Source organism: Antechinus flavipes, chromosome 2, assembly GCF_016432865.1.
Source record: "Antechinus flavipes isolate AdamAnt ecotype Samford, QLD, Australia chromosome 2, AdamAnt_v2, whole genome shotgun sequence".
Taxonomy (NCBI): domain Eukaryota; kingdom Metazoa; phylum Chordata; class Mammalia; order Dasyuromorphia; family Dasyuridae; genus Antechinus; species Antechinus flavipes.
Window position 1 is genome coordinate 525450934 of NC_067399.1, and position 72089 is coordinate 525523022.

The window sequence follows — 72089 nt, forward strand, 5'->3', positions numbered from 1 at the left end:
AATGAGGCTGCACTCATTCAGTGATTAAGACAAGATAGCAATTGAGGCAAAGAATCTCCTCTTTTACCTAGTCCAAAAAAACCCCAATAAAATAAACAAATGAATGAATTTGGGAGGGGAAAACCCTCAGGGTTTCTGACTAAAGCAGAAATAATTGCTATTTTTTCTAGCATTTTGTTTCCCAACAATATGCAAAGATAGTTATCAACATTCACCTTTGCAAAATCTTGTGTTCCAAATTTTCTTCCTCCCTTCCTTCCAACTCCTTCCCCTAGACAGCAAGTAATCCAATATATGTTAAACATGTGCAATTCTTCTATATATATTTTCACAATTATCATGCTGCACAAGAAAAATCAGATTGAAAAGGGAAAAAAAGTGAGAAAGGAAACAAAAAGCAGGCAAAAAATAACAAAAAAAGTGAAAACATGGTTTACATCCAGCCCCCACAGTCCTCTCTCTGGGTGCAGATGGCTCTCTTCATCACAAGATCATTGAAACTGGCCTGAATCGAGTCACTGTTGAAAAGAGCCATGTCTATCAGAATTGATCATTACATAATCTTGTTGTTGCTGTGTACAATGTGCTCCTGGTTCTACTCACTTCACTTAGCATAAGCTCATATAAGTTTCTTCAGCCCTTTCTGAAATCATTCTGCTGATCATTTTTTATAAAACAATAATATCCCATAACATTCAGATACCATAACTTATTCAGCTATTCTCCAACTGATGGGCATCCACTCAGTTTCCAGTTCCTTGCCACTACAGAAAGGGCTGCCACAAACATTTTTGCATATGTGGATTCTTTTCCCTTTTTAATAATCTCTTTGAGATGCAAGCCTAGTAGAGACACTGCTTGATCAAAGGCTATGCACAGTCTGATAACCTTTGTGTATGGATCAGTTCACAACTCCATCAACAATGTATTAGTATCCCAGTTTTCCCACCTCCCTTCCAACATTCATTAAGAAATGACTGCTATTTACATTCAATCTGAGTCAATAAGAACTCAAATAATGACCAAATGGGGCTTGGCCTAGGATTTATTGATGGCCAATTATAATCAGATTGGTTTTGGTCTAAGACCTAGTCCTTAAGAAAGAAATTTAACCAGTAAACCCCAACATATTCAAAGGTGCAAGAGGGAAAAAAAATTCTTTAAAGAGTATCTGTAGGTAAGGGTATAGTCAGATTTAGAATTTTCTCATATTATAGGCAAGAAAACTTTGGTCCAATGAAGTCAAGGGAAGAGCCCAACATCAAAAAGGAAAAAAATTATAAAGAAGAAAACTTAGCTGTCATAGTATCCTAGCTACAGAATCAGAAGGAGACTATACAGTCCAACATAACCATCTATAAATGAAGAAATGAAGGTCCAGGGAGGTTAATCAATTTGTGCAAGGTCACAAGTAGTGAGTATTGGAAGTAGCATTTGGACCCAAGCCATCCAATGATAAAGGAATTTTTTTTTTCATTTTATGCAGTAGAGATACTATGATTTATCCCAGAGACAGAACTAGGAACAGTGGGTAAAAAGCAACATGGTGCAATGAAAAGATTAGATTTGTAGTCAGAGAATCTAAACTTGTATCCCATCTCTTGCCATTTTGGTAGATCTTGCCTTACTAATATCACTTATTAGTGACTTTGGATAAACCACTTTACCTTTTTGACCTGGGCCTCAGTTTCCTTACTTATAAAAATAACAAGACTTAATTCTCTTTCAGCTCTAAGCCTATGATCTTTGAAATAGGAAAGAGGTAGATTTACATTTGACATGAAAAAAAATAAGAACTAGAAAATGAAATCAGAATTTGTTATGTTCTTATGGAAAAAGCACATATGGATTCAAAAAATTTGTATCACAAATACAAGTCGTAGGATGCATGCTTGGATAATATGGTTTTTTTTCCCTGAAAAAAGTGGGGATTTTAATGGAGTACAGGCTCAATATGAGTGTAATCTGGCATTCTAAAAAGCTACATTCCACTTTTTAGCTGAAATGAGCAAAACCAGGAATTTACACTATAAAAATGATATAAAAATAAACAAATGTGAAAGACTTAAGAATTCTGATCAATTACATAATCAACCTTATTTCCAAAGAACCAAAGATGAAGGCTATTAACCACTTCCTGACAGAGAAATGATAAATTTTACCTGCAGAATGAGAAATTATTGGATATGGTCATCATGGAACTTTGTTTTGATTAACTATGCCCATTTATTATGAAGGCTAGCTTTTTCATTTTCCAGAGGACTAAAGGTGGAGGTGGGGTAGATAAGGGAAAAAATGAATACTTTCTAATTAAAAATATCATTTCAGGAGACATATAGCTTCCAGGAATAAGGAAATTAAAACAACATTTAGCTGTACTGCTAAGAGTACTATGTTTAGTTCTAGAACCTGGCACCTCAGTTTGGAAAGGAAAGCTAAATCTGAATGTAGCCAAAGGAGAGCAATCAGGATGGAAGGTGAAGACACAGTTTGTTGCTGGCTTCATATTCACCATCTTGACGATTTGGTAGAATTTGCTTGTGATATGTTGACATTACATTAAAATCCCACAGTCACCTCCATGTCATATTGAGAGTAGACTTTTGTGGATTATAAAAGGATGAATCCTAATCATGAAGCATGAATGAAAGAAAATAGATGGATGATCCAAGTGTATTTTGGTGCCCTACAAAAGCCTGCAGGGCTTTTACTGAATTAAGTATGGAAGATTTACAGACGGACATGGATAAGAATCAGATGTAATAGAAAGTCTGAAGCACTTGAGGTCTATGCTGGTGAAAAAATACCCATACTTATAAGGTTACAAATTCATGTAAATATTTATATATTCCCTTCTGTTTTTACATTCCAGGCATTGATCATATCCTACCAAATCTCTATGATATTTCACTTCAAAAATATCCACTGTCATACTATTATGGCAAAAAGGGAGAAACAAATTAATAAACTGGGAGAAGATGAACATTCTCTAATATTATTATACCAAATTGTACTAATATTATTGTACCAAAAAATTAGGGAAAATTCAAAGAATATTGAGTGACATATAAAGTGAAGTATGATGAAAGCATTAGTCGAACAATATACATATGAACTACACCTTTGAAAATTAAGAACCCATTATTAGCATTAAAATTCAAGTTAAATACAATGGGCTATACTGAGGCTACTTTGCTAACATTTGAAAATGCAGTATTTCTTCTTTTTTGAAAAAAATATGATAAATTACAGAATTTGGCTGAATGTCCAATTAGTCACAGTCACTCTTTTGTACTGTTCTGCTTAAGTGTTTTGTTTTTGTATTTTATTCTTAGAATATGTCCCACTCCTTTTTTTCTTGGTTTGCATATTTATCTGTTTTGTTAAAGCAAAATTTATCACTGTCCCCACAGATAGCCAAAGTAATTTCTTATGTCTTATTCATACCTTTCAAATTTACATATTTTTCATATGACTGTTTCTCTCTTCTTGGATGCTGTCCCTGTTATAATCCTAGGAGTATTTATTGATATTCTTTCTATGCTATATCATGTATCTACTTACTAATAATAACTAATAGCAACAGCATGTGTTACTCTGCATCATATCATTTGCTAAGTGCTTTACAATGATTATCTCATTTGCTCCTTACCACCTTAGAAGGTAGATGATATTATTATACCCATTTTATAGATGAAGAAATTGAAGTAGAGATTGTGATTTGCCCTGGGTCACAGAGCTAATGTCAGAAATCGAATTTTGAATTCAGTTCTTCCTGTCTCCAGGCCCTGTGCCACTAACTGCCTCCTTATTTCTTTATATGTTATCTCTCCCATTGGACTGTGAGCTCCTGAAGAGCAAGGACTTCTTTTTTTTTTTTTTTTTTTTTTTTTTTTTTTGCTTTTTTCTGTCTTCCCAGCATTTAATACATGCTTGTTGATTAATTAAGTACAACTCAAGTGATCAAAGGACAGCATTTGCTGAGTTAAGGGAACTTAGGTATTATGCTTGAATTACTTGTTGACAAACTCACCTACACTTTTGAATTATCATAGGGCAAACCATGCATCCTTTTCAAGGCCCCACTTGATGAGTAACATGTGCTATTGTAGATAATAAGCACTCTACCTATAATGTGCTTTTAATTGGGAAGAAAAAAGTCAAGTGGGAAAAAAATCCTAACCTTACTAAATGTACACTAGGAAAGCTGCAGTAGAATCATTCAGACAAAAATAAGTTGTTTTAAGTTATGTTAACAACACCAAAAGTATGGTTTTTACATTAGTGAAACATGTCCCACCCCCACACTCTGAAAAATGAAAAAGCAAATGAAATAAAGATTTTTCAGAAAATAATTAGTGCAAACTGTTACAACAGTGCCATTTTTGCATTATTAGCAAATTTCTCATTTTCTTCTCCTATTCACAAGAAGTCAACCCATCCTATGTCATTTATCCATGTATATGAAAGAGAAATTGTTTTATTTTCAAAGATGTAATCAATAATCTCAAAAATAGAAAATATACTTGGAAACCAGGCAATGTACTTCTTGTTAAGAGGAGCTCTGGGATCATGGTGGAGAAAACCAATGAAGGCATTCCAAGTCAAACTCAGTAGAAACGATTGGTATTTATTTGTCCCTTTGAGTAGGAATCTTGTGCTCACTCTCCCTAACACAAAGCCTATTATGAAACAAGGTGGTGAAGGCTGTCTGGATTTAATTGAGGAAGAAATAACAATCTATAGCCTGATCTGCTATAGGTGACATTTGCCCCATTCACTAGGGAGCAGCTCTTTAAGAGAAACAGCAGCCAAGTACAAGAATTTAACAGCTGCTCAGAAACATTTGGGATGATCCAGACATATAGCTAAGTTGTAAAACAAAAAATAAAATCAAAATGAAGTTAATGTTAAATCTTATGTTCAGAGAATGCCATGGTTAAATAGAGGATTATATCTCACTTTAGTCTTTATTTGTAAGACCTGTAAATATACTTTCTTTCATTATTTAAAGAAATATATTACAATATCTATCAAAGGAGAGGGGCAATATGACATAGTAGATAGAAAGCCAGTCTCAAAATTAAGAATTGCTTCTCATACATCCTAGTGGTGTGACTACAGGGAAAGGAGTCACTTAATTTTTCGATGTTTTGGATAACTCTATAATAGATAATCAGTTGCAAAAATTGTGATGATCTGCATTGGAACATGAAGTTCCTTGACAAAAGCTCCCTATACCAATGAAATCACAGGTTTCATTTCTATCCTCATCTAAAAAAGTATGAGTCACATTATCTTGAAACTTCCCCCTAATTTATAAAATTTTGGCAATAATCTTATTGTAGAAAATCTTCCCAAAATTGTGCTTGCTAATCTAATTTTTTAAATAAAAGATTACATATGAATGTATGTATATAGAAATACATGTATAATGACACTCTGTGCTATAGTAAAATGAATATAAATACTGGCCTGAGTAGAAGACATGGTTTCCAATTCCATTTATGATACAAATTCACCATGTGTTGCTAAACAAGTCATTACTTTTGGATATTAATTACCTATCCCATGAAATGAAGAAATTTGGACTGAATGATTTATAAAGTTCCTTCAAGTTCAAAAATAAGAATCTTTGCTGTGCTCCAGCCAAATATAGGTGTTTACCTACTGAAACTTAAAACTGTTGGTATAGCATTAAGGTTGAAAAATGAAAGTGAATGACATTTAGCCAGGGAGGTCTTTACCTCTGGCAGTCTGCCTTCTTCCTTGATTTTCTTACAATTCTTTTTCACATCCTAGGAATAGTTCATAGATTCATAGTTCATACTTCATGACTTTAGAGGTGAAAAGAAATTTAGAATCTGTTTATTATAGGTGCCCAATATACCCAAGGTTTTGGTTTTGTTTTTTTCCTAATTCAACCCATTCCTATCAGTATTCTTATTAAACACAAGGAAAGCTTTGTGTGAGGCATTGGGAATATAAAGTCAAAATAACAACCATGGTTTCTAAGTTTACATTCTATTGGAGGATATGAAACCTAAACAGATAAACTTATATGCAATTATCTGAAGATGAGAGCGAAAATATTAATAACAAAAAGTATCAGGAAAGACTTTTTATAGACAGGACATAGGACCTTAGTCAAAAAGACATCTGAAGATGCTAAGTGAGGGCAGATAAGGTATAAATAAGCCTTCTAGACATAGGAAATCAGCATGCAAAGCTAAGGAGATGAAAGATAAAGCACTGAAATCATGGAAGATTGATAATTTTTTGTTATAATATAGAGTGCAGGAGAGAGAGAAAAGTACAATAAAACAGAAAAAAGTAGGATGAAGCCTACTTACTGTAACATTAAGCTTGGAATTCTTTCTTAATATAGGAATCTACAGTGCGAAGGGCTGGTGTATTTTTTGATAGAACACAAATGAAATTATTAATTCTCTTGTTTAGCTATATGGTCATTCAGCTCAAGGTTTTTAACCCTGTAGACATAGAACTTTTTTTTCCCTTCCAAAGCATTTAAAAACCAGTCTATTCATTAAGCTACTTACATTTCCCTTCCAAGGTTCTAGACCTGTCTGTGTCAGAAATTGATATAAACAGTGTATATGAAGTTTGAAAATCAAGGGTAAATATCATAGTAAACTTTTATCTGTATATAATGTTGCAGAGCAATAGGGGAGGGAAGTACAAAATCATTACCAAAAATAAATAGGATCTCATGGGTAAATCAAATTTAGGGTTATAAAATATTGGAAGGATTTCTAATTTTAATGGGATTCATTTTTTTCCACTGCTTAACATATGACTTTCTATTATTTTGGACAAGTCGAATAGGCATGAATAGATTGCAATCTACAGCATATGAAAGAACATCCATACTGGTGAGATCATGCCTGAATCTATTACTATTATTGAGAAACAGTAGGACAAATGGGGAAAGGGTACAGGAAAACGATTTCAATTACTAATGATGTCATTCTGGTCATTTCATTGTCTGCTTTCCTCATCTACAAAATGGGTAGAGGCAGTGATACCGGGAGATCTCTAAGATATCTAGCTTTAAACCTATGATACTACCATTGTTATGAATAAAATCCATTATATTTTAAATTAATATGCAAGTATAGAAAAGGAAATAATGTAGGTGATCATGCTGTCACCTACAAATTACCATAATCCAATGTAAAATTTGTAGATTGCAGAGCACTATGACCTACATTATTTCTTTTCCCATATTTAAATATTAAATTAAAATATAGTGGATTTTAATCAGATAAGCAGTTTCATTTGACTCAGATTTCATCTATTAAAAAATAAGCGGGAAAAAGGTGAAAATGAAAGGAGAGCTGAAGAAACTGGTGAATCAGAGCAGACCATTAATGGAAACAATTATTTTTAAGGTGACTTCTTTCTACCACAAAAGCCCTTCTTAAGCAGAGAGTGGGAAATAAAATGACTGTAACCCTACAGGGATGTCCCTGGGGAAGCTGTTGATGCTGCAGATAGACAGTTCAACTCCAGGGAAACTTCACAGTCTTCAGACAAGCAACTGAACCCTGGGGAAGAAGACCAATTGTATAGAGGGACACAGGTTGCACAAAAGCAAGGCATTAGCTTGTCCTTGCAGGTGAGAAAGGGGAAAAAAATCAGCAAGGTTTGCAGCAGACTGTCAGTTAAAGCAGACTTGGGAAAAAAAAAGTTATTGTTCTAAGAGAAAGAAAAACATTTCTAGCAAATAAAAGAAAATGTAACCAATTTCATTCTTCTGATCTCTAATCCTGTTTGTTTTTTCTTCCAGAGCTAGTTACACACTCAACATTCTGATGGTAATTAATAACATTCACCAAAATTCAAGCTGGTATTTATAAAGCACTTTACGACTTGCAGAATAGTTTACATACATTATCTCAATTGGAATTTCACAATCAATTGAGATAGGTACCTCAGTCATTATTACTGAGGTTCCATAAAATTTTTCCCTTGTAAATGTATAAATACTCCTAGATGCATGATTTGAACATAGCACAGGACATTGAGCAGGATTGACCAAAGAGAATTTTTGATGGTGGAGGAGATATGGTCATGTTTGTAGGCAGTAAAGTGAGAGAATGGAGATGTTTAAAAGGAGGACAATCTGTTGAAGAAAATGGTTTGCCTTGGCAAGGAAAAATGTAACCTAGGCATGGAAGATGGGAGTGAAGAAGCAAATGATGGTAGAAGACATCTCAGTGATGTGAGATGAGAAGGGAAGAAGGGACAGCTCTCTGCAAATGTCCTCAATTTATTGAATAAAATATGAATTAAGGTTCTCAGCTGAGAGTGGAGACAGGGGAAAGTTTGAGAAGGGATAAAAAGGTTTAGAAGAGTTGTGATGGAGAATGGGATAATGAGTTAATTAGGGAGCTATAAAAGCATTGTTCTGCAACAGTGAAGGCACAGTTGAGGTCACACAACATTAATTCGTAGTGGGCTTGGACAGCATATTTTCATGATTTTTTCCTCCTTGGTTCAGCCACATGTGAACCTTCAGGAGTGAAGGCAGTGGATGGTGAGAGTGAAAACTGAGAATAATGATGCCTAAAAAACGATATCATAGGATCATTATAAGTCAAATAAGATAATATATGTAAACAGTCCTATAAAATTTAGGGTCCTATATAAATGTCAGATATTATTATTATCATGTATTCTGAAAGTTGTTTCTGGGTCTTTTAATTTGTTGTGGCTACAAGTACCATATAGAGTCCATTAATCTGCTATCCCTCTGCTGATTACATTACCAATGTATTTCGTTTTCTGCAATATTTTAGGGGTCTACTATGTGGTGCAGTGGGTAGAATGCTGGCTTTATGGAGACCTGAGTTCAAATTTTGTCTTAGATGTTTTCATTTTACAGAGAACAAAGTGAGAGCCAAAGAGAGGTTATTTGTCTAATACTGGTAAGTAGTATATCGAAGAAATGGGTTTTGACCCAGATGTTTAGATTCAAAATTTACTGATCTTTCTACTACATTAGTTGTCTTCCATTAGTCATTCTTCTTATGGATTCATAATTTCCAGAATTCCCCTCTGAGTTTGCTTTTAATTTTTAATTTTTAAATCTCTCTGAAAACTACTGAATTCACAGAGGACAAAAGTTTTCTTAAATGGCAATAACAAGTCTAATGGCTATAAAGAGTGCCCTTTTTCCCCAGGAAAAAAATAAAGCAATCCAATAGCTCACATTTATATAGATCTTTTTAGGTTTACTAAGCTTTTTTACACATATTATTTGATCTTTAATGGAAGTATCCTAATTCTCTTCTGTAAATTTAGGAAGCTGTTGCTTTTCTTTTTCATATAAAGCAAAGAATAAATTCAACTTTGCAATCATTGTTCCTAAGAAAAAAGAACAAATGTAAGAACTGCAGAGAGGGAAGCAACATGGTACCCATTTTTCTAGAAGCAATGGTCATTGCTGTTTCTACTCCAGATCTTGATATACTACAGTTTTCGACACTGCACTCAGGGTTGGCATGCAATGTCAGCATAAGATATACAATGTGTGTTAGTAAAGAGTTGCTCTTTGAACGTGGACCCCAGGAACTTCAGCAACAGTGAAGAGTCCTTTCCATCACAGAAGATAACTAACTGAGAGGCCAGTCATGGAATTAATTTATTGCCAAATTGGCTAAAATGTGAAAGGAAAAATAGACATTAATGCTTGTTTTCCTAATTTACCTCTTTCCTTCTTAAAATACCCTCTTTTGGTCAAAGAAATCACTCCCAAAGAGAAAATGAGATCAGAATCCCATGCCACCCTGCACAGTTCAAAAGCAACAGAAAATGGTAATCAGGATCATCCCTGGTCAAAACTATTGGATTTCAAAACATGTATAGTTACATTTTAATAGTAGCAAAAAAAACTGGAAGCAAAATAAATGTCCATGTGTTGAGAAATGACTAAATATTCTGCACACGTATATTGTATCCAGGATATACTGTAACCTATTCAACATGTAAAGGATTGCTTGCCATCTGGGGGAGGGGATGGAGGGAGGGAGGGGATTAATCAGAACAGAAGTGAATGCAAGGGATAATGTTGTAAAAAATTACCCTGGCATGGGTTCTATCAATAAAAAGTTATTTAAAAAAAAAGAGAGAGAGAAATGACTAAATAACTTGTGCTACAAAGCATTAAATGCTAAAAAGAAATGGTGAACACGAAGAATAAAGAGAAGTATGAGAAAATGCAAACTTTTACAAAGTGAAGTAAATAAAGCCTGGAAAACAAAATACACAATAATGTAAAAATCAGACAGTAGCAGTGACAAAAAAGGAATATTATGAAATGATGATGATCAAACTTGGCTTCCAAAAAGAGATGAGAATGCAGCTCCCTTTTGATTGTAAAGGGTCTATATAATAGATATCAGATCAGATAAATGTGTTGATTTGTTTGCTGAATCATTCTTTTTTTAATTCTTATTATGAGGAATGAATTTCTAAAATAGTAAGAAGGAAGGGATATGTTGGCAAAGGAAAATTATGTAGAACCAAAATGTCAATAAAAGTTTGAAATTTTAAAAAGATATTTTACCCTTTTCGTCTTGCTTTTAGCAACAACTCCCACACTTTCAGAATATTGCTTTAAGAACTGACTGGCTCCACTCTAACAATAGTGATTTTTATTAGATTCCATAAACAGCAAAAACAAATGAAATAATGTCTACAAAGTGCTTTGTCAGTTTTAATAGCTTATACCATAATGGAGAAAGTGCTGGACTTGGAGATCAAGACCTTAGATCAAATCTAAGGTATGGCACTTAAATAGGTGTGCAACCACGGTGAGCAATTCACTTAACCTCTTAGAACCTCAGTTTCTTTTTGTAAAATCAAAATGGTTATATCTATTGTATCCAACTCAAAAGGGTTGTTGTGAATGTTGAATAAAGTAGCATCTACAAAATATTCTGCAAACTTTTATGTGCTATATTATTGTTACTTATTATTATTATAGCCTCCAATATCTGCATCCACCACCTTCTGAGGGGATAGTAATGAGTATTATCTTCCCAAATGCCTAATATACCCTCTGCCTATAAGTGGTGAATAGGTGATATTTGTTTAATGAATGAATGAATGAGTGGACAAAATATGTTTTGAGTTGAACCATTTAAAAAGTATAATAAAATTATTTAAATTATCTTTATTATGTTGATATTAAATACTATTTAAATGCTTCTTAAAATGTTTATAATATATAAATAAGTAGAGTTTAAAATGTTAAAACTATAAATTTAAATTGAAGTCAGGAATAGATATCAATCTGTGCTCCCTAAACAGGGAAACAAAGAGAGTTTAGCATTTTTGTAGTTAGAGAAGAAATCAGTCTATTAGAGTAAGCTTCATGACTGCTAAATAGGAGCAAGAAAGATCTCATCACTGACATTTCTACATCATGATTTTGGCATCTGATTTCCTTTTTGAATAATTTAGCATCTATATGACAGACATATATTTGGAGACTGATTTTCCTGGTCATTTCTTGAAAAATCTATTTTTATTCTTTGAAAGAATATGATTCATATTTTTACTCTGTTGTCTATCATCATAACACTCAAATGAAAATGAAAAATTCAGGTATTCATCTAGTTGGTTTGTCAAAGATGGATAAACATCTTCATAGCCAAGATACAATAATAGAGTAGAGAGAGCATAGCATTTGGAGTCAGGAGTCTTGAATTCAAATCCTTGAATACTCATGTGCCATCCTCTAGGGTTGGCAGTCTGCATTTTCCTGATCTGGAATGTGGCAGGGGTGGGCAGAGGAAGAAGGGGGAAGGGATTACCTGAAGCTTTATTGAATTATGTTATAATTATACCTATGAATCATAGAATATCACAATTTCTGAAAAATTAAAGTTATAGGCAATCCAATAGACAAGAGGCGGCGATGTGTGGTGGAAATGATCAAGGTTTAGCTGTTTACCAACTAAGACTCATGAAGGAGAAGGGCTATTACATGTATTAACAAAGATATGTAATGAACCACTAGAAAAAGAAGTGTAATATAAGCAGAATTTAGTGATAATTCATCAAATATATTACACTTCAGTGTGTCACATTTGTAACCAAATGCTAGTCATATAAAGATCATACAAATGTAAGGTACTATAACCTGAGTAATTATTTACGTTATCCAGTATTAAGCAAAATGCTCAGAATCAAAGAGACCCAACTTTCATTTTATCCTTCTATTCTAGTCTATTTGGGAAAACTCAGAAGAGTCAGAGGATCACAGTTCTGGTTCTGTCCTCTATTACCTGTGGGATTTTAGATGCAAAATAAGAGGGCTGGACCAAATAGCCTCCAAGGTTCTTTACAATTCTAAATAAATCAATCAAATCTTATCTATCAAGCAGTCTATCAATTTATCATTTACAATGAATTTGCTTCTTTCCACTGGCATAATTAACATTTGGATCAGGCAGTTTTAAAATAGATCCTTTTAAGACAAACTATACCAGTAATTAGACATTTATAAAAGCAGTTATGTGCCAGGTACCATGCTAAGTGCTGGGAATAGAAAGAAAAAAAAAAAAGATAGTAAATTGCTCTTGAGGAACTCCAAATTTTTAAATTAATAATTGTGAAGTGAAACAAAAATGAAGATAAAGATTTTCACTGAATTTTGTATGTAATCATGCTAGCAAAATAATAAAATAACAATTACATTAGTACTTTTTAATTAAATTAACATAATATCCCTGGATTATTTACTGTAACAAAAAAAAAAAAAACTCTTTTTTAAATTGCCTGGGAGTTGACCAGTCATTATCAGGTCCCAGAAATTCTTTGGCCTGGATTTGGAGGTGACTTCCCCGGGAAGCTGCCTCTGTCTCCCAGTTTTGGGGGGAGAGGGGAAGATGGAGAGGAAGACTGGCTCTTTTTCTTCTTCTGGAAATCTGATGTAGCTAGCCCAACTCAGAGGCACACTGTATCTCAGACTTCTTTCTCTGTGGCTAATACTCAGAGATTGAATCTGTCCCAATATCTGCAATTCACTATTGTCTGCTTTTCTTGAAGTTACCTCTCCCACTGCATTTCCATATGTTTTGCATTTAGACTAACACCAAAGTCCTGCTTCTGGTATTTCACTACCTTTCCCAGGTTTTCCTAGCTTTACTTTTTTTTTTTTTTCCCATTCCACTAACAGATTAAATTAGCTATAAAAATAACTATTTCAGAGAAGCTTATTTCAATAACATGCAACATGATAATCTTTAGTCATGATTATAATAGTATTTTGTTTTATATTGCTACACATTAAGCCAAAAGGACATTGTACATAGAAAAAGCAAGATTATGTGATGATCATCTGTGATGAACGTGATTCTTTTCAACAATGAACTGGTTCAGGGAAATTCCGATAGACTCGTGATAGAGACAGAGCTATTTGTATACAGAGAGGATTATGGAGACCAAAAGTGGATCACAACATAATATTTTAACCTTTGTTGTTGTTATTGTTGTTTGCTTGCTTGTTTTATTTTCTCATTTTTTTTTCCTTTTTGATCTGATTTTTCTTGTGCAGCATGAAAAAAGTGGAAATACATTGAAAAGAATTGCACGTTTAACCTACATTGGATTACTTGCTATATAGGGGAAGATGAAGGGAGAAAAATATGGAACACAAGATCTTGCAAGAGTGAATGTTAAAAACTATCTTTGCATGTATTTAAAAAAAAAAGCTATTATAAAAAATTATAGGTCCTATCCTTATCCTATGCTTTTTCAAAGTGTCAATATGTGATGGAGATCAACAATCTGACCATGCCTTCTTATTTCTTAATGAGATAGTCATTATGTCCTTTTAATAATAGAATAGATAGGATACTTGTAATATCTATTTTATAGACAAGAATATTGAAGTTCAAGGTAGGTAAGAGTTTTGACTAAGATCATAAGGGTGGGACTGATGCTAAGCTAGTCATACTTTCTAAATGAGAATTCTTTCAAAAAGGTCTTTTAAAAATGTTTTGGGGGGCTTTTATAGAAAGGTCTTTGCTAATTCTTCAGTGGCTAGTAAGTGGTAGGTGCTTAATATATGCTGGGTAGGTATTTGATTGAATAATTATTCTAAAATTCACTCCTTATCATATTTGTACAGGAGTTTCCTAGCAAAAATTGTCAGGAGATTGGACATGCTATTGTGTTTGATGAATTTGATGCAAAATGGAAAAGGAAAAGAACAAAAAAAACCCTGAAAGGCATCTGAGGCTCATGTAAAATTGTAAGTGCCCAGAATGGTGATTGATAGAAATTGCCCTAATATATGAATTAGCTGTAAATGTGTTTTTTAAATTCAATTTAGGCTGGAGAAGCTAACCTTGAGGGTTTTAAGTAATGGGGCATTAACTTCCCTGCCTTTTCCAAACTACCAAAGAACATAAGGTAAATGTCAAAAAAAAAAAAAAAAAAGAATAAAATAATGATAGATGTTTTGTGGTTGGTATTTTTTAATGACATTATTGCCATTGCAAACTTAAGCAAAATGAATCTGGTCATTTCAGTATAATCCCTTGTGGATAATAGCCTGTAATTCAAAGGCATTGCCTAAGAACTTTGAATTTGGCCTCTTCTATTCTGGCTTCATGAGCTAGCAATTCACAGACTCATCATGTCTTAAAAGTCTAACACAATTTTGAGATCATTTAATCAAACTTTCCATCCAATGACAAAATTTCATTGCACTTCTCTGACAAAACCATGCAGGTTTCATTGATGTGGTTCACATAAACATACAAGTTGTCCATTCCACTGTGAAATAGCTTTAATTTTTTTAAAATTACTTCTTATTTTAGTCCATGTATGTTTCCCTATAATTTTCACCCACTGATCCTACTTGTGCCCTGTGAAATCACATTATAATAAGAATTTAAGTAAGAATAATAAGAATTTAAAACTAATATTTATTTGGTACATTAAAGTTTGTAAATCATTTTATATATATTATCTCTTTTGAAATTCACGGCAATCCTAGGCAGTTAAGTGATACAGTGGTTAAAGCTATGTCTGGTATTAGAAATACTTGAGTTTAAATACAGCCTCAACACTTTTTTAAAAAAACTTTTTATTGACAGAACCCATGCCAGGGTAATTTTTTACAGCATTATCCCTTGCACTCACTTCTGTTGTAATTTTCCCCTCCCTCCCTCTACCCCCTCCCCCAGATGGCAAGCAGTCCTTTACATGTTAAATAGGTTATAGTATATCCTGGATACAATATACGTGTGCAGAACCGAACAGTTCTCTTGTCGCACAGGGAGAATTGGATTCAGAAGGGATAAATAACCTGGGAGGAAAAACATAAATGCAAGCAGTTTATATTCATCTCCCAGTGTTCTTTCTTTGGGTGTAGCTGCTTCTGCCCATCTTTGATCAATTGAAGCTGAGTTAGCTCTCTTTATCGAAGAGGTCCACTTCCATCAGAATACATCCTCAAACAGTATCATTGTTGAGGTATATAATGATCTCCTGGTTCTGCTCATTTCACTTAGCATCAGTTCATGTAATTCTCTCCAGGCCTATTCTGTATTCATCCTGCTGGTCATTCCTTACAGAACAATAATATTCCATAACGTTCATATACCACAATTTACTCAACCATTCTCCAATTGATGCAGCTTCAATACTTATTAGCCATGTTTTGAAGGGCAAGTTACTTTACCCCTGTTTGCCTCAGTTTCCTCATCTGTATGGAGATAGCAATAGCATTTATCTCTCAGGGTTGTGGTAAGGATCAAATGAGATAATATTTGGTATGTGCTCAGCACAGTGCCTAACACATAGAAGGTACTATATAAATGTTAGCTATTATTATAATAGTTACCTCAATAGGCAAATTACAAAGCTGAGGCTCAATGATTTAATTTGCCCATGGTTATAGTTAGTGGGTGGCAGAGGCAGGATTAAAACTCATGCATTCTTGCCTCTAATTCCAACACTAAACACTTTGCCATGTTGTCTCCTTAATAAGTACATAAATTAATCTACTCCTTCTACATGACAAAACCTTTAAAATATATGGTACCTATTCTGTCATCTATAACTCCAGGCTAAAGTCAAGTCAATAGGCATTCATTGAGTACCTCTTATATGCCAGGTACTTTGCTAAGTGCTGGAAATACAGAAAAAGACAAAAAACAAAACAAAATAAAATGGTCCCTGGAGCAAAAATATTACAGTTTAATATGTAATACAACATAAACACAAGATAGACATACATACATAAATATAAATAATTTATACATATAACCTTTATTACCATTAAGGGTAATCAAGAAAGTCTTCTGAAAGAAGATGAGATTTTAATTGGAGCTTGGAGGAAGCCAAAGAACCACCACGAAGAAGAAGAGAATGCTAGGGACAGAGGAAAATCAGCAAAAAGGCACACAATCAGAAGATAGAAGTGTTTTGGGAAAAAAAAAATAACTAGGAGACTACTGTCACTGGATGGTAGAGTATATAGAAGGGAATAAAGTGTAAGAATCCAGAAGATTAGGAGGAGACCAGGTTATGAAAGGCTTTCAAAATGAAAGATTTTATCCCCACTTATTTCAATTGATTTTTCATGATTTGGTACTGCATTTTTTTGCTATCCTGGTTGTCCACTTCTAGATGTATATTTGGCTTTTCAATATCCATCTTGAGATATGTTGCCCAGATCTCAGCGGAAAAGTGAACGCTTCTCAATAGATCTCTTCCTTTAGATGATGTCTTGGTAGGATGCATAGTGGTCCCAAGGTAAAACTTTGAGGATCAAATGAGAAACTATTTTTAAAGCACTTCTCACAATGCATATATGTTCCAGTTTTCCCACATCCCTCCCAATATTCAGCATTATCTTTTCTTGTCATCCTAGCCAATCTGAGAGGTGTAGTACTTAGTGGTACTTAATGCAAATTAATTGTCCTAATTTGCATTTCTCTGATCAACAGTAATTTAGAGAACCTTTTCATATGATTAGAAATAGTGTAAATTTCTTCATCTGAAAATTGTCTATTTATATCCTTTAAGCATTTATCAGTTATAAGAAAAAGAATTCTTATAAATTTGAGTTAGTTCTCTATATATTTTAGAAATGAGGCCTTTATCAGAACCATTGAATGTAAAAAAATTTCCCCAATTTATTGCTTCCTTTTTAATCTTGTCTGCATTGGTTTTGTTTCTACAAAAACTTTTTAACTTAATATAATCAATATCATCTAGTTTGTATTCAATGATGTATTCCAGTTCTTCTTTGGCCACAAATTCCTTCCTTCTATATAGCAAAGGTAAAAATTAACAGATCTTGGTAGCAGTTTGGATATACCAGAGAATGAAGACTTGAATATGACATCTAAGTTATGAATTTGAGTGGCAGTAGTAGGAAAGTTAGAAAGAGGGGGAAAGTTTTTTAGGGAAAAATGAGTTCAGTTTTAGACATAGTGAGTTTAAGATGTCTATGGGATATCCAGTTTTCAGTTAGAAATGTGAGACTGGAGTTCAGCAGAGAGGTGAGAGATGGAAAAGTTGATTTAAGAATCAGCATAGACATGATTATTGAATGTATAATAATTAGAGCACAAAACTGAATAGAGGTAGAAGAGAATTCCAGGACAGAGCCCTGTGGGATTCCCATACTTAAAGGAAGTGACCTAAATAAAGACCCAGCAAAGGATAGTTAGAAGTGGTAAACTAGATAGGAGAACAAAGACAAAATAATTTCCCAACAAAAAGAAGAAAGAGTATTGAGGAAAAAAAGAGTGATTAACAGTGTCAATAGGTACAGACAAGAGCTTCCCTCTGGGCTGAAGGGTCTTATACCTTACCCAGAGTTCCTCCACTATCTGCAGCCTTCTACAGACTGAAAAAAAGACACTTGATTTTGTGATTAAGTGATGACTGGGGGACTTCCGGTTAAGATGGCGGAGAGGAGGCTCACAGTTGCATAAGCTCCGCGCTTTCTCTCACTATCCACTTCATTACAAGCCTCTGAATCAATGCTTGACTGAAAAAAACCCACAAATAGTTACCAAGAGAAGCCATCCTTGAGATCCGCCAAGAAAGGTCTGTCTTTACTGGAGGGCTGGGGCGGTTTTAGATCGGGCGCAGGCTGAGGGCAGCGGCAGTGAGAGCACGGGAGCAGAGCTGAGAGGGGGTGGGGAGTGATCGTAGCCGTCTCTGCGGGGAGAGCTTCGCTACAGGTTTGGAACCTGCAGCAAGTCAACAGCCCAGCAGAGAAGCTAAAAACACCGGGGCTGAAGAACACAACCCCAAACAGCTGGAGTCTCTCAGGACCTGGCCCCCCCCCCTTCCCCCCCCTCAGTGACTCAGCACGCTTTGGGATCTCAGAGCGCAGGCGCAGCACAGTCCTGCTAGTGCCTCACTACTGCCACCTGCAGTCTGTAGAGGAAGCTCGATAACACACCCAGCCCCCCCCCAAAGAAAGACTCCAGTTTTTTCTGTTTTTCTTTGGTAGTTTATCTCTGATTAATAGACAGAATGAGCAAGAAGCTGAAGAGGACTTTAACCCTTGACAGCTTCTATACAGATAGAGAGCAGACTCTAAATCCTGAGGAGACTAAAAACAGGCAGTCCCCAGGTGATTCCCCAAAGGAGGAAATCATCTGTTCCTCAGCACAGATGAACCTCATAGAAGTGATTAAAAAGGCTCTCACAAGGGAGCTAGAAGAAAAATGGGAAAAGAGTCTGGAGAAAGTTAAAGAGAGAGTGGATAAAGAAGTAAAATCCTTGAAAAATAGGATTAGTGAACTGGAAACAGAAAACAGCGCTCTAAAAAACAAAATTGGCGAAATGGAAAAAAATTCCACAGAACAAAAGAACTCAATTGGACAATTAGAGAAAGATTTTAAAAAAGTGAGTGAAGAGAATACTTCACTGAAAATCAGAATTGAACAAGTGGAATTGAATGACTCGAGGAGACAAGAAGAATCAGTCAAGCAAATCCAAAAAAATCAAACAATGGAGAAAAATGTGAAATACCTTCTGGGGAAGACAACAGACCTGGAAAACAGATCCAGGAGAGACAATCTGAGAATCATTGGACTCCCAGAAAAACATGATGAAAAAAAAAGCCTGGACACTGTCTTCCAGGAAATCATCAAAGAGAACTGCCCAGAAGTCATAGGAACAGAGGAAAAAATAAACATTGAAAGGATTCATCGATCACCCACTGAAAGGGATCCTAAAATCAAAACACCAAGGAATATAGTGGCCAAATGCCAGAACCCTCAGGTGAAAGAAAAAATATTGCAAGCGGCTAGAAAAACCCAATTCAAGTATCAAGGAGCCACAATAAGGATCACCCAGGATCTGGCAGCATCCACATTAAAAGATCGAAGGGCCTGGAATATGATATTCCGAAAGGCTAAGGAACTTGGTATGCAACCAAAAATAACTTACCCAGCGAGAATGAGCATCTTTTTCCAGGGAAGAAGATGGACATTCAACGAAGTAAGCGAATTTCATCTATTTCTGATGAAAAAACCAGAACTTAACAAAAAGTTTGATCTACAAATATAGAACTCAAGAGAAATCTAAAAAGGTAAAGATTAATCTTGGGAACTATATTTTGACTATATAGATGTATAAAGAATACATGTATACCTTGTTCTAGAAATTGATGTGGAAAGGACATTGTACCAGAAAAAGGGTAAAGTGGGGGTAGTACATCTCATGAAGAGGCATAGGAAACCTATTATATCTGAGAGAAAGAATGGAGGGGGATGAATATAGTGGGTATCTTACTGCCTTCAGAATTGGCTTTAAGTGAAAAATCTTAAGACATATTCAATCTATGGTGAAACTTCTCCCATCTCATTGAAAAGTGAGAAGGGAAAAGTGGAAAGGGAAGGAATAAGCTAAGCGGAAGGGAATACGGGAACTGGGAGGGAAAGGGGTAAGATAGGGGGAGGAACTCTAAGGCGGGGGGAGGGACACTAAAAAGGGAGGGCTGTGAGAAGCAAGGGGTGCTCACAAGCTTAATACTTGGAAGGGGGGGAAAGGGGAAAGAAGGGAGGAAAGCATAAACCGGGGTTAACAAGATGGCAAGTAATACAGAATTGGTCATTCTAACCATAAACGTGAACGGGGTAAACTCCCCCATAAAGAGGAAGCGGTTAGCAGAATGGATTAAAAGCCAGAATCCTACAATATGTTGTTTACAGGAAACACACCTGAAGCGGGGAGATACATGCAGGTTAAAGGTAAAAGGTTGGAGCAAAATCTACTATGCTTCAGGTGAAGTCAAAAAAGCAGGGGTAGCCATCCTGATCTCAGATCAAGCTAAAGCAAAAATTGACCTAATTAAAAGAGATAAGGAAGGACACTATATCTTGCTAAAGGGTAGCATGGATAATGAAGCACTATCTATATTAAACATATATGCACCAAGTGGGGTAGCATCTAAATTCTTAAAAGAGAAACTAAGAGAGCTGCAAGAAGAAATAGACAGTAAAACTATAATAGTGGGAGATCTTAACCTTGCACTCTCAGAATTAGATAAATCAAACCAGAAAATAAATAAGAAAGAAGTCAAAGAGGTAAACAGAATACTAGAAAAGCTAGATATGATAGATCTCTGGAGAAAATGTAATGGAGACAGAAAGGAATACACTTTCTTTTCAGCAGTTCATGGAACCTATACAAAAATTGACCATATATTAGGACATAAAAACCTCAAACTCAAATGTAGTAAGGCAGAAATAGTAAATGCATCCTTTTCAGACCACGATGCAATGAAAATTACATTCAACAAAAAAGCAGGGGGAAGTAGACCAAAAAATAATTGGAAACTAAATAATCTCATACTAAAGAATGATTGGGTAAAACAGCAAATCATAGACATAATTAATAACTTCACCCAAGAAAACGATAATAATGAGACATCATACCAAAATGTATGGGATGCAGCCAAAGCGGTAATAAGGGGAAATTTCATATCTCTAGAGGCCTATTTGTATAAAATAGAGAAAGAGAAGGTCAATGAATTGGGTTTGCAATTAAAAATGCTAGAAAAGGAACAAATTAAAAACCCCCAGTCAAACACTAAACTTGAAATTCTAAAAGTAAAAGGTGAGATCAATAAAATTGAAAGTAAAAAAACTATTGAATTGATTAATAAAACTAAGAGTTGGTTCTATGAAAAAACCAACAAAATAGACAAACCCTTAGTAAATCTGATTAAAAAAAGGAAAGAGGAAAATCAAATTGTTAGTCTTAAAAATGAAAAGGGAGAACTCACTACTAACGAAGAGGAAATTAGAGCAATAATTAGGAGTTACTTTGCCCAACTTTATGCCAATAAATTCGACAACTTAAATGAAATAGAAAAATACCTCCAAAAATACAGCTTGCCCAAACTAACAGAGGAAGAAGTAAATATCCTAAACAGTCCCATCTCAGAAAAAGAAATAGAACAAACTATCAATCAACTCCCTAAGAAAAAATCCCCAGGACCAGATGGATTTACATGTGAATTCTACCAAACATTTAAAGAACAATTAACTCCAATGTTATATAAACTATTTGAAAAAATAGGGATTGAAGGAGTCCTACCAAACTCCTTTTATGACACAGATATGGTACTGATACCTAAACCAGGTAGGCTGAAAACAGAGAAAGAAAATTATAGACCAATCTCCCTAATGAATATTGATGCTAAAATCTTAAATAAAATATTAGCAAAAAGATTACAGAAAATTGTCACCAGGATAATACACTATGACCAAGTAGGATTTATACCAGGAATGCAGGGCTGGTTCAATATTAGGAAAACTATTAACATAATTGACTATATCAATAACCAAACAAAACAAAAACCACATGATCATCTCAATAGATGCAGAAAAAGCATTTGATAAAATCCAACATCCATTCCTAATAAAAACACTTGAGAGCATAGGAATAAATGGACTTTTCCTTAAAATAGTCAGGAGCATATATTTAAAACCATCAGTAAGCATCATATGCAATGGGGAAAAACTGGAACCTTTCCCAGTAAGATCTGGAGTGAAGCAAGGTTGCCCACTATCACCATTATTATTTAATATCGTATTAGAAACACTAGCCTCGGCAATAAGAGTCGAGAAAGATATAAAAGGAATTAGAGTAGGCAATGAGGAAACCAAACTATCACTCTTTGCAGATGATATGATGGTATACCTAGAGAACCCCAGAGATTCTACCAAAAAGCTATTGGAAATAATTCATAATTTTAGCAAAGTAGCTGGCTACAAAATAAATCCCCATAAATCCTCAGCATTTTTATACATCACCAACAAAACCCAACAGCAAGAGATACAAAGAGAAATTCCATTCAGAATAACTGTTGATACCATAAAATATTTGGGAATCTATCTACCAAAGGAAAGTCAGGAATTATATGAGCAAAATTATAAAAAAGTCTCCACACAAATAAAGTCAGACTTAAATAATTGGAAAAATATTAAGTGCTCTTGGATCGGCCGAGCGAACATAATAAAGATGACAATACTCCCTAAACTAATCTATTTATTTAGTGCTATACCAATCAGACTTCCAAGAAAATATTTTATTGATCTAGAAAAAATAACAACAAAATTCATATGGAACAATAAAAAGTCGAGAATCTCAAGGGAATTAATGAAAAAAAAATCAAATGAAGGTGGCCTAGCTGTACCTGATCTAAAATTATATTATAAAGCAGCAGTCACCAAAACCATTTGGTATTGGCTAAGAAATAGATTAGTGGATCAGTGGAAAAGGCTAGGCTCACAAGACAGAATAGTCAACTATAGCAATCTAGTGTTTGACAAACCCAAAGCCCCTAACTTCTGGGAAAAGAATTCAATATTTGATAAAAACTGCTGGGATAATTGGAAATTAGTATGGCAGAAATTAGGCATGGACCCACACTTAACACCATATACCAAGATAAGATCAAAATGGGTCTATGACCTAGGCATAAAGAACGAGACTATAAATAAATTAGAGGAACATAGAATAGTTTATCTCTCAGACTTGTGGAGGAGAAAGAAATTTGTGACCAAAGATGAACTAGAGAGCATTACTGACCACAGAATAGAAAATTTCGATTACATCAAATTAAAAAGCCTTTGTACAAATAAAACTAATGCAAACAAGATTAGAAGGGAAGCAACAAACTGGGAAAACATTTTCACAGTTAAAGGTTCTGATAAAGGCCTCATTTCCAAAATATATAGAGAACTGACTCAAATTTATAAGAAATCAAGCCATTCTCCAATTGATAAATGGTCAAAGGATATGAACAGACAATTTTCAGAGGATGAGATTGAAACTATTACCACTCATATGAAAGAGTGTTCCAAATCATTATTGATCAGAGAAATGCAAATTAAGACAACTCTGAGATACCACTACACACCTGTCAGATTGGCTAAGATGACAGGAAAAAATAATGATGAATGTTGGAGGGGATGCGGGAAAACTGGGACACTAATGCATTGTTGGTGGAGTTGTGAACGAATCCAACCATTCTGGAGAGCAATCTGGAATTATGCCCAAAAAATTATCAAAATGTGCATATCCTTTGATCCAGCAGTGTTTCTATTGGGCTTATATCCCAAAGAAATACTAAAGAAGGGAAAGGGACCTGTATGTGCCAAAATGTTTGTAGCAGCCCTGTTTGTAGTGGCTAGAAACTGGAAAATGAATGGATGCCCATCAATTGGAGAATGGCTGGGTAAATTGTGGTATATGAATGTTATGGAATATTATTGTTCTGTAAGAAATGACCAGCAGGATGAATACAGAGAGGCTTGGAGAGACCTACATGAACTGATGCTAAGTGAAATGAGCAGAACCAGGAGATCATTATACACTTCGACAACGATATTGTATGAGGACATATTTTGATGGAAGTGGATTTCTTTGACAAAGAGACCTGAGTTTCAATTGATAAATGACGGACAAAAGCAGCTACACCCAAAGAAAGAACACTGGGAAACGAATGTGAACTATCTGCATTTTTGTTTCTCTTCCCGGATTATTTATACCTTCTGAATCCAATTCTCCCTACGCAACAAGAGAACTGTTCGGTTCTGCAAACATATATTGTATCTAGGATATACTGCAACATATCCAACATATAAAGGACTGCTTGCCATCTAGGGGAGGGGGTGGAGGGAGGGAGGGGAAAAAAAAATCGGAACAGAAATGAGTGTAAATATAATGTAATTATTAAATAAAAAAATTAAAAAAAAAAAAAAAAAAAAAAAAAAAGATTAAGTGATGACTGGAAACTTTGGAGAGAGTAGTTTCAGTTGAATTGTTGAGTTCAAAAGCCAGAGTTCAGACTAATGCTTCACACCATAAACCAAGGGAAGCTCCAAAAGGATACATGACCTGGATAGGAGTAATCACATCATAAACAAATATAAGAAACAAAGAAGAAATTACCTCTCAGTTCTAATAAAATAGGCATTTATTAAGTGACTATCATGTGACATTCTTCTAAGAATTTTTAAAATATTACCTTATTTGGACCTTTAGAATCACTGTGGGAGGTAGAGACTATTATTATCCCTATTTTGCAGTTATGAAAACTGAGTCAGACAGCAATTAAGTGACTTGCCCAATGTCATACTCAGGTCTCCCTGAATTTCTAAACCCTGTGCTCTATACATTCACCATACCACTTACTTGCTTCTGCTAGAGGATAGGGGAAGAATTCATGACCAATTAAGAGATATAGTAAATTAAAGAAGACCAAATAGACAATTTTACTATATAAAATTTTAAAGTTTTTGCACAAATGCAAACTCAATATGGCTATAATTAGAGGGCAAACAAGTAATTGGGAAAGAAATTTTGCACCGAGGTTTTTCTGATAAAAGATCTCATTTCCAAGATGTATAAAAATTTTGACTCAAATTCATAAGAACAATTCCTCCAATTAATCAAGGGTCTAAATGATATGAACAGACTCAAAGGAAGAAGCTGAAGTTGCCTATGGTCATAAGTTGCAACTAACTAATAACCCAAGCAATATAAATCAAAGCAATTCTGAAATTCTGCCTCATACTCAAAAGCTTGGAAAAGCTTTGGGAAAACAAGCATACTATTACACTATTGGTAGAGCTGAGAATTGATTCAACAATTCTAGAAAGCAATTTGGAATTATACACAAAAAGTTACTAACTAGTGCATGTTCTTTGACCTAGCTGTATTGTTTCTAGGCTTATACACAAAAGAGATTAAAGAAAGAGAGGGAAAAATCCTATTGTGTACAAGATTTATAGCAGCTCTTTTTGTGATGGCAAGAAGTTAGAGCTCAAGGCAATATCTTCCTTTGCTTCCTTCCTTCCTTCCTTCCTTCTTTCCTTCCTTCCTTCCTTCCTTCCTTCCTTCCTTCCTTCCTTCCTTCCTTCCTTCCTTCCTTCCTTCCTTCCTTCCTTCCTTCCTCTGCCTGCTTGCTTGCTTGCCTTCCTTCTGCTTCGGTGCATTAAGGGAGATAGGAGAAAGAAAAAAACGAATGCTTGAAATTGAAAAAAAGAGTAATTTTTAAAAAACAGTCAGAAATGAAAAGAGCTAGACCAGCAGATACTTACAGGACCAGTTTATAAATTTCAATGTCAAGGTTGCCTATAGGTACTTCTTTGCGCTTGTCTTCCTTTCATCCTAATCTTTTTCTCTCCTTATGGTTATGAATCTTGTCAAAGACACTAATAAACTTTTTGATGCACAGAAGTCTCTTCATACCAATCTTTAGCTCCATGAGCGCATAAGCTCTTTAGAAGTGGAATATTTGTTTTTCATCAATTAATTTTTGTAATGCGCTGAGGCTTGAGTTGATGCACTGAGGTCCCAAGCACGTGAGACTAAATAGTAATTGGACCACACTCTATTAATATATAAGCTTGGAGAAAGAATGACCCCCGCCCATTCTTTGTGCAAGTCCTGATGTGTTGTATAGGAAATGACGATTTTGGTGGGTGGAGGCAGGGGAGTGTTTAAGGAAAGCGGAAAGAGAGACTGCTGGCTGGCGTCTTGACACAGCTGCTCGCATTTGCTATCGGGACTGCCTTTCACCTCCGATCCCCCTCTGCTGGTTGGCTTCCTGTCGCAGCTGCCCATATTACTTTTGCGATCCTTCTTCACTGCCCATAATGCTATCACAATCTTTCTTCACCTCTACTGAGAATAAAGATTGAAGATTTTTCCCTTAACCTGAATTCCTGACTCCATCTGATTTTAAATACACGGTCATCACAAATTTTTATGGTCTAAACTTAAGTATCCTGGAAATGTAGTCTCTTCTAGCCATGTTTATTGTAACAAAATCAAAATTAATCAAAAATCTGCTCCCCACCCCCAACCAAAATATCCAATATTTTATTGGTTCAGGAATAGCTAAGGACATTGTACCATATTAACATAATGGGCTATTAAACTGCCATAATGAAAGGTAAATATGAGTTGTTGTTGTTATTGTTTGTTCTTCCTTCTCAAAAAGGACCATGACATCAGGTTGATGATGCCATGAAATAAAAGTGAATTGTAATTTAAGTGAGGGAGGGACAGTTAGAGATGGCACTGGATACATTGAGAGACCTTGAACTTTTCAAACGTAGGTCTCAGTTTGATTGAGACAACCACACATTCACTGACTAAAGCTAGGTAAGAAATATGAGCACTATGAAACATGAGAGAAATCTGGATTCAAGACCCAATATATCACTTAGTAGCTATACTAACTTCAACAAATTGTTTAATATCTTCCAGTCTTTATAAATTGAGGAAAATAATAAATTGATTACTTATTTTGAAAATGAAACTGGATTTTCTAGTGAAAATATGGTAAACCCTTCAGTACTGGTAGTGAGGTAGTAGTGGTGGTGGTATTCGACAAAATATCACAAGAGCCCCAAACTCATAATTAAGAAAAAATATGTGTACACTGATTGTAGGTTTTTTTAAATGTGTTTGTAAATCACAGAAGTCAGATCTTTTAGAATTAGATAATTCTAGCTGATGCTTACTAAGAAAGTATTAAGTACTGGATTATAACTCTATGACTCCCTATGTCAGAGCACTGGTCTTAAGGTCAAGAATCCATGGATTTGAATCCAGTGTCAGACACTTGCTGTGAGACCCCTATCAAATCATTGAACCTCTTTAATTTCCAGTTTTCTTATCTTTAAAGTGAGAGAGTTGGACTCAGTTATTCAGTCAGTAAACATTTTTAAGTGTCAGGCATACTGTATTCTGGAGATAAAAAAACAAAAAACTTTGATCTCAAGTAGCTCACAGTTTAGTAGGAGAGTCAATATACAAACAACCACAAACAAATAAGATAAATATATAGAGAGAAAGGATAAACTGTGCATAATCAACATAGGGGGAACAGTAGCATTGAGATCAAGAGAGGCTTCTTATAGAAAGTGGGATTTTGCTTAGGAGTTCAAGGAAGCTAGCAGGTAAAAAAGATAAAGAGAGAATTTCAGGCACAGAATGTAGCCAGTGAAAATCCCCAGAGTCAGAAGATGCAGTGTCTTGCATGAAGGCAGTGTTCATTTCAGCTATGAATATATAATTCATTGTATATAACATTTTCATTGTTGTTTTTGCTAAACATAAAATACAAAATGTGAAAAAAACAATTTAGTATTTGCCACAGATATTTTCTTAAATATAAATGTTACGAAGGAAATACTGTATCAGATGGGAGTATGAAAAATATCTATTCTTTGGCCCATTTAAAGTATTATTTATTGCCTTGATTTTTAGCATTTTTTTCTGTTGTGCAAAATTCTATTTTTAATGATAAGCTGCTCATCACATCAAAAAAGAACTAACATTAAGGATATAGTGGCTTGTGGGGACAAAGCAATCCTTTCTCCAGGCCATCCTTTGCCAGGCCCAGTTTAGACAGCTTAAGGGCATTTAACCTGTTGTTCTTTGGCAAGTGGTACATCAGTCGAAAGCGAAATATGGGTTTGGAGTTACCCCTGGCTTCATACTTGATCCTCTCCAAAACAGTTTGACTCTTCACTAATTGGAATGAAAAGTTAATCTTTCACAAATGGAACCCAGCTGAGGCTTTGTGTAGAAGAGAATATTTAAAAGGTTTCTGGCAAGCTAGAGTGTCTAGCTTAGCTGGATTTAGCTCATTAGCAAATCAGAAATCCCCTGCTGACAGTGTACTGAGGGTAAAAAACATGAGGCCAGCCTATACCCTGTGGATATGTTCAGCATAACTACATAATAAACAGGCATTTATTAATAATCTTATTGGTCACACAATGGAGAGAAAGGAGATAAGAAGTCAAAAGCTGTCATTTGTTGCAATTAGGGAAGCATAATTAAAATAAGTGTCATGTGATTATAACCCTTAAAAAATTTATCTTGAATAAAAACAATAGTGGCATAAATGAAGCCAGCATATGCTCCTAAAATTAATTTAGTGTTATAGGCAGCTGTCATTAGACCTAATTCAACATGGTCTTATAAGGCTGGTGGTTATATTATGGCTGCAGAGTGAAGATCTGGGGTGTTTAATGAAGAATACTTACCAAATTCATGGAGTAGGTTTTTGTCACAGTTCTATTGTGTAGAGTATCAATAATTCCTTATGTTTTGGTTACAGATCAGTTTGTGAAAGATACACAGGACATGAGTCCATAGTACAAAAGGTAAAGGGAAATTCAATCATGTGTTTAAAAATTCAAGCACACTAACAGATAAAAACAATAGCCTTTTTTTCATCACGAGGACAGAATGCTAGCGACTAATAATCTTTATCATTCTCAATATTAAACTAAGGTTTGTCTCTTGTGATGAAAAAAAAAAGGGGAAAAAGCACTTGAATAAAACAGGCAAGAATAAGGCAATTTTCTAACATCCTTCAAGGCTCTCTATAATCTGATTCCTATTTGTACAGACTTTTATTGTATTTAACAGTTTCCATCTTCTGTCTAATCTTAGCTTATTTATCCTCATCCTTCAGAACTCCCCCATCTACATATCTCTGCTCTTATTGTACCTCATATCTGAAATACTTTCCCCCATTTCTATCTGATGAATCCCATGATTAATTGGATTGTTTAATTTCAAAGTCTAACTTAAATACCACTTATTCCATTGTTGCTGTTGATCAGTTGTTATAGTTGTGTCCAGCTCTTCATGACTCCATTTGGGACTTTCTTGGCAAAGCTACCAGAGTTGGTTTAGCATCTCCTTCTCCAGATCATTTTACAGAAGAGAGAACTGAGGCAAACAGGGTTAAGTGATGTGACCAGTCAAACATCTAATAAGCATCTGAGGCCAAATTTGATCTATCCACTGCATCACCTACTCTAATCTGTGTTTTCATATCCTTCTAAGTGAAAGTGATCCCTATTTCTTTTATTCCCTCATATCACTTTACCTCTATCTCCTTCAATTCATCACATCATACTATGTTTCATAGTTAGTTATATACAAGTGGTACACCCTTATTCCCATAAGATCACAATCTAGAAAAGAGCCTTGCATATGAGAATAGAGATTAGATTTGTGACTTCATTTCTATTGTGAACTTTTAGACAGGGAAACTCCTTATGCCCATGAAGAGGTTACCTTTTCTATAACTTATACCCTTAGAGAGTTAACTAGAGTTCCATGAGGTTAAGTAGTTGGCCCAGTATCAAGTAGTTAGTATGTTTCAGAGATAGGATTTGAAGCCAAATCTTCCTGAATTAAAGCCTCCCACTTTGTCCCCTATACTATCTTTACTCACATCTTGTACATTTTAGGTTGAATTGATGTTTACATTAGAAGAAAAATATAATCTTTGTAATTAATTAAATAATTCATTTCCATTATAAATATTAGCTATGGATTCTCTCATAATGATACATATATGGAAAAATATAGATATATATATGAAATATGAGAAATGAGAAAAATTAGATCATACCATAAAAGTAAAAAAATTACAGGTCACCAGAATTGCCTTTGAGAACATCTGCACAAAAACATCTGAAGTTTGAGTGAATGTCTCCTCTACTTAGGGAACAGAAGCCAACTTTAGCATGGAGTTAAAATTCAAGAAACAGACTAGAAAATGAACAAACAACAGAAAATATTCTGACCATAGAAAGTTATTATTTTTTTTAATTTCATTTAACAAAAGAAGACAACAAAGTCAAAATTCCTGCATCCCAAGATTCCAAGAAAAATTGAATTGGTCTCAGTCCATGGAAGAACCCAAAAAGGTTTTTAAAAATCAAATAAGAGAGTAGAGGAAAAATTGTGAAGAGAAATAGAATAATGCAAGAAAATCATGAGAAAAGAGTCAACAATACATAAATATACTGAAGAAAATAACACCTTAAAAACAGAATAGGCCAAATGATAAAAGAGTCATAAAAATCCAATAAAGAGAGGAATGCCTTTAAAAGCAGAATGGGCCAAATGGAAAAACAGGTGCAAAATCTCACTGAAGAAAATAATACCTTAAAAGTTAGAACTGGGCAATTGGAAACTGATAACTTTAGGAGACATAATGAGAAAATCAAAAGAATGAAAAAGACAGAAGACAATTTGAATTATCTCACTGGAAAAATAACTTTTAACATTATTGCATTACTGAAAGTCATGACCAAAAAAAAAAAAAAAAAGATTAGATATTATCTTTCAAGAAATTATCAAAGAAAATTGCCCTGATATTCTAGAACTAGAGAAAAAATAGAAATTGAAAGAATCCACCACTTGTTTCCTAAAAAGGATCCCATGTCCTAAACAGTGTTATTGTAAGCAAATCAGAAAAACAAAGAATAAATTTATCTTTCAGATATATGGAGAAGGAAAGAATTTGTGGCCAAAGAAGAACTGGAGCACATTATTGAATATAAAAGGAATGATTTTGATTATATTAAGTTAAAAAGATTTTGTACAAACAAAACCAATGCTGACAAGATTAGAAGGGAAGCAATAACCTGGGGAAAATTTTTTTTACATTCAAGAGTTTTGAAAAAGCCTCATTTCTAAAATATATAGAAAACTGACTTAAATTTATAAGAATTTAAGCCATTCTCCAACTGATAAATGGTTAAAGCCTATGAACCAACAATTTTCAGAGGAAGAAATCAAAATCATTTTTAGTCATATGAAAAGGTACTCTAAATCACCATTGATCAGAGAAATGCAAATTAAGACAATTCTGAGGTACTGCTGCACACCTCTCAAATTGGCTAAGATGACAGGAAAAGATAATGCTGAACGTTGGAGGGGAATGTGGGAAAACTGAGATACTAATACATTGTTGGTGGAGTTGTGAACTAATCCTACCAAATTACTGGAGTAATTTGGAACCACATCCTATCAAATTGTGCATAGCCTTTGATCCTGTACTGTTTCTACTGGGCTTTTAACCCAAAGAGATCATAATGGAGAGAAAGGAACTCACATGTGCAAAAATGTTTGTGGCAGCCCTTTTTGTAGTGGCAAGAAATTGGAAACTGAGTGAATATCCATCAGTTGGAGAATGGCTGAATAAGTTATAGTATATGAATGTTATGGAATATTATTGTTCTATAAGAAATAATCAGCAGGATGATTTCAGAGAGGTCTGGAGAGACTTACATGAACTGACGCTAAGTGAAATGAGCAAAACCAGGAGATTATTATACATGGTAACAGCAAGATTATATGATGATCGATTCTGATGGACATGGCTCTCTTCAACAATGAGGTGATTCAGACCAGTTCCAAAGGTCTTTCAATGAAGAGAGTCATCTACAATCAGAGAGAGGAAACTGATTGTGGATCACAACATAGTATTTTCACTCTTTTTGTTATTGTTTGCTTGCATTTTGTTTTCTTTCTCATTTTTTCCCTTTTTGATATGATTTTTCTTGTGCAGCATGATATTTGTGGAAATATGTATCGAAAAAATGCACATTTTAAACATATATTGGATTATTTGCCATCTAGGAGAGGGGTTGTGGGAAGGGAGGAAAAAATTTGGAACACAAGATTTTTCTTTTCTTTTTTTTTTAAATAGCTTTTTATTTACAAGTTATATGAACTGGTAATTTTACAGCATTAACAATTGCCAAACCTTTTGTTCCAATTTTTCCCCTCCTCCCCCCCATCCCCTCCCTAGATGGCAGGATGACCAGTAGATGTTAAATATATTAAAGTATAAATTAGATACACAATAAGTATACATAACCAAACTGGTATTTTGCTGTACAAAAAGAATCGGACTCTGAAATATTGTACAATTAGCCTGTGAAGGAAATCCAAAATGTAGGCAGACAAAAATAGAGGGATTGGGAATTCAATGGAATGGTTCTTAGTCATCTCCCAAAGTTCTTTTGCTGGGTGTAGCTGGTTCAGTTCATTACTGCTCCATTAGAACCGATTTGGTTCATCTCATTGCTGAAGATGGCCAGGTCCATCAGAATTGATCATCATATAGTATTGTTGTTGAAGTATATAATGTTTTCCTGGCCCTACTCATTTCACTCAGCATCAGTTTGGAACACAAGGTTTTTCAAGGATGAATGCTGAAAATTATCCATGTATATATTTTGAAGATAAAAAGCTTTAATGAAAAATTTTAAAAGATCCTATGCCCTATATCAAGGAGAAAATATTGCAAGTATTCAAAAAGAAATAATCCAACTATTGGATCATAGTCAGGATCACACAAGATTGAGCAACTCCTACATTAAGGAATTAGAGATTTTGGGATATGATATTCCAAACATCAAAAGAGCTAGGATTACAACCAAGAATCATCTACCTAGAAAAACAGTATAATCCTTCGGGGGGGGGGGGGGGAGGGGGAGAGAAGAAGGAAGGGAAGGATATTTAGTGAAATAGAAGGCTTTTTTTAGCATTCCTGATGAAAGACTAGAGCAGAATGGAAAATTTGGCTTTCTAATACAAGAGGCAAAAGAAGCATTAAAAAGGCAAATAGAAAGAAAAGTCATAAGGGAATTTGATAAGTTTAAATCATTTGTATTCCTATATAGGAAAATAATGTTTATAACTCACAAAAAAACCTTTTTCATTATTTTGGCAATTAGAATACACAGACAGAAGTGTGAGTTGAGTGTGATAGCATGAAGTATCTCAAAAAATAAAATTAAGAGATGGAAAGAAGAATGCACCAGAAAAAAAGTGAAAGGAAGAAAATGGAATAAATTGCCTGATATATATATAAGAAACCTGAAAGAAATTTCACAGTAGAGGGGAAATTGGGCAAATTGGGGAGGGCAAAACATGAATCTTATTCTCATAAGACTTGGCTCAAAGAAGGAATAAAATAAATACACTTGGTTGATTGTAGAAATATATCTTGCCATACAGGAAAATAGAGTGAAAAGAAGATAAAACAAGGGACAGGGGTAAGGAGAGTTTCTAAAAAGGGAGTGTAGTTTGGGGGAGGTAAAAGTCAGAAGTAAAACACTTACGAATGAACAGGGTAAAAATACATAATTGGTAATCACTATTGTGAAAAAAAATATATATATTGAGTTTCTCTGATAAAGACTTCATTTCTTGAACAGTCAAATTTAAAGAAATAAAAGATTTCTCAATTGATAAGTACTCAAAGGATTTGAGCAGACAGTTTTCAGACAAAATAATCAAAACTATCTATTAAAATGTAAATCACTAATGATGAGAGAAATCATATTAAAACAACTCTGAGATACTATTTCACAGCTGTCAGATTGGGCAGTATAGACAGAAAAGGAAAATGATGGATGTTGGAAGGGATATGGGATTAAATTATCTCTTTTATATTTTCCAAGTCAGTTGTTTTTCCATTGAGATAATTCAATTATCTTTTATTTTTTCATTCTTTTGATTTTGTTTGATTGTTTCTTGATGTCTCAAAAAACACTAATGTACTATTGGTGAAGTTGTATACTGATCCAATCATTCTGGCAAGCAATTTGGAGATATGTGCAAAAGGATCTAAAACCATGCATAGTCTTTAATCAAGAAATATCACCACTTGTTCTGTATCCCAAAGAGATAAAAAAAACAAAAAGGAAAAGGCCCCATGTGTATAAAAATATTTATAGCAGCTCTTTTAATGTTAGCAAAAAAAATAGAAATTGGGGAATGTCCATAAATTAAGAAATACCAGAATAAGCAGTTTATATTATTATAATGTAATACTATTATGCTTTAAGAAATCACAAGCAGGATGGTCTCAGAAAAAAACAAGGAAAGACTTACATGAACTGTTGCAAATTGAAATGAGCAAAACCAGAAAAACATACATAGTAACAGCAATATTGTATTATGATCTACTATGAAGAAAGCTATTATTAGCACTACAATGATCCAAAACAATTCTTTAGAACTTAAGATAAAAGGTATTGTTTATCTCCAGAGAAAGAATTGAATGCTTTTTCTATACCTTATTTTTCTTGGGTTTTGTTGTCTGTTTTCTTTCACAAAATGGCTTACATGGAAATGTGTTTTATATGACATCACAAGTATGATCTGTGTCAAATTGTTTGACTTCTCTATGAGGGAGAGAGGAAGGGAAAAGAAAAAATTTGGAACTCAAATTTTAAAAAAATGTTAAAATTGTTCTTACATGTAATTGGGAAACATTAAGAAAAAAAGATAGAATAGCAATTCAACTTTGTTTTATGAACCTCTTATTTTATTAATATCAAGCTAAACATAAAAGAGGAAGACATGACCATCAAAGATACAAGGATTCAAGGATAATAATTACAATTTATATAGTCTTATTACATATCAGGTACTGTACTAAGTGCTTTACAAGTATTATGTCATTTGATCCTCACAACAATCCTGGAAGGGAAGTTCTATTATTATCCCTATTTTCTACTTGATGAACTGAGGCAAATAAAGGTGAAGTGACTTTCCAGGGAAATATAAGTATTTAGTATCTGAAGATAGACTTGAATTTAGGCCTTCCTACTTCAGACCCAGTGTTCTATTCACTGGATCTTAATAGATCCAATTTAGGGTCTAAATCTAAAATAAATTCTCTGCAGATTGTGAGAGCCTCCAGATGTTGCCATTTATAGATGAATATAGGCAATATAATAGTATTGCCATATTACTGAAATCAAACTCAGAAACATTGTAAATCCTTTCAGATCTATAAACTCTCAGAAAAGTTTTGTCTAAACATCATCTATAATAGGGGGAAAATGAGTAAAGAATTCTATAATATGAAATTTGATGGATAACATAAAGATGTCATTCATCAGCATACAGATATAGACAACTATCTTGGCATAGAATTAAACAGAGGTAGTAGTAGAGAGTAGATTCAATTGCCTTTGGGAAATTGTATAGTGCTTTTAACGACTCCTAAGCCTCTCTAAAACAAGTTCATCTTTCTTTTGTTCTTCCAGTGTTAGTGTATGTTTGTGAGACATGGATCATCCAAAGAGCAATGGAGAGGCTATATGGTGGATGTGAACAGACTTTACAACACATTACAAATAAAGGATTACACAGGAGTAGTGTTGTGAAGGATGTCATCAGACAAAAATGTTCAAACAGAATAAAAGAGTGGATAGTTACAGAATAAGCATAAGGAATGCTCAATAGAAAGCCTGAATCCTCTTTTGATATCTATGCAATGTCAGAAGAATGTGAGGAAATTCCCCAACATCTTGGGTAGGCACCCTGTGGTAAATTTAAGGGAGGATGTGAACAATAGGCAAGAACAAATGAATTATAATCTGTATATTTAGAGGAAATATTCACATTGATAGGATCATAGATTCAGTAGAATATTAGAGAAAATTAATCTTATCCCATCCTCCCATTCCATATTAATGAATTAAGAAGCAGCAATTGAAGTAAAAGCTTTATTTAGATTTTTTTCAATGTATCTTCTTAAATCTCTCTGTCTCTTTATCTGTTTCTCTAGTCTTAAGGAAAATTAAAAAAAAAAAAGAAAGAAAAATAAAATGAAAAAATGAAACAAAACAAAACAAAACATTGTCATGTGCCCAGCAGTACATCTTCCTTATAGATTTTCTTTTACTTTCTGCTATGTACTTTTAACTCTATTCTTGCTTCCTCTTTTATTCTCCCTTCCTCCTTGAAGAGTAAGCATGGGTGTATGTATATATGCATGTATGTATGTGTATATATATATGAATATAAATATATATATATGTGTGTTTATACATAGATATATCTATATACATATATAAATTCATATCTACAGAAATTCATATAGCTATATATGCATATTCATAAAACTACCTTCATACATATATATGTATAAATATGAACACATAAATATATATAAACATGCATCTAAGACAATATTAATATTAAATATATTTTTCACTTGATTGAATCTTTAAGTTTGACTTTGAGATCAATGATTATTAGTCCTAAATTATTTTTTCCTAACAAATTCTATTCCTTATCCTTCTTCTGGTGTTTTTATATACCTCTTATTTCCTATCCCTGCTACCTCTTCTACTTTAATTCTCCTCCTTAACTTGCCTTGCTATTACTTAACCTCACTCATATTTCACTTCTTTATCTTCTTTTCCTACCTTTTCTCTCCTTCTTTATCCTTTTTCCATTAATCTACACACCTTATCTCACTGCTATAAATCTATACATTCTTCAATACTTCATCTTATTCAATGTTACTTTATACATTTTGGAGGTTACTGTACTCTTCATGGTACCCAATTACTGATATCAATCTTATGGTATACATTTTCATGTAAAAAAAAATTGTCCTTGTAGTCCCTTGAAATTAATCTTTGATGTTGGCTCTTAAATGTTAAATTTTCTATGAGTTCAGGTTTGGTAGAAATAAAGTTCTAAAAATCTGCAAGTTCTTTGAATATCCATTTTTTCCATTCAATATTATGGTTAATTTGGCTGGAGATGGTATTTTTGGTCACAGACCTAGTTTTTTGTTTGTTTGTTTTGCTTTGTTTTTTGTTGATTTTAGAAACTTTCTAGCTACCATGGAGATACATAGACTATAAAGACAGATGTTGATCTTGATGAGCCTATCAGAGATTAGGCAAATAAAATATGTAAATAAATCATATAGTAATTCAAGAATAAAAGAATAGTACACCACTAATCTAAAAGTGTAAAAGGGAAGCTTCTTAGAGCTGGAAGTGACTTAAAAGTTCACATAGCTTAACTGTATCATTTTGCATATGAGGAAATAGATGCAGAGAACTTAAGTAATTTTTCCAACATCATAAAGGTAGAAAATGGCAGTTAGGATTCAAACTCACATCTTGTGCTGTCAGGTTTAGTGTTCTTTCTATGGCACTGTTTTGCCCTGACAGCAATAGAACTGAAGTCACAAAATGGCATGCTGAGCCTTGCAGGCAACAGTCATTGTAAGAGTTCATATAAAATAAAGAACGATGAAAATTAGAGTGATCAGAGAAGGAAGATTTTATGGAATAGAGAGAGGGTTGGGACTTGAGATTTGTTTTGAATGTAAAGAAAGGGAAAGATATTCCAGATAGGAACAACAAAAGCTTAGAGACAAAGGAAATGTACCATATCGAAGGAATGAGTAACCAACTCAGCTGGAGTAGAATGTAGGAAAGTAGGAGATAAGATAGATAAGGTCAATTTCTTGGACTATTTTGAATTTCAGGCTAAAGAATCTAAAGGTTATACTGAAGGTGATAGGAGCTTTTAAAGAAAGGGTAACATGATAAAAGTTATGTCTTCAGAGCATAAAAGACTTTGGAGGGAAAGAAAAAGGAAATTTTCTTTTCCATCTCTTGGGAAAACAAAATCAAATCAAGCCCTTCTAACAAATGTGCCCAATCAAGCAAATTACATTTTCATACTGACCATGTTAAAATATGTTGAATTCTATATATCAAGTACAATAAGCTCTCTGTCAGGCTCTGGCATTGGTTCATGACTATATTGATTAGAATTCTAAATTCTTCTAATTTTTTTGTTTTTATTATGTTGTTTTATATAATTTTTGTTATATCTGCATTAATTACACAAATCTTCCCAAGTTCTCTAAAACCTTTTCATCATTTCTTCCAGCACAATATTATTTCATTACATTCACATACCATAATTTATTTAGCCATTATTCTATTGATAGTCCTTAGTTAAACTTAAGAATCATTTATGTATTTATCCAACAAGAATTAGTTAAACATCTAATATGTGCCAGATACGGCACCAGATGATGGATATACAAAGACAAGCCCCTGTCAAGGATTCTGGGAAGCTGCCTGAATAGCTTGGTAAATTTCAAGCTCTTGATATTTCCCCCACAAATACAACAAATTTGTGCCTCATGACTGGTGAAAAATCAAGAAGACTTGGGGCAGAACAGGGTCTTCCTGATACAACTCAAAAAGATCGGAAGAATGACCCCAGGCTGCAAACATTTCCAGGCTAACTCGGCAGAAACAGGTGGGGAGGTCTAGGGCCAGCTAGGTGTGGCTATATTCTCTGCAGGAACTACAAAGACTTTCACCTCCCAGTCTGTGAAATCAGGGTTTGAGGCCAGGAAAAAAAAGTGAACTTCCACTGACTGGTAATGCTAGGCCCAGCTGAGCTGCTGAGATGCAGCTGAGAAGGAAGTAGCACCTAATGAGTGCAGAAGTAGCAGAGCAGGGATGCTGGTAGCTGTGAGCACTTGCAAAAAGGTAGAGTTCTTGGTTTGGGGTTCCTGGTCAGAATGGAGAGCTGAAGGGAAGTTTGGAGCACTATCCTCTCACCCTGAGGTGCTGACACTAATAGCTCTCATTAAAAAAGAATAAACTGGCAAAAAAAAAAAAAAAACCCAAAACCCCACCATTGAAATATATTATGGGAACTGGTAAGACCAGGGTTCATCTTCAGAGGAGGACATTTTAGTGTTAAAAAAATTTTTTTTTCTACCTCAAAGAGTAACAATGGCTCCCCACACAAAGAGAATTTATAGAAGAAATCAAAAAAGAATTTAAAAATCAAATGCAAGACATTGAGGGAAATTGGGCAAAGGAAAGCCAGTGAAGCTATGAGAGACCAAGAAATAATAAAACAGATTATAAAGAATGAGAAAATAGAGCAGAATATGAAAAATAAGAAAAATGATAGATATGAAAACAAATCAAGAAGAAAAAACATAATGATGAGGTTTAGATTTAGGGAACCCAAATGAAATTAGGGTTTCTGGTTGTCAAGGAGTTAAATGAAATCTAGTGGCAGGTTCAGGGTTCAGGGTAGGTTTGGCTCCCCTGCACCTCCTTGGGATTCGGTGCAAAGGTAGGGAGTTTTGGGGAATACCCTTCTGGTGGCACAAGAAGTTCTCTGTAAAGGAATTTACAGACCTGAAAACCTAGATTGATAAAAGAGGTTTATTAGGGGGATTGCAAGTATAAAGTCTGGTAGGGAAATAGGTGAGGATAAAGGGAATATGGCACTGGAAACGAGTATTCCAGTGGGCAGAGGCCCTTGGTGTGCCAAACAGAGCATAGCATGGCATGTTTGGAACCTCTGCAAAAAGAGGATTTTAATTTGGCTCTTTTTCTAATGAGATATTTAGCTAAAGGGGGCCCGTGGATGGAGTCCCAAGTTTTCTTGGTGGGGGTTGGGAAACCTGAGCAGATCATCAGAATGGGGCGGGGGGTCCAAGTTGGCTCAGTTCCAATGGGGGCTGGGACAAGCCCTGAATCTCCTATTGGAATTCAAAGGAATGTTTTGACCAGGATTTGTGAATCAAAGATCCTGGCATCCTAGACTGATAATGCATCAGCCAGGGGGGAATCTGAAAGGAATCACAGATCAATCTGAAAGGAATCACAAATGCAGTTTCTTAAAAGACCACGGCCTGCTTCAATAAGAATAACTGTACTGTCAGAAAGTTGTGAACAAAAAGATAACCTTGACATAATAATATATCAAACAATCCAAGAAAATTGTCCTGAAGTGATAGAACATGAGGGGAAAGTAGAAATAGAAAAAAATCCACTGACCACCACCTCAAAGAGATCCTTTGTGGAAAACACACAGGAATATTATTGCCAAATTTAGAAGCCCATAGATCAAAGAAAAAATTTTGCAAGAGGCAAGAAAAAAAGCAATTCAAATATTCTGGAGCTACAATTAGACCTATCAGGAGCTACAATAAAAGACCACAAGTCCTAGAATCATATTTACTGACAATCAAAAGATCTAGGTCTGTGATCAGAAATATCATGTCCTCCAAAATTACCTATAATTTTAAATGAGAAAAAATGAACCTTCAATGAACTTACAGATTTTCAAATCTTTCTATCAACCAAACCTGTACTTAATAAAAAATTTAACATATAAAAGCCAATATCAAAAATCAATTTTAAGGAACTCAACATAGACAAACTGTTTAAACATGGACAAATTGTTTATGTAATGTAAATGTAAATTATATGTTTAAGATTCATATCAGCAAAAGGTAGCTGGGGAGGGGGCAGAACCAAGATGACTGAGCATAGACAAGTCTTTGTCTGAGATCCTCCTGGTCACTCAAATCAACACCAGATCAAGCCTCTGAAGTTCAGAGGATATAGGTATGCATATATTCATGCATATGTTTTGGAAATTAAAAATTTTAATTAAAAAAAATAGGGCAGCTAAAAAGAAATATTGGCAGAGTTAAGGTAAAAATAGTAATCATATTATGCAAATGAGGTGCAGTGGAAGAATAGATGCAGAGGTATTAGAATGGGGAGGAGGGGTTATAGTTGTGAAAACCTACTCACATCAGGAATGGCAATAGGCAACACTACATATATGCCATGAAGTATATAGCATCCTCCAAAATGTATAAAGAAATAAGGGGGAAGGATGGACAGATGGGGAAGCAAAGGGTGAGAAAAGAAGACTAGGGAGGGATTCTTGGGTGGGGGGAGATTAATTAATAGCAAGACAAGTTATGGAGCAGAATTTAATTAAAGAGTCAGCAGGAATAGGAAAAGCATATGTGTATTGGTATGTGTGCATGTATACATATGTAGATATCTTTTTTTTTACTGCAGCTTGCTTGGGCATGGTGGGGGGAATGAAGGAGGAAAAAAGAATAAATTAAATAAGCTATGCAGCAGAGACCCAAAAAATGATTTACAAGGAAGTAAAGGAAAAAGGACATTCATGAATATAATTTCTTCTACTAATGTATGTACTTTCTTGATTTTGTCATTTGTCATTATATATTTTGAATCATCCCTGATGTTCTTCTGGACACATGACAATGTTCTCTTTTGTTTTGCTTTATTTAGTTTTGTATTCCTTTGCTGCTTTTCTTTTTCTCTTACTCTGCTTTTTCAAATAAAATTTTAAGAATTGAACTAAAAACAATAACAACAACAATAGCAACAACAACAAAAACAGCTCCATATTCAAGGAGTATACAGTCTATTTGGAGAAAACAATATGAACAAATACAAAAATGCATGCAAAGTAAAGACAAAGAAATTTCCAAGAGGAGTGTGCTGCAAATAAGAGGAATAAGGAGAAACTTCATATAGCAACTGATTCTTGAGTTGAACCTTGAAGAAAGCCAGAAATTCTAAAAAGTGGAGGTTAGAAGGGAGTGCTTATGTTAAGCAAAGGCATAATAATGGGATATAAATTTTTGTTAGTCAAAAACATGATTATAGCCTACATTTCTATGTCAGTTATTTGAATGTCGTCTTTTAAAAAAAGGAAAAAAATCTGATTCTATTTAGTAGCTTATGTGTTCCCTTTACTTACACTGTTAATTTGTTTCACAAATCATTTTTTCATAGACAGGGCAAAAGTAGACTTCAGTGAAGCACAGCACAGGTTATATTTTCACAATTCTAAATTTAGTGGAGTCCAAATCAATGAGGTTTTACTGTACTTGATTTAGTTGTCTCTTAATTGCCCCCCCTCAAATTAAAAAGCCATAGGTTGTTTTAAGGAATCTATAAAAATGAATGACTATAATCATATTATAACTTCTAATTCTTGTCATAAGAATACATAATGACCAGCTATCAACACTATATAGACGATTCCTAGAGCAAGGAAAAAGCCCAATAGGCTTTACACTCAGATGCTAGCTATCATTTAATTGATTCTTACAATCAGTTATATTCTGGTTTTATATAAAGTCGATGCCCCCCGAGAAAGCAATAACCTCATAACTCAGTTGTTGTGGATTCAAATCCCATCCTCCCACAAATTTGCTGACTGACTCAGGCCAAGACAATTAACTTCTCTGGGCTTTGATTTCACCCAACGTAAATTATTTCCCAAAGAGTTTGCACTATAGCTCTGTCATGTGCTTTTAAGAAAAATGGGAAACTTGTATAGTATGGCCATCTTTTACAATACATCTTTATTTTATGATCCTTCTCCTCGACAAGAGTTCTTCTAGGGACGTAGGTAGAATTTCTCTTTTAATCATGAGCCTAGTTTTATTATCAATAGTAGCATAAAAGCTCTATTGGTTAGAATTAGATATTTATGTCAGGTTCATCTGTATAGGACATTGCTATATTTCATTAATAGTGAGAAATGTCACCCTTTTAACTAATGAAATGCATCCATAATAGAGCTATATTTTTAAAGATATATAACTAGAAATAGGCCCATATGAAAGTGTCTTAAGTATATTTGCAAGTTTATTACCAGGATTGCTTCTGTCTCACCCTGGCAGGCATTCCAGGGCTAAAAATGTTAATTCTCATTCATTGAAACCATGATTTAAACAAGACAGGAAACACACAGGCATTTACAAATTCTAATTTTAAGATAGGTGTTTTTTTTTCTCCTCAGTCTTTTATTTTAGGACATTATAGGAATGTCATAAAATCTTCATTTTTTTTCTCCTAAATATTTGAATGACATACTGATACTCAGTTTTGTATTGGCACAATTAAAAAGTCAGACCCTCTGAGCTGCAAGAAAAAGTTCCTGCCAATAGCAATAAAGGTTACAATCTATATATCATTTTGAGAATGCCTGATTGCAACAGAAGAAAGCAAGGGGACACAGAATTTCTGAGTTGGTATCCCTAAATTTGCCTTTATTTTATGGCTGCAAAGTTAATAATTATCTCAGTGGGAGAGAGAACAAAAGAACAAAGTCAGAAGTCTTAACAATGGTACAAGGGAAAGAGCATAAGTTTCCCGGGTTCAAATTCTCTCTCTAATGAGACAAAATTTTAGGCAAATTACCTCAGGCAAATCATTTTAAGTTCACAGAACCTCAGTTTCCTCCTGTGTAAAATGGGAGAGCTAAATATCCTCTAAAGTTCCTTCTTGATCTCAAGGTTTAGCAGACTATGGCCAACTGGCTCTGGGGAGCTAATATTTCTGGGTAGCTTAAGTACATGTGTGCAACATATGTATAGTGAGGGGAGTATTGAACATTGGGCCCTTCACATCTTAGAGAGCTCTTGGTAAAGCTCTCTAATTTTTGCCTTATACTTTTTAAATCCTTTCTCATATGGGAAGTATAATTTTAGCACAGTTTTCTGACTTATGACATTCTGAAATTAAAGGACCTTATAGTAACTCGAGTTCCATGGATACTACTATCCAACCTAGAATTTCTGATACTGTGGGCTGATAGCTGCAGTTGGACAGTTCACCTGGTATAAGAGTGGAATCCCTTCTTGGGGACACTAATAACAGTTTAGTGAGAAAAGATAAGTCAACAAAACATTTATTAAATGCTCACTATGTTTCAGGTCCTGTGCAAAGCCCAGTAATATCAGTACATGTAGTTAGAAATATAGATCCTGCTCTTCAAGGAGCTTACATTCTAATAGGAAGACAGACCATAAAGGAAAGCTAAAAATTGGAGGTAGAAAAAGAGATAAAGATATCTGGCCATCATTTCTAAAATATATAGAGAATTGACTCAAATTTATAAGAATTCCAGCCATTGTCCAATTGATAAGTGGTCAAAGGATATGAACAATTTTTAGATAAATAAATTGAAACTATTTCTAGTCATATGAAAAGATGCTCCAAATCACTGTTGATCAGAGAAATGCAAATTTAGATAAGTCTGAGACATCACTACACACCTCTCAGATTGGCTAAGATGACAGGAAAAGATAATGACAAATGTTGGAGGGGATGTGGGAAAACTGGGACACTAATACATTGTTGGTGGAACTGTAAACAGATCCAGCCATTCTGGAGAGCAATTTGAAACACTGCCTAAAGGACTATCAAACTTTGCATACCCTTTGACCCAGCAGCATCTCTACTGGGCCTGTATCCCAAAGAAATAATAAAAAAAGGGAAAAGGACCCATATGTGCAAAAATGTTTGTGACAGCCCTTTTTGTAATTGCAAGAAACTGGAAACTGAGTGGATGCTCATCAGTTGGAGAATGGCTGAATAAATTATGATATGTGAATGTTACGGAATATTATTGTTCTGTAAGAAACGATCAGAAGGATGATTTGAGAGAGGCCTGAAGAGACCTACAAGAATTGATGCTAAGTGAAATGAGCTGAACAAAATCATTATACATGTTAACAACAAGATTATACAATGATCAATTCTGATGGACATAGCTCTTTTCAACAATGAGATGATTCAAACCAATTCCAATGATCTTTTGATGAAGAGAGCCATCTACACCCAGAGAAAGGATTGGGGAAACTGAATGTGGTTCACAATATAACATTTTCACTCTTTTCATTCTTGCTTGCTTGCATTTCATTCTGCTTCTTTTTTTTTTACTGGTTTGATTTGATTTTTCTTGTGCAGCACAATAATTGTATAAATACATATGCATATATTGAATTTAACATATATTTTAACATATTTAACATATATTGAACTATTTGCCATCTAGAGGAGGGCATGGGGGAAAGGAGGGGAAAATTGGAACAAACGGTTTTGCAAGGGCTAATGTTAAAGAATTGTCGATACCTATGTTTTGAAAAAGAAACAGCTTTAATTTAAAAAAAAGATATCTGGCAAAATGGTATTGTATAAAAACTTTGGAGAGTCAAAAATGTATCCAGGAAAGGAATTAAGATAAGTTTATTGTAGGAATTCTCCTCAAACCTAAAGTTGTAGGAAGAATCAAGTAATTGGGAGATGAAGGAGTGTAGGAAATTCAAATGTGTGAAGTTCATGAGTGGAATTAGCTTCCTTGGTGAAGAGGCTTCTGTGGTCTGGTAGAGAAAGTTTAGAGAGTTAGGAATGCAACTTGGAGAGGAATGAAGTCATGGCTGGCATGGCTATGTGAAGTTCCCAGAATTTTCTGAGGAATATTGTCTTCACAACCATGATATGGCTACTGCCTTCCTGAAATTCCAACAGAGAGTATGGTTGCTAATTTTCTATAGATCCACAATTTTATTAATGTGTGTATTCCTTTTTTTGCATACATGGCAACTCATTCAAGTCTTCTTATCCTATATAAACCCTTTACAACTACTTCCATAGATCTTCCATAGAGATCATTGACTCATTAAAGCAAATATCAAAATCTTTTTCAAATTAAAAAAAAAATGAAAACATGGTATCCAACTGGGACAATCCCACAATATGTTTTTATCTAAAAATTAGGAAAAAATAACATATCAGATATCCATATTATTCTAATTTACCAACAAAGTTTAATGGATGTCAATTTCTATAAGGTAAAAACCAAAAAAAAAAAAAACAAAACAAAACAAAAAAAAAAAAAAAAAAAAAAAAACCAGAAACTGCCTTCTCTAAGAAACTCTTTACGTGCTTACAAAGCGGTAAATATAGACACCAAAGGCAATATCAGTTCAGAATATATACTTCATAAAATCTTATTGAGAAGGCTGCTAGGAGGTTATGAGTTATATTCCCTCATTAAGCAGTGAGAACCCTGGGGAAAATCATACATTTGCGGAGCCTTGGCAATAGAATCAACTTAGTCATATCAACTTGAGAATACTTAAGTTTGAAACTGGAAGGACAATGAATGGACCCCAAATTGGAAAAAATCTATGTATTTTCTAACAAATTCTTTTCTATAAAATGTTCTTTGCTGATTTACTAAGATATTATCATATGCAGGTTTTTCCCTCATCATTCCCCTTAGATATCTCAGTAAGTTATTTTTTAATGCTTTTAAATTTGTATTGCTCCTGACCATGAAGCATGCTTCCTATCTCTTGATAGAGAAATGATTAACTAAGGTACAGAAAAAGTCATACTTTTTAAGCTATACCCTGTGTATCATTTGTCTTTCTTGACTTGATTGTACTTATTTGTTACAAGAGAGGACTTCTGTGGAATGGGGAAGATGGAAAGAGTAGATGATGATAGTGATGCAAAAAATAGAGCATAAATGAATCATTTAAGAATATACAGGAGAAAGGAAAAGAAGGTTTCAGAAAAGACAGTTTGGTTATTAGCATATTAAATTCAAAACAGAAAAACTGTATCTAACAGAAGTTCATAGTCTTACAAAGACTCTTCTGTTTTTCATTGTTTATTGAAGTATTTGTATTTGCTGATAACTATCAGTTTAAGATATATATGTAGGTAAATACATGTATGTGTAACATATACATACACACATACACACACATGCACAAACAAAAGAGTGTGGTGTCTCCAATCCATGTTTCTTAATGATTATCTGATGCATATTTAGCCTACTCTAAGACCTAGCCTAATCTAGACCCAGCCTATTCTAACTGCTTTTCTGAAAATGTTCTCTCTAATTGGCCTTTCTGTTTTTTAAAATAGTATATTGAGAATTGGAATATTCAAGTTCAATGGCTTAGTTCCTCTGTTACTAAATTAAAAAAAAATTAGATCTTTAGGAAAATATGGAGGTATGTTGCATATTAAGTTTGTTATCCTTCTACCAGTTTCATTTACTAATATTCTTTGTTGACAAGTCTTACTTTGATCTCCTTTAAAGTAATCTGTAGAATTATGTGAAGTCTGAGCTAGCTCCCTGGAGGCCTCAGGATCAGCCAGAGTCAGGATAAGCAAAAGTCCTTGGTCTTTAGGGGGAGAAGTGAAGGAGATGGACAAAACTGCCAGGAGTTTTGCCAAGGATCCCTCCTTGATTCTAGAGTCCAGAATCTCTACACTTTTCTCCTCCCTGTCCTGTGGCCAAGTGAAGTTCTCTCACTTCTCTCACTCTACCCCCTAGTTCTCTTAACCCCAAACATTGAGCCAGCATTAACTTAGAGAAGAGAAATTCCAAAAATATGCTAATAGAGTTATTGTCCAATAGGTAATTAGCCTTAAGTGTTTGGTTGTCTGATTCAAGTACACCTTTTAAGAGTTTCAGCCCTTTACAGAATTAATTTTGTTTCCCTTATTTTTCATAGTTTCCAGAGGGGATATTTTTCATCATGATTCTTTGAAATGCCTTACAAATAAGTTTATATTTTATAGTATCTTCTAAACTGCCAAAGTCCCTGCCTCTATCACTCTCTAGCAGAAGGATCTTACAAACTCCTAGAAGGAGGAAGCACAAAGCACCAAGATGTGTTAGGACTATCACCGAGTACCAGAAATACTGAAGTTTGCTGGAGATGACCAAAAAGTCTTAGGTACAGAAAATATGGAATGGTTTGAATGAAAAAAGACATAGCAACATTTGCATTTTTGACAATATCTGAGCCCTTCTGTTTTGGAGGTTTGCTTGTAACTAATGTTATAATATCATAGCAGTGGAGTTGCTCTGACCTTAGGGGTCATTGAATCCAAGATGCTCATTTTATAAATGAAAAATTTTAATGAGGAATGAGTAAAATGACTTTCTTAAGATTGCTCAGGTGTCAGGTCTGAGATATGAGAGCAGTTCTCTCTTCTTAAATCCAATGCTCTTTTTATTCATTAATCTCTTTTACTCAGGGATTGTAAGATCTCAATATTTTAGACATAAATGGTGAATTGTCCAAATCTTAGCAGTTATTTAACTTAAAGGCTCACCATCATAGTGGTGCAAAAAAAATTCCAAAGTATTACTAATATTGAACAAGACACATGTCCTTACCAAAATTATTTGCCACTGTCATAAAGAATTCTCATTTCAGAATTTAAAAGAAGGATTCTCTAAACTTAGTAGGATCTTTCCAGTTTTCCTGCTTTTTAAATGTTATACTGATCAGAACCATCCCCAAAACACTGCAGAGTCTTCTAAATGTATTGTATTATAATTCAAGAGTTCAGTCCAACTATACAAATAGTAAAAATCAAGTGGATGAAAATTACCTGTAACATATGATGTACAAATACAGCTATCCTATTCAAATGTTTTTAAACAAACAAACTACAGTTAGAAATGAACTAAGGAGTTGGGCCATAATTAAATAAGTGCTATATTGTCTAGCACTACAGTGCTTTTACTGATGCCAATCTTCTTCCTAAAACAAAGGACATTTTTTTTTAAATCAATATTTTTTTTCAGGTATTCTTTCTGGCTACATGACATCAAAAACCCGTAGTCTCTGAATAATTAAAGTTGTGGGCCACTCAATAAGTTATGAAGAAGGCCATGATGGGTTAGTAGTAGTGTACAGCATATCACCAATGAAAACTGCATAGAATAATATAAAGGATATCATTAGGGAAATTTATGACCAGAGGATAGATATAAAGGAAGGCATATAGAATGTTATGATGCTCTTATGGAATATTTTCAGTGGTACAAGGAGGAGTCATGCAGAATGAATAGGCTTATACAAATTTTAATGTGAACCACTGGAAAGAATACCCTATTATGACATCAAAAGTCCATCTTGTACAAAGTGAAATCTTACCTTCTCCTAGAAGTCTTTTCTTCTTTTGCTTAAGGCATGAACCTTTTCTCTGTTAATTATCTCCAACTGATCTAGTATGTGTCTTGTTTGTACAAAAGAACTAGGAAAATGGGTATAAATTTAAAAGAAGTAAATATATTCTTGATAGAAGGAAAAAAAATTTCTTCATAGGCATACCAATTAAAATGGAATGAAATCTATAGCTAAAGAAATTTTAAGTGGAGATATTAAAGCACTATAAAAATTTGAGCAATTAGCAACGCTTTGGTTGCTGTCTTCCTACTCCCAAGAATCACCATACTAGTGCTTGAATTAGAGTGGATACCCAATCAACTTTAGCTCTATTTCATCTCATAATTCCTTTGCACAAATAATCCATTAGTTTCTGCCTTTCCAATAGCAGGGATTACAGGAATATGTCATGACATATAGTTGCAGTATTTTCAATAATTTCAAATTGTTCCCTAATGCTAAAAACCCATCTTCTTTTTTAAATAAGCTTTATTAATTTTAATGATAGTATGTGGATGTCAATTTTGGAACATCCAGATCTCTGATGAAGTAACATCACAAATTAATGAAGGGACAGTGGAAAGATGCTTGGTGAGTTGTTGGTATTTCCAGCAATGATTTGGGTGGGATCAGGATGTGGCTTAAAATTTATTATTCAAAGGCAGGCATGATTAAAACAGATGTGAAATAGTCATGTAACAAAAGTAAGAAATAATAGATGGGCAATCTGAGCATTCTCCTAATATCCAGAAAATCAAAAAAGGCCCATAGGAAGGCATCTGCCATGCTTTCAGAGGATTTACTTCAGAAGATTCATGAAAGAAATGTATATACACTATAAAGAACAAGCTGACATGGATAAGTTTTGGGCTTCAGTGGAGAAGAATGTGCCCATGTCAGTGAGATCCTGAATTTATTCTTGTATCAAAATATATTTATTAATAGTACCATTTATTTTTTTTCTTTGTTCTTTTTTTTAATATTTTATTTTATTTTCTAATAACTTTATATTGACAGAATCCATGCCAGGGTAATTTTTTTTACAACATTATCCCTTGCACTCGCTTCTGTTCCGATTTTTCCCCTCCCTCCCTCCACCCCCTCCCCTAGATGGCAAGCAGTCCTATATATGTTAGATATGTTGCAGTATATCCTAGATACAATATATGTTTGCAGAACCGAACAGTTCTCTTGTTGCACAGGGAGAATTGGATTCAGAAGGTATAAATAACCCGGGAAGAAAAACAAAAATGCAAATAGTTCACGTTCGTTTCCCAGTGTTCTTTCTTTGGGTGTAGCTGCTTCTGTCCATCATTTATCAATTGAAACTCAGTTAGGTCTCTTTGTCAAAGAAATCCACTTCCATCAGAATACATCCTCATACAATATTGTTGTCAAAGTGTATAATGATCTCCTGGTTCTGCTCATTTCCCTTAGCATCAGTTCATGTAAGTCTCTCCAAGCCTCTCTGTATTCATCCTGCTGGTCATTTCTTACAGAACAATAATATTCCATAACATTCATATACCACAATTTACCCAGCCATTCTCCAATTGATGGGCATCCATTCAATTTCCAGTTTCTAGCCACTAATAGTACCATTTATACAATTTTCAATGTTTTTCTCAGTCTAGAGACTTTCACTTACTTCCTCTGAGACCAGGAACTACTCCTCAAGGAAGCTTATACTGAGGTTTGCAGTTACAAGTATTTTTCTTCTTCTTCTTTAAAAGTGTAATCTGCTTTTTTTTTATTTTCTCCACTGCATTTTTAATGTATTAAATATTTTTCCATGTTACATGTAAAAACAATTTTTAACATTTCTTTTTAAAACTGTGAGTTCCAGAATTTTTCCTTTCCTCCCTTTCCATGCTTCTCAGTGAGAATGCAAACAATCCAATATAGGTTATACATGTGTAGTCATTCAAAATGTTTCCATGATAGTCTTATGAGAAAAAAACGTAGCCTATCCCCCAAAAACCCTTCAAGAAAAATAAAAAGTAAAAAATAAGTATGTATCAATCTGCATTCAGATATCATCAGTTCTTTCTCATGGTATGGATATTATTTTTCATCATAAGTCCTTCAAGATTATCTTGGATCATTGAGTAGCTGAGAATAGTTATGTCATTCACAGCTGATCATCTTATAATATTACTGTTACTTTGTACACAGTACATTTCTTTTTTTTTTTTAATTATATTATAGCTTTTTATTTACAAGATATATGTATGGGTATTTTTTCAGCATTGACAACTGCAAAACCTTTTGTTCCAACTTTTCCCCTCCTTTCCCCCACCCCTTCCCTGAGATGGCAGGTTGACCAATACATATTAAATATGTTGATGTATAAGTTAAATACAATATATGTATACATGTCCAAACAGTTATTTTGCTAGTACATTTCTCTTTATATCAGCTCATGGAGGTCTTTCCAGGTTTTTCTGAGAGCATTTTGCTTATCATTTCTTACAACACAAAAATATTCCATCATCATCACATACTGTAATGGGCTGAAGCTGAGCAGATGCACTGAGGTCCAGTCCTAGCACTTATGACTAATTACCAATTGGACAATACTCTATTAATATATGCTTGGGGAAAGAATGGCCCCGCCCATCTCAGTGCAAGCTGGATGTGTTGTATAGGAAACTGGGTGGAGGATTTGGTGGGTGGAATGTAAGAGCCAGAGGCACTGCCAGCCAGATTCTTGTCATGATTGCTCTCATTTCATATTGCCATTCCCGTTCACCTCCACAAAGAATAAAGATCAAAGACTTTCGCTTATCCTGATGCTGGCTGATTTTAATATACCCTGGGTGCTAAATGCAGTCATCACAACATACTATAATTTATTCAGCCTTTCCCCATTTGATGGACATCCACTCAATTTGCAATTCTTCCCCTCAAAAAAGAGCTGCTATAAATAATTTTTGTACAAATAGATTCTTTTCCTTTTTGTTTTTTTAATTATTTGGGTATAGAATCAAAATGGTGCTATTGTTGCATCAAAATATATGGTTGGTCTTATAGTCCTTTTAGCATAGTTTCAAATTGCTCTGTAGAATTGAATCAATTCACAACTCCACCAACAATGCATTAATGTCTCATTTTTCCCACATTCCAATATTTTTCATTTTTTCTTTTCTGTCTTATTAGACAATCTAATAAGTATATGGTGATACTTCAGAATTGTTTTAATTTCTCCAATCACTAGCAAGTTATAGTATTTTTAGGGCTATAAATATCTGATTACTTCATCTGAAAATAGTTCTTGTGATCATTTATCAATTGGAAAATGACTTATTTTTATAAATTTGACTCAGTTCTCTATGTATTTGAGAAATGAGATCTTTATCAGAGAAACTTGCTTCAATTTTCCCTCAAATTACTCTTAATCACTGTATTTCTCTCATTTTTCTCTTCTCTCTCCTTTTACCTCGTGTCTCCTCAAAACTGTTTTGCTTCTATCTCCTCCTCCAATCTATTTTGTTTTCTGTAACCTCCCCATCTCATCTCCCTCCTATTATCCTGTAGATAGAGTTCTATACCAATTAAGTATGTCTATTAGTCTCTCTTTGAGACAATTATGAGAGTAAAATTCACTCACTACCTCTCTCCTTTCCCCCTCTAATGTAAAAGGTTTTCTTATTTCTTTTATGTGTGATAACTTACCCCATTCTATCTCTCTCTTTCCTTTTCTCCAGTACATTCCTTTCTCATTCCTTAATTTTACTTTTTTAAAATATCCTTTCACATCAACTAACACTTGTGTCCTTTTTCTATCTATCTATCTATCTATCTATCTACTTATCTGTCTATTCCTACTTGCCTTAATAATGAGCAAGTTCTTGCAAGGGTGAATGTTGAAAACTATCTACACATATTTTGAAAATAAAAAGCTTTAATAAAAGAATAATGAGAAAATTCTTATGAGTTTTAATTATTATCTTCCCATGTAGAATAAAAACAATTTAACCTTACTAAGTTACTTATGAGTTCCCTTTTCTGTTCACCTTTTTAAGCTTCTATAGATTTTTATCTTTAAAAGTCAAATTTTCTACAATTCTAGTCTTTTCATTAAAAAAATCTTTTATTTCATTGAATGTCTATTCCCCACTCCCATAAGAATTATACTCAGTTTTACAGGGTAGGTAATTTTTGGATCCAAGCTCCTTTACTCTCCAGAACATCATATCCCAAGTCCTTGGATTCTTTAATGTAGAAGCTGCTAAATCTTGTGTCATCCTGACTATGGTTCCATAATACTTGAATTATTTCTTTTTGGCTGTTTGAAATATTTTTTCCTTGACCTGGGAGCTCTGGAATTTATATTCCTGGGAGTTTTCATTTTTGGATTTCTTTCAGGAGGTAAATAGTATATCCTTTCAATTTCTATTTTCCATTTTTGTTCTAGAAGTTTTCCCTGACAATTTCTTGAAAGATAATATTTGGGCTCTTTTTTTGATAATAACTTTCAGATAGTCCAATAATTTTTAAATTATCTTCCCTGGATCTATTTTTCAAATGAGTTGTTTTATCAATGAAATATTTCATATTACTTCCTATATTTTCATTATTTTGGTTTTGCTTTATTGTTTTTTCATTTCTCATAAAGTCAATAGCTTCCATTTGCTCAATTCTAATTTTTATGGAATTATTTTCTTCAATGAATTTTTTATACCTTCTTTTCCATAAGTCCAATTCTACTTTTTTAAAGGAATTGCTTTCTTCCGTGGATTTTGTTTCCATTTGGCCAGTTCTACTTTGTAAGGCATTCTCTTCACTGGCTTTTTGTACTTCCACCACCATTTGACCTAATCAGTTTTTAAATATTAAAATTTAAATAATATTATATAATATATACAATAATTTAATTTTAATATTTAACATTTCTTCAATATTTTTATGTGTCTCCTTTGCCAAACTGTTGACTTGTTTTTCATGAGTTTCTTGTGTCATTTTCATTTCTCTTCCCAATTTTTTCTCTACCTCTCTTACTTGATTTTCAAAATCTTTTTTGAGTTCTTCCATGGCTAACGACCAATTCATAGTTTTCTTTGAAGCTTTGGTTGCAGGGGATTTGAGTTTGCTATCTTCTGAGTGTATATTTTGATCTTCCTTATCACCTAAATAACTTACTGTAGTCAGAGTCTTGTTCTATTGATTGCTCACTGTCCCATTTTACTACTTGACTTTTAACTCTCTGTTAAAGGTAGGGCCATGCTTCCAAGGTGGAGGGTGCACTTCTCAAATCTCAGGGTTGCAACTATTTTCAGAAATAATTCTTCCAAATTGGTATGATATAAGGAGAGTTGTTTACTCTTCCCCTAGCCTGTGCTCCGGCTGTGAGTGACCACAAGCGCCCTTTTCTGCTCTGGAACTGTGAGAAGGATCCCTGCTCCACTTTAGTCCCAAGTTCTAGTGTGCTAATACTTCTCTCAACCTGGAACTGCCACTGTGAACTCAGACTTTGATTCATGTATGAGCCAAGCAACAGAGTCCTACCTCAGTGACAGCAAAGAAATCCCTACAATCTCCTTATGACCAGTCGTTCTACTTTTTTACATCTGTGGGCTGAGAGATACAGAAGCTGCCATCACCCCTGCTGATTCAGTGGCTCCCAAAGCCTGCTCCTGATTTGCTGAATCTAAGGCTATGCTGTCACTGCCTGTGTTGGACTGTGCTCCATTTTCACTCAGGTACAACAAACCTTTCCTGACCACATTCTACATTGTATTTGGCATCTGTGGGATGAGATTGGGAAAAACCCACCAATGCCACTGATTAGGTCATCCCAAGGCCTTTTCCTGCTTTGCTGGGGCCAGGGCTATCCTGAGTGACCTGCACCTGACTGCCTTCCACTCTCATCCTGGCATGAGAGATCTTTTCTGCCAAACTTCCAAGTTGTTCTGGACTGGAAAATTATTTTACTTAATCTTTCTGTGGATTCTAATGCTCTGAAATTTGTGTTGTCATTATTTACAATTGTTTGGGGGAATTTGGGAGAGCTCTAATGAATCCCTGTCTTTACTCCACTATCTTGGCTCTGCCCCTATAGGCACTTTCTATCTTCAGTGCCTACCATAAACATCCTAGTAAGTGATTCTGACTTTCTTTAACTAGCCTCTGTTGGAAGAACTATCCTTGGGCAGTAAGGTAGAGATTCTCATATGCCCAAGAACTTCCCTCAGTGCTTTTTGCTCAGTTTCTATTTGTATGCATTTCCCTGGTACCTTTTGGGAAGCTGTGATCTTAATCAGGGAGTTACAGGGACTCATATAAATTATGCCCTATTGATCTTAAGGTCAAGCTGATCCGTCCATCAAAAACATTCCTGAATTTCCTAGCCATAAAAAATGTCTTCTAGAGTGATAGTTTCTCCTGAACTTAGGTGATGCAGTGGATACAATTGCTGTTCCTGGAGTCAGGAAAATCTGAATTTAAGACCAACCTCAAATGCTTACTAGCTATATAAATCTGGACAAATCACTTAAATTCTGTTTGCTTCAGTCTCCTTATCTGTAAAATGGGAATAATAATAACACCTACTTCCTAGAGTTGCTGTGAGGACAAATGAGATAATAATTATAAAGTATTTAGTACAGTGACAGGAATATAGTAAGCCTTATATAAATGTTAGCTATTTTTATTAAGAATCACTATCTCTCAGATAGCCTGGAGTTGTATAAACTATGTGCCAGATAGCGTCAGATAGGGGAAAGGAAACTCTGACCCAATAAGATTTGAAGATTCAAGAAAACTAAATGAAATTATTAAGGGAGAAATTTGGTTTAATTGACCAAAGTGATACTTGTTAAATATAAAATCCAACCAATGATATAATTATTATTAAATTATTAATTAATAAGTTATGAAAATAGCATTTAGTATTTTAAATACATTAATTCATTGCATTCACACAATAATACTGAAGTTTCAATTTTATTGTTATCCCATTTTATAAACAAGGAAACTGAAACTGAGAGAAGTTGAATGACTTGCTCCGTCTCAGCCTGAAAGCATCCTAGACAGGATTTGAATTCAGGTATTCCTGATGACAGATCCAATATTCTATGCTTTGTACTACCTAGCTATGTAGTTGCAAGTTGCAAGTATATTTTTAAAAATAGTATGGGTAATTCATGTTGGATAGAGATAGGCTTTCCATGGTACTATCAGAAGTATTGCAATTCATTGCTGATACCAGATTATAAGCTGAAATCAGAAAGGGTCATAAAAAGTGACTTTATCAATTTCTTAAATTAAACACACAACACTTACCCACCCACACCCACCCACCTACCCATACATATACATTTCATCACCAATCAAGTATCAATTGTTTTTTTCCATTTCTACTAAAGCAAAGTTGAAGGTATTTTTATATAGGCATCTTGGTTAAATTATAAGGCATGTATGACTATTATAATTCATCCTAAGGAGATAAAACTTTTATGGAAAGTGTTAAACAGAGTAATCGATTTCATGGGCACTGTTATAAATTTGTGACAGAGTTTCTCATTAATAGCAAGAAGTTTAGTTTTAATGCATTCATGATGTTTACCCTCAATAATGAATCTTTCTTCCATTTGACTGATGAATGAATGAATTAATGAATGAAAAATATAGGCACTTAATATGTAAAGTACTATTCAAAATGCCAAAGAGACACATATGCATATACATACATATTTACATATGCCTATGTACATATAAACATACAACCTAAACACACATGCATACATATATGTATATGTAAATATGCATAAATGTATAGATGTACACGCATTTACCCCTACATCTGTATGTGATGAATGCACATGTGCACATGCAGATATAACATACATCATATATGTATATATCATAATAGCCACATGGGTTGTTTGCCATGTACACATATGTGATATGTCAGATCTACGTATAGATGTATATCTGTATATACTGTTACTGAGAAAGTAACAGTAACTGTTGCCTGAAAGTTTATGTCATGATGGGAATTTCTGGGGGGACTGTAGATCCCAGGAACTTCAATGTTGTGTTGGGTATTCATCTCCCATAATCTTGTGGGAATCTATGGGTCTATTTCCAGAAGGGTGAGCATTGCTCCTTAGGGCAAGCCTTGATGTAAGAAGCATAAGTAGAGCAAGATCGCAGGCTGGATGAGTATAGCAGCTGAGACTGAGTGTATAATGGTTCTTGGGACTTCCCTATAGGATGATTTTTGCTTTGGGGCACAATGATGAGAAATCTAGACTGCTACTATTTTAAATGGTGTCATTTTGAACCTCTCTAATCTCCACAAAAGAAAAGAAAGCACCCAGTGTTGGAAAAGGAGAAAACCTATATGGACTGAAATCCAAAGGTCAAATTATGAGTGAGTAGAACTCTATCAAAAAGTATCTTTGTGGTTTCTATTTATAAAGGAATCTTATTTGATCATAATATATAGATGGGGGTATGGAGTAGGAGTGCTTATTGAAAAAGAGTTTTTAAGGTTAATTTGCTCTATCAAGTCATATATATACATATTGTTGTTGTTTTTCTGGTGGGGGGGCAAAGTGGGGGGTTAGTAACTAAATAATTATATATACATTGAAATCTTGTCTCCTTGACTTTTAAAGTCAATTGTGAGTTTATGAAGATCTCATCTAGTTTAGAAAATCATCTTCAAAAGCCTGCCTCCATCTATAATTGCAATTGCGAATTTTATGGGTGACCATATTTGTATTTGTATTTGTAGGAGCTGGAGCCCCAAGGGAGATGGTTTTGTTTTGTTGCTACTTTTCTTACAAGGCCATTTCAGTAACTGCTTTTGTATTGAACTAATTGAAAGAATCATAAAACTAGAGTTAATAGGAAGACAGAAAAGCTGATGTCCTTCATTTTACACAGGATAAAACTAAGGCTCAGGGAAGTTATGACATGTTTATTGAAACACAGGTAGAAAGTATCAAAGCCAGGATCTGAGCTCCAAGACTAGGGCTCTTTCCATTGTATCAAACTGTTCTTATTGTATCATCTGGCTATCGAAATGCAAATAAAGTCATTTCTGCAATAAAACTAGTATGCTTCTCTCCCAATTCCCTCCCCCCCCAAGACTCCCACAAACTTGGCTGGACAAAACCACACAATAAAAAACATAGAACTTATAAAGAAAAAGGAGTTAAGTATACGATGCAAAAAACTTCATCGATGAGTAACACTTAAAAATATCTTAGAACTTAATAGCATAATTTCATATTCATATTCATATTAAATGATTAAGAAATTCATAAATATTATGCTAAATAGTGGCTATGTGGGTAACCTCAGGATGCTATTCAGCCTGTACCCTTAGATGTACAATCAAGTTGAACCTGATTAGTCCAAAAACTTTGAATGCAAAGACAATGGAGCGATAGAATAGAGGAAATACTACATTGTGAAAGGCCAGGCTTGTGCCAGATAAAGCATCATGAGAAAGGCCAGGCTATTGCATCAGGGGAAATTACATTTAAAAAAATTAGACTTTCTAGTGCTGAGTGATGAAATGAGCAGAGACTGAAACTTCACCAAGACCACGGGTGAACCCAGACTTTCAGGAGGAGTAACAACTTGGAATGTTTTATGTCCCTACCTTTATGAGTAGAGCTGCCATTTTCCAGACTCTGTCTAGTTATTACTCAGAAACATTTTCTCTTGTGAAGATCAGCCTATTCAAATTATTCACAAAATCCAGATTTGAGTGGCTATTATCTACTGGTCTTCATAATGTTCTACCTTTTTTCTCAAAGACATTAGTACCTGACTCATAGTCTTCCCTTCACTTCAATGTCTTCCCTTGTTCTAGAAGACTCCAGCATAATTCATAATATTCTCTCAAATATCTAACTTTCCCTTAAATCAAATTTTATGAACTTATTTTACTTTCCAATCTCAGTCACACACAGAAATAGTGGGTGGCACCTTTGATCTTACCAACATCCATAAATGTTCTACTCTCCTGATCAAAACCTGTGAAATTCAGAAAGGCCTGGAGAGACTTACATTCCCTGATGTTAAATGAAGTGCGGTACACAGCAACAAGTAAAATGATCAACTCTGATGGACTCAACTTTTTTCAGCAATGAATTGATTCAGGATTCAGGCCAATTCTGGATTCAGAAATATCTGCATTCAGACAAGATTAGAGTGGAAGCAATAAACTGGGAAAACATTTTGATATTCAAAGGATCTAATAAAGGTCTCATTTCTAAAATATATAGAGAATTGACTCAAATAATAGTTCAAGTCATTCTCCAGTTGATAAATGATCAAAGGATATGAACAGACAATTTTCAGATGAAGAAATTGAAACTATTTCTAGTCATATGAAAAGGTGTTCCAAATCACGAGAAATGCAAATTAAGACAACTGTGAGATACCACTACACACCTCTCAGATTGGCTAAAAAGACAGGAAAAAATAATGACTAATGTTGGAGGGGATGTGGGAAAAATGGGACACATACATTGGTGGTGGAACTGTGAACAGATTCAACCATTCTGGAGAGCAATTTGGAACTATGGCCAAAAAGTTATCACACTGTGCATACCTTTTGATCCAGCAGTGTTTCTACTGGGCTTATATCCCAAAGAGATCTTTTTTTTTTAATTTTTATTTAATAATTACTTTATATTGACAGAATCCATGCCAGGGTAATTTTTTTTTTTTACAACATTATCCTTTGCACTCGTTTCTGTTCCAATTTTTTTCCCCTCCCTACCTCCACCCCCTCCCCTAGATGGCAAGCAGTCCTTTATATGTTGGATATGTTGCAGTATATCCTAGATATAATATATGTTTGCAGAACCGAACAGTTCTCTTGTTGCATAGGGAGAATTGGATTCAGAAGGTATAAATAACCCGGGAAGAAAAACAAAAATGCAGATAGTTCACATTTGTTTCCCAGTGTTCTTTCTTTGGGTGTAGCTGCTTTTGTCTGTCATTTATCAATTGAAACTCAGTTAGGTCTCTTTGTCAAAGAAATCCACTTCCATCAAAATATGTCCTCATACAATATCGTTGTCGAAGTGTATAATGATCTCCTGGTTCTGCTCATTTCATTTAGCATCAGTTCATGTAAGTCTCGCCAGTCCTCTCTGTATTCATCCTGCTGGTCATTTCTTACAGAACAATAATATTCCATAACATTCATATACCACAATTTACCCAGCCATTCTCCAATTGATGGGCATCCATTCATTTTCCAGTTTCTAGCCACTACAAATAGGGCTGCTACAAACATTTTGGCACATACAGGTCCCTTTCCCTTCTTTAGTATTTCTTTGGGATATAAGCCCAATAGAAACACTGCTGGATCAAAGGGTATGCACAATTTGATAATTTTTGGGCATAATTCCAGATTGCTCTCCAGAATGGTTGGATTCGTTCACAACTCCACCAACAATGCATTAGTGTCCCAGTTTTCCCGCATCCCCTCCAACATTCATCATTATTTTTTCCTGTCATCTTAGCCAATCTGACAGGTGTGTAGTGGTATCTCAGAGTTGTCTTAATTTGCATTTCTCTGATCAATAATGATTTGGAACACTCTTTCATATGAGTGGTAATAGTTTCAATTTCATCCTCTGAAAATTGTCTGTTCATATCCTTTGACCATTTATCAATTGGAGAATGGCTTGATTTCTTATAAATTTGAGTCAGTTCTCTATATATTTTGGAAATGAGGCCTTTATCAGAACCTTTAACTGTGAAGATGTTTTCCCAGTTTGTTGCTTCCCTTCTAATCTTGTTTGCATTAGTTTTGTTTGTACAAAGGCTTTTTAATTTGATGTAATCAAAATTTTCTATTTTGTGATCAGTAATGGTCTCTAGTTCATCTTTGGTCACAAATTTCTTTCTCCTCCACAAGTCTGAGAGATAAACTATTCTATGTTCCTCTAATTTATTTATAATCTCGTTCTTTATGCCTAGGTCATGGACCCATTTTGATCTTATCTTGGTATATGGTGTTAAGTGTGGGTCCATGCCTAATTTCTGCCATACTAATTTCCAATTATCCCAGCAGTTTTTATCAAATAATGAATTCTTTTCCCAGAAGTTAGGGGCTTTGGGTTTGTCAAACACTAGATTGCTATAGTTGACTATTCTGTCTTGTGAACCTAACCTTTTCCACTGATCCACTAATCTATTTCTTAGCCAATACCAAATGGTTTTGGTGACTGCTGCTTTATAATATAATTTTAGATCAGGTACAGCTAGGCCACCTTCATTTGATTTTTTTTTTCATTAATTCCCTTGAGATTCTCGACTTTTTATTGTTCCATATGAATTTTGTTGTTATTTTTTCTAGATCATTAAAATATTTTCTTGGAAGTCTGATTGGTATAGCACTAAATAAATAGATTAGTTTAGGGAGTATTGTCATCTTTATTATGTTCGCTCGGCCAATCCAAGAACACTTAATATTTTTCCAATTATTTAAGTCTGACTTTATTTGTGTGGAGACTTTTTTATAATTTTGCTCATATAATTCCTGACTTTCCTTTGGTAGATAGATTCCCAAATATTTTATGGTATTAACAGTTATTCTGAATGGAATTTCTCTTTGTATCTCTTGCTGTTGGGTTTTGTTGGTGATGTATAAAAATGCTGAGGATTTATGGGGATTTATTTTGTAGCCAGCTACTTTGCTAAAATTATGAATTATTTCTAATAGCTTTTTAATAGAATCTCTGGGGTTCTCTAGGTATACCATCATATCATCTGCAAAGAGTGAAAGTTTGGTTTCCTCATTGCCTACTCTAATTCCTTTAATATCTTTCTCGACTCTTATTGCCGAGGCTAGTGTTTCTAATACAATATTAAATAATAATGGTGATAGTGGGCAACCTTGCTTCACTCCAGATCTTACTGGGAAAGGTTCCAGTTTTTCCCTATTGCATATGATGCTTACTGATGGTTTTAAATATATGCTCCTGACTATTTTAAGGAAAAGTCCATTTATTCCTATGCTCTCAAGTGTTTTTATTAGGAATGGATGTTGGATTTTATCAAATGCTTTTTCTGCATCTATTGAGATGATCATATGGTTTTTGTTTGTTTGGTTATTGATATAGTCAATTATGCTAATAGTTTTCCTAATATTGAACCAGCCCTGTATTCCTGGTATAAATCCTACTTGGTCATAGTGTATTATCCTGGTGACGATTTTCTGTAATCTTTTTGCTAATATTTTATTTAAGATTTAGCATCAATATTCATTAGGGAGATTGGTCTATAATTTTCTTTCTCTGTTTTCAGTCTACCTGGTTTAGGTATCAATACCATGTCTGTGTCATAAAAGGAGTTTGGTAGGACTCCTTCAATCCCTATTTTTTCAAATAGTTTATTTAGCATTGGAGTTAATTGTTCTTTAAATGTTTGGTAGAATTCACATGTAAATCCATCTGGTCCTGGGGATTTTTTCTTAGGGAGTTGATTGATAGTTTGTTCTATTTCTTTTTCTGAGATGGGACTGTTTAGGATATTTACTTCTTCCTCTGTTAGTTTGGGCAAGCTATATTTTTGGAGGTATTTTTCTATTTCATTTAAGTTGTCGAATTTATTGGCATAAAGTTGGGCAAAGTAACTCCTAATTATTGCTCTAATTTCTTCTTCGTTAGTGGCGAGTTCTCCCTTTTCATTTTTAAGACTAACAATTTGATTTTCCTCTTTCCTTTTTTTAATCAGATTTACTAAGGTTTGTCTATTTTGTTGGTTTTTTCATAGAACCAACTCTTAGTTTTATTAATTAATTCAATAGTTTTTTTACTTTCACTTTTATTGATCTTTCCTTTTATTTTTAGAATTTCAAGTTTAGTGTTTGACTGGAGGTTTTTAATTTGTTCCTTTTCTAGCATTTTTAGTTGCAAACCCAATTCATTGACCTTCTCTTTCTCTATTTTATACAAATAGACTTCTAGAGATATGAAATTTCCCCTTATTACCACTTTGGCTGCATCCCATACATTTTGGTATGATGTCTCATTATTATCGTTTTCTTGGGTGAAGTTATTAATTATGTCTATGATTTGCTGTTTCACCCAATCATTCTTTAGTATGAGATTATTTAGTTTCCAATTATTTTTTGGTCTACTTCCCCCTGCTTTTTTCCAAAGAGATCTTAAAGGAGGGAAAGGGATCTACATGTGCAAAAATGTTTGTGGCAGCCCTCTTTATAGTGGCAAGAAACTGGAAACTGAATGGATGTCCATCAATTGGAGAATGGCTGAATAAATTATAGTATATGAACATTATGGAATATTATTGTTATATAAGAAACAACCAGCAGGATGAATTCAGAGAGGCCTGGAGAGATCTACATGAACTGATGCTAAATGAAATGAGTAGGACCAGAAGATCACTATATATGGCAACAAGAAGACTATATGACAATCAATTCTGACAGATGTGGCTCTCTTCAATAATGAGATGATTCAAATCAGTTCCACTTGTTTAGTGATGAAGAGAGCCATCTATACTCAGAGAGAACCATGGGAAAATGTTGTGTCCTGCTTTCTAGAGCCCCCATGCTATGGTGATTAAAATATACCATTTTAATGGAGAAGTGATGAGGCAGGATTTCTGAGGATAGTGGGAAAATGGAATCTGTTTATTTCAAGGACTTTCCCCTTTTTATGGCCTCATACCCTTATGTAACAAAAACAACACTGGGCATGAGCCAAGTATACATTGTGCACGTGGGACCACATAACCAACACTATTATATGTAGTTTGCCACCTAATATCAGTCTACTTCAATCACAGTACAGGTTGTCACCATCCCCTGATTTCTCAGGAAGGCCCAGAGCCCTCAGGAGAGATGGGGAGCTGAAATAGACATCGTTAGCAAGAAACAAAATGTGGACCACAACATAGCATTCTTACTCTCTGTGTAGTTGTTTGCTTGCAGTTTGTTTTCTTTCTCAATTTTTCTTTTTCTTCCTTCTTGATCTGATTTTTCTTGTGCAGCAAGATAACTGTATAAATATGTATACATATATTGGATTTAAAATGTATTTCAACATATTTAACATGTATTGGATACTACCTGCCAGCTAGGGGAGGAGGTGGGGGAAAGGAGAGGAAAATTTGGAACAAAAGGGTTTTGCAAGGGTCAATGTTGGAAAAATTACTCATGTATATGTTTTGTAAATAAAAAAGTTTTAATAAAAAAATTAAGTATCTGCATTCAGAAAGAGGATTGTGGGGACTGGATATGGATCATAATATAGTATTTTCACCTTTTTTATTATTGTTTGCTTGCTTTTTTTCTTTCTCTTTTTTTTTCCCTTTGTGATCTGATTTTTATGTGCAGCATAATAAATGTGGAAATACTTTTAGAAGAATTGCACAAGTTTAACATATATTGGATTACTTGCTATTTAGGGGCAAAGTGTGGAGAAAAGGAAGGATAAAAATTTGGAACACAAGCTTTTGCAAGGATGAATATTGAAACTATCTTTGCATGTATTATGAAAGTAAAAAAAACTTATTAAAAATAAGAAGTATGAAATTTCTTTAGTCTATCATAATCTCCAAATTCATTATCACTCTTTATACCTTTGTTTTATTCCTCCTAAACATCTTGATTTTGACCTTCAATTCCTCCACTCTCAGGATTTTCTTAGGCTATCATTCCACTCTGAATCTTCCCCTTCCTTCTCAAAATTTTCTTAGTAAAAAGAGTTCAACTATAATTATCCTTTACATATTCTCTCTTATTAACTTCATTGCTTGCCACAGTTTAATGAATAACTCATAGACTAATATATTCAACCATAGTTTCTTTCCTGGGCTCTACTTCAATATCACAAATTACCTATTGAACATTTGGAACTGGATTTCCCAGCATCTCAAGCCCAAATGACTAAGATATAATATAATCTTTTCCTCCAAATCTATTCTTCTTTTGAACTTCTTTCTGTTAAGAGATCATCCTTCTAAACACCTAGAATTCACACCGTTGGTGTTATTCTCAACTAATTCTCATCAAAATGAGATATATCTAATATATAATTATTTATCAAATTTTGTTCCATAACATCTCTCATATCCCCTTTTCTTTAGTCAGGTAACCACCACCTTAATTCAAACCTACATCTCTCTTCTGGTCTATTGCATTTGGGCTTGCTACCCAAAGTCTCTCCCAAGTCTGATGCATTGTTCATATAACTGCCAAAGGACTCTTCTAATCAATAAACTTCAGTGGTTCCTGATCACCCCAAGTATCAAGTACAATGAGCCTTCTACTTGGTCCTTAAAATATTTCACAATCAAGTCCTAAATTAGTATTCCAGCCTTTTTTATATATTACTACATTCCATACATTCTATGATGAAGCCATACTTGCTTTTTTCTTCATATATTATCTCCCATCTTCATGGATTTGCACTGACTGATTTCTATGCTTGTGATGCTTTCCTTCCTCATCTCTATTTCTTGAACTTCTTTATTTCTTTCAAGACTTAATTTAAGTGCCACTTTCTGCTTAAGGTCTCTTTAGAGCTTATGCTCTCTGATTTTATAATCATGGTTGTTCCAATATGTTGAAACTTATCTTAATTCCATAAAAATTGTAGTATCTGTGCATTGGCTTCTCAGATTCCACAATGTAGATAAGCCAGAAGAAACTATCCCAACTTGCATTTTATAAACCCAATTTAGTCCATGAGAACCCTGTTTTTGACTTTCAAGAGATCTGAATAATAAATAAGCATTGTGGATAGAGTGCTAGGTCTGGAGACACTTACTAGCTAAGTGACTCTGAGCCAGTCATTTAATCTCGGTTTCCTTCAGTTCCTTCATCTGTAAAATGGAAATAATGATAGTACCTGCATCCCAAGGTTGGAAGATCAAATGAGATATTTATAAAGTGCTTAACAATTATGTGATTAGCAGAGAGTAGACACTTAATAAATGCTTGTTTTCTTTCTTCCTTGGGTCCCTTCCAATTCTACATGTGTGAGCCTGTCCACTCCAAAACAATGGACTGACTCATGATTAGCCCATTTGCAATTGAAGGCAAGGCAGGAGTAACAGACTAGCTATATAAAGTGGTGATTTGAGGTGATTATTACTCTTAGTTAATTAATACACTTCTTTATGGGAAAGAAGACAACCGATTCTAAAAAATCAAAAAGAAAAGTTAATCAAGAAAATCTTAGCCTTTTTGTGATGTAATCAGGCTGTCAAGTAGATTGGGTTGTCATTAACTTATGGATATTGGCTCAATATAAAATGTATCTGACATTCAAAGATATCTTCTTAAGTCAATATCAATATTGAATGGAACCCACTGATCAACTAAATGAAATAGTTTTGTTTTGTTTTGTTTTTAATAAAATATATTCCAACCTGGAAAAAATTCACTGTTGAGCCAGTATTATTGGTCCTGACTTGGCAGGACTGATTTCTTTGTGGTTTAACTAAGGCAGAGAAGGTACCCCTGGCGTCTAAATACATTCCAGGCAAGAATGCAGCACTTGGCTGCTTTGAGGTTTAGAGCAGATAAATTTGAGAAGATCATGTGATAGATTTGATCTGGCTGATGAAGATTGGGTCAATAGCTCAATGTTTCCAAAACCTATTTCACCAAGGAATACTTTAGGGCTTGAATTATATTGAAAGAGTCTATGGATTTAGGTTGAAGGAAAATCTGGGGATATGGAATACACCTAGAATAAAAAGGTTTGGGGAAAAACCAGGAAAAAATGGAAGAAATTGAGTCTATTTTGATTGCTAAGTGTTTCACAAATACCACATTTGTTGCTTCTAACAATCCTGCAATATAGATTCTGTTATTATTTACATTTGACAATTGATAAGAAATGTGCTACATATCCTAGCTACTTCTAAAAGATTTCATATTTTATGTCTTAGCAAGCAAAATGGTACTGGGATTGAGCTTTTTCTTTCATAATCCCTATTCTTACCACATCTAACCCCAGTGTTTATGGTGTATAGGGTGGGAAATCCTGACTTGGTTAATTCCAGATTTATCTAGAGTTTCACTTGGACCAATTTTTCCTGCTCCCCAGACTAATTTTCTTGCCTCTTTTCCTGATTATATATTCAGAGCATCATAGATTTAGAGCTAGAAGAGACCTTGAAGGTTATCCATCCCCCTGATTTTATGTGATGAAACTGGATCCTGAAATGATTAAATGACTTACCTGAGGTCATGAAGAACAATAATGGGTGCTAAGAACAGGCAGAAAAGGAAGTTATCCAAAAATGGAACTGTCTCAGCTGTTCTACCACCAACTCCCATATGGATATTCAGCAAAAATGCTGATCATTAGTGAGCCCTGCATAGCTGGGATACTTTGCTTGATCCCTTTGCACTCAGAGATCTTTGTGTTTTAGTCTCATCCATGAGTGAAATATGCTCAATATTTGAATTTTGTCTCTTTTGTGCTTTCAGCTTCTACTCCAAAAACTTGGGAGAAAACATTTAAAGTTTAGATTTTGACTCATGTCTCCCCAAAGTGGGTATTAGAAAGTTATTCAACATACAAAATGAATGTGCTTTAAACATGGATATTTCTTTAAACAAACAAACAAAAATGCTTAACTTAAACTTCTAAATCTGCTTTGGTACAGTTTTATGTACTGCTAAATAAACAGCTGGGTTTGTAGGTGCAATTGATAAAAAGCCTGGAGTCAGAAAGACCTAAATGCAAATCTTACTTCAGATTCTAATTAGCTGAATGACTCTAGGTTTAAGAGAATAAATTACTTTAATCTCTGCCTTCCTCAGTTTTTTCAACTGTAAAATGGGGTTAATAATAGTATCTACCTCCCAAGGTCAAATTAGGTAATTAATTGGACAATATTTGTTAAGCAGTTAGTAAATTGTCTCACAGGTCTATATAGTGTCATAATAGACACCATATAAATGCTTATTCCTTTCCACCTCCTATTCCAGCTTCACTTTGAATTATCCAAATGAACCCACCCCAGTTAGTCCATATATTTTGGCAAACCAGACCAGTAATTTAACTCATCCTCATCATTTGTCATATTCTTTCCTATGAAGTTCTGTGTAAATATAGGAAGGGTACCTTTCATATTACCAAGGAGAACTCCAGATCTTTCAAATTTAACAGAGCTTCTTAAGGCTGAACATGTCCATCTTTGGATTTCTGTTCAGTCTCCTCTGTCTACAACACAATAAAATAAAGGTAAAAGCCAAGGTCCTAAGGTCCAGGCTTAGAGACACCTAAAGCTATCCATGTATTTTAGCTATCATGTAATGATAGCCACTATTATAGCACAGGCTAAGGAAGGGAACTAGCTGATACTTTCAAATAGTTTTAATGTGATCTTAAGACTGGAAAAGAAGGCAGAGGTGACTCACTTTCAGAGATTCAGTGAATCAGTACCTTTTCTTGCTAAGTAGCTAACAAGAAGATTACTTCGTCTTCCCTTCAGCACTAAGCCACGTGTTCCTGGCATTACTGGAAGTTTTCTGAGAAACTTCAGTGTATACCCTTTAGGACAGTCCTTCCATGGTATATATTCCTACTACATTAAAAAAACTCATCCATAAGCTGAAGATTCCTGCTGAAGAGGCACATTGCTTAATGTAATCTTAGCCCCATATTTGTGTGAAAGGATGTAGGAAAAAGGGTAGGGAAAGTAAGGTATGATGAAAACTAGAAAATTGTGTAAGTTTCTCATATTTTTCCAGTATAAGATACAGCTTATTTTTTATAAACAGTGTAGAAGGTCAATAATACATCAGCATACAGGAATCCCCCTAAGGTTGGTCCTGCATAAACAATATGGGTTACCTAGAGGCAAATTCATAACAATGTTTAATAAATCAGGGAATGGGCAATGTGACCCATCAAGAAGGACTTGAGAAAACTGACTTCAATGTATATACATATATACATGTGTTATATGTTTCTCTCTCTCTCTCTCTCTCTCTCTCTCTCTCTCTCGATCTAACCTCTTGTTCCCTCAGCAATGGTTTAGAAAAAACATTCTTTTTTTTAAAGCAACTGACAACAATTAAAACACCAAATGAAAGAGAACAGTGTAAGAGAGCAGCTGTCTTCTATAAAAACCACACATATTATGGGAAATCCTTAATTTATCATTATACTCATAATACTGAAAGACATTGTAAAAAAATACTCTTTTAAAATCCTGTCATAGTAAATCAACTCTTTATTTTTCCCAGATGTACATCTACATCTACATCTATTAGAGAAATGAACAGTATGGTGCAGTAAAAAGTTTCTCACTCTCTGGTCAAATGATATGAGTTCATATCTTGTCTCTGATACTTTCCAGTTGTGTGATTCTGGGAAAATTTCTTGAGCTTTCTAGATCTCAGTTTCTTTATTTGTAAAATGAGAGGATTGTGTTATATGACATCATACTTCTCTTAATCTATGATTTCACTTGAGTTTCATAAGAACCCTATGAAGTAGGTATTCTAAGCATTAATCCATTTTTGCAGAAAACTATTTGTAGAAATTGATTAGTTTGCCTATGATCATAAGAAGCTTAGTATCACAATTATCTCCTTGATTCCAAGTTCAACATTACTCTTTCATTCCTGGATTCATCTACAGATGGCACTACTGATTACAAAATTCTTCACAAGTCACCTTCTTCCACTTAAAAAAAAAAGATGGAAAACTACCATTTATTGTGGAAAATATAAGAAAAGCTCATTACAATCTAGGGATTTATTCAAATGGTAGGAAAATCCCCACGCAAATATTCTCCAAGATTGATATAGTTTGAAACAGGTTGTGTATGGGTTTGCTGTTCAACTTGCAAGTAATTTGTAAAGCTAGAGTCAGTCTTGACTATGAAACATTGTATCACTGTGATTGGAATCAATAGTTCTTGCACTGTCATTTGTCACATATTTACAAGGCTGAAAAAATAGTTCATTTTATCCTGATCCCATAACTCAAAAGATTGAATCAGAACCCTGGAGGGGATCTGCCAGGCCCGACACATTCATTACTGATCACTCATCTTTGGTGATGCTATAATCATAGCTGTACCAAAAATAGAGGATCAAGGAAAATTAAAACACCTCGAATACTCTAGGACCTTAAATATTGTGGGTTTCGAATATAGGAAAAAAAAAAGCTCTGCTAGGTTCTAATCACTGGAACTCAGTATAAGAAGTTACCAACATGAAAATCTATTTTAAGTTGATTTTTCTTTTCACTCACTCTTGAAACACCAGTGGCATTTGAGAGAGAGAGAGAGAGAGAGAGAGAGAGAGAGAGAGAGAGAGAGAGAGAGAGAGAGAGAGAGAGAGAGAGAGAGAAGAGGAGAGACAGAAACAGGAGGAAAATTCAAAAAGAGTTAATGATCCAAAAATTTCATAAAGTATGCTTCTTGCAGCCACCTAACAGAGTTCATAAAATGACCTTTTTTTTCCTCATGAAAGATTTGTAGATCACATTTTAGCGTAATGCTTCCAATTTTAAGATAAAGGCATTATGAATTATAGAACTAATGTTTGTGAAGTCTCCAATCCCAATCCTCTAATATTTCAGATGGAAGGCTCCATAAAGATTATTCATAAAGTTTTTGTATATATGTTACCAGAAGCAAATAACAATGAATAGCACAATTAAGATAGTAAAAAAGACAGATTTCTGTGTTATTAATGATATATTTTAAAGGGTAATTTGCGTCCTGCTGTTAAAATATAGCATAGATTTTGGGAGATATCAATTCAGGTCTTTAGCCAAGAATTGAATAAAAAATGATCAATTGGTTCATCCAATTTGATTGCTAAAATCCCCCTCAACTACCAACATAATAGACATCTACTGACAGACTGATCAGAGAGATCCATCTGCTTGTCAGGTCTCAGTTTTATTATTTCTCCTCCTTGCTTTCCCCAAATTCTAAACTAGCTCCCAAAATAATTAATTCACTGATATTGTAAGGATAGAGCCTAAGAACGAACATTCATGAAGCATTTTAGGTCTGAGCCCACAACAATCCTATAGAATAAGCACTAATATTTCCTTCATTTTCAGAAAGGAAATTTAAATGCACAAAGATTAAATAACTTGCCCAGATTCATTCAGATAAAAAGCTGGATTCAAACACTGGTCTTCCCAGCTCTAATTCCAACATTTTATTAATTGCACCACCCTATAAGCATTATTATCCCTGTTTTTAGGGTGAAAAAATGCACCTCACAATAGTTTAGTGACTTGTCAATGTCATTCAGCTAGTAAACATCAGAGTCACAATTAACCAGAAGTCTTCCCGACTCGAAAAGCAATGGTTTTTTTTAAATAGGCCATGTTGCCTTTGTTTAAATAATGTCTAAAATCAGGGTATTAACAAGAAATGTTTTATATCACTACAATCTCTTCTCTTTGATAATTCTAATTTACTTTTGTTCTGCTATATTACTTTAATCAAAATTAATTGCTAGATGGCCTTTTAAATAAATTGCCTCTCCCACAAATCCTTTTGTAATAAGGATAAAATTTTAAATAGAGTAGCTGTCCATCATCTGGAAAATGGCTCAGTATCTTGTGGCACATGAATGTAATGGAATATTGTTGTGCTATAAAAATGAAGAAGATAAAGAAAAGAATGAATAAACATATTGGACTGATGCAAAGTGAAATAAGGATCACAAAAAGGGTATACATGATGATTATATAGTAAAAGGAAGGACCTAATAAACTGAAATGGAATGCCATATAATTGCATTGAGAATTTAGAACTGGAGATAGTCATCACTCAACTAAGTTCATAAGGTCTGGAAACCTGTACCAATTCCTGTTCTTTACCTGCTATAATGGGTTACCCTAGGTTCATTGATTGAAAATGATTGTCTGTCTTCTCAATAGGAAAAGTAGTCTCCCTAATTCTCACATTCATTAAGTCTTTGTCCTGACTTTGATTTTTTTCTGTGGAAAATTGCTACTTAAAAGTGGATATATATAAATGGTTATGAACTTGAAGTCCAAGCATTCTCCCTAGCAAAGTAGAAAGTTTTTTTTTTTTTAATATTCAATATGCAAACAAGAATCACCTATGGAATAGATAGTTTTTTGGTCTTGTTGTTTTGTTTCAGTGGTATCCAATACTCTGTGGCCCCATTTGGAGTTTTTTTTGGCAAAAAATATTGAATGGTTTGTCATTTTATTCTGTTCATTTTCCGTATAAGGAAACTGAGACAAATGGGGTTAAGTGAATTACCCAGGGTCACACAGCTGTTAAGTGTCTGAAGCCTAATTTCACCTCAGATCCTCTGTAGAGTCAGTGCTCT